The sequence below is a fragment of the Gossypium hirsutum genome, chromosome A06 (genome assembly GCF_007990345.1).
Source record: "Gossypium hirsutum isolate 1008001.06 chromosome A06, Gossypium_hirsutum_v2.1, whole genome shotgun sequence".
Lineage (NCBI taxonomy): Eukaryota > Viridiplantae > Streptophyta > Magnoliopsida > Malvales > Malvaceae > Gossypium > Gossypium hirsutum.
Window position 1 is genome coordinate 6,716,936 of NC_053429.1, and position 64,798 is coordinate 6,781,733.

Here is a 64,798-nt window from a genome sequence, read left to right on the forward strand (position 1 = left end):
CATATATTCAATTTCATAATTGCATTTCAACCATTTTCGAGCCTATTGGCTCTTTCATACTTATTAGTCCCTAAGGGCTCGTTTTCGATTCTTTCGCATATTGTCATATATCACATTTCAATCTTATTTCATTTCACATACCATTTAGTCAATTCATATGTTTTTAACCCTATTAACTAGACATAAACTCAAAAGGAATACGAGGATCCGTCACCCCAGGTTGTTCGACAACGGTGACGCTATACATGTATATACAACCACCACCCTAGGTTGCTTGGCAACAATGGTTTTCCCATTCTAATTATTCTGTCACCTTGGGTTGCTCGGCAACGATGACTTTACATGTATAACCTACAACTCGGGTTGCCCGGCAATGATGGTTTTCCAATTAATATTTGACTTTTTATTCTATTATCTGACTTGACTCGAACAGCTAATATGGTAATCAATTTTTGATTCATTATATATAGTTCAATTCACATTTTCCCATTCTTAATTTGTCATCAATTCATCATATCATATAGCATAATTCAACTCAATTTCATACAAATTATCACATATCAAATAGATCATACAACTTTCTATTCTATTCAATTTAGTCATTATTTCAATATTCAACCTCAACTATAGTAATTCAATTCAAATAGTCATTACCAATTTACCTCAATACCATATAATGCATAATGTTATGAATATGCAATAAATAAATTAGTCCTGAATCATTGAAATACAATCTGAATTTCTAAGCTACTTGCCGATAACTTTTGATTTTCCTTTTCCTTTTGACGATTCCATGTCAATGTTAGCTAAATAAAATCACAAAACATATAATATGATCAAATTACACTCAAATTGAAATCAATTACAATATCAAACATATTTTACAATTTATTCAATTTAGTCCCTAAACCTAAGACAAACTTAACTTTCAATTTAAAGCTTCAAATTGAAATCTGTTTTCACATATATTCATTAGGGACCTCCTACTTGCTATTCCTACCAACAGTTCATAATATTTTTTCATTTTATTCAATTTGGTCCCTAATGTACAAAACTAACAACTAAACTTTACAATCATTTTCTCAATCTAAGCTTAATTTCTAACAATTTCACACCAATTTCATCTAATTCTCAACAATGATAACTTCTTAAACCTGTAACAGTTTTACAAAATAGTATTTGGGCTAGCTAAATCAAGCTCTCATGATTCAATTTCCATAAAAAAAAAGGCTAGAGACTTACTTGATTTAAAGGCCTAATAGGTTAAAAACCTAAAATGATGTCCTCTCTTGTTGTTCTTTTTTTTGGTCGGTTGGAGAAGATGATACATTATCTTTCCATCCACCAATTCATGTATATATACTTAGATTAATAGTTGATTAACTTAATTAATCACGTTTTCATTTTAATTAATCACATTTTGCTTAATTAATCAACACGCATCATTACCATCCACTATCTCTTATTTGTGCATGGTCTAATTGCTATTTTGGACATTTGGTTGATTGCAATTTAAGTCCCCAAGCCATTTCCTAATTAAAAATCTATAGTGATTGAACTTTACAATTTAGTTTCTAGGCCTTAATTAATCACAATTTCGACTAAATTAACTATTCAAATTTCAATTCATCTATATATTAACTCCGTAAATATCTTTACTTAATATTTACGGACTCAATTTACAAAAATGAAAGGCCTAAAATTGTAATTTTCGATACCATTAGAAATCGGGTAGTTACATAAGTCAAAAAGGGATAGAAAACAAGATTGAGAAGGTCAAAAGGGAATAAAGAAAGAGAATATTAATTGACCGGTTTGACCAAAGCCTCGATATTCATAGATGATTAGCTTAATATTTTTGACTTCTTTTTGCACTAATAGAGCACTTCGACACCTGTAGCTTCTTTCTACACAAATCTCTATTCCGATCTGTATCAAGTTTGGTTGGACATTTTAACTATATTTTCTTCTTATTTGATTCTTTTCTTTTATTTCTTACTATATATAACACAACTTTAATTAATAACTCTTTTACGGTGTTTCTTCAATTAAAAAAAATTACTCTGAAAAACTTTAAAAAATTGCTAGAAGCTTAACTCTATTTATAAATAAAATCATCAACACACAAAAAACTTAAACTAATATGTGGGATTGTTGGGAGTTTTCAAATTTTACCAATCAAAAACAAAATAGAGTGAAGATGAAAATTAATCTCCCTTCATCTACTTCGTTTGGATTGGTTAAACTTCGAAAACTTTTAATAATCACTATTAAGCTTTTGTGAGTTCATCCTTTTTAAGTCAATATCTCTAGGTTTTTCCATTAAACAAACACCATAAGATAATTTACCTTTGGTTTAAAAAGAAGTAAAGTTTAGGAAAATATTTCTTGTATTCTTTATCCATAAAATTTCTGTCAAAGTCTTCTAATCATTTGTTACAACGAAAATCCCACAACCGTAACCCAATTCCATTAAGGCTCAAACTCAAATCATCAAATGTGAATTGAGAAACAAGTGGATGGGGAAAATAATAATGTATTCATTCGTTCTTCTATTATTTTCTAAACCCTTTCTTCTTCCTTCCTTTTTCTTACTTACATTGTTGTTGTCACTTGTCATGGGGCATTCCAACCTTCTTGGCCCAGCGGATGTGTTGGTGCCCCATCTCTTGTGAGAAAAAAAAAAATTGACAAAAGAATCAAAGATGGTTTAAGATAGGCAACTTTTGTTGTTGCTGCTGGCACTTATTCAAGGATCTGATCACAAGGGATTTGGCCAAAAATATCAGGACATGAATCCCACTTCCTTTGCTCTCTAGCCTCCCAATATCCACCAATATAATGGTATGTCCCACTGTTTTTATCCTTGGCAAACCACCTTGGCTTCCAACCACTCTCTTGCATCTTTCGAGCCTGTATCCCATCGAAAACAAATGAGATGACACCACATAAACAAATATATTTCCTACATCCTTTACAGCAATCTAGAAAACAACTTAATAGGATTTTGTTAATCACTAATCATAGCTATTATTTCCTGCATCTGCTATACCCCAAAGCTTTTTAACGTTTATGTCATTAATCTTTTATTCTGAACAAGTCTAAGACTTTGGTTCGAGTGTTTCTTCCATAATATCATCATGATCTTTGTTCTTCAATGACTGAAACGAGAAAAAACAAATTGCACCACTGACACATGGAGTTGACAACAATGAAGAAAAAGGAACATAAAACTTACCTGTCGTTGCCGCTGCTCCAACCGCAACTTCTCTGAATTTGCCATTTCATACTCCCCGTTTTCCAGATATCTCTGATCAGGTCTCAGCCTTGAATCTGTAGGAGGCAACTTTTCCTGTAATCATAAAAAAAAGATTAAGATCAATTTCCCAGTTACTGCAAACCAGTTCACCAAGTCCGAAGACAGTGAATGATCTATATGAATAGAAGATGAAAACCATTAGTTGGATTTATAAAATACGCATGTATTTAAATTGAAACAACTGATTATCATAATCACCTTTAGACCAGGAGTGAGTTCATTCAATGTGATGGCAAAGCGTGTTAAGTTATATCTGGTGGGATATTTAGGAGGCTTGCTCCGCCGCCAAAGGAGATGACTTTCTGATAAAGACTCTTGACCTTTTCCCCTTGCAGAATAATCTCCATTCACATAATGCATGCTCTCATCCCATTTCCCCAATAATGAAGCCATTGTCTTTCCATTCCTATCTTGAACTATACCATGTACCTGAAGGGTAAAAAAGGTTTTAAAAATGGATAAATATCAATGATGGTCAAAAAGAGGGTCATAGGACAACATCATTCTATCAAAATACAAGTTGCTTATGTAATTGCGTAAATATATAATTGAGGAAGATGAAAGATCACCTGGTGAGGATTTCTATCTATGATAGATTGCTCCTTGAATTTCAGCTTACATGAATATTCACGGTTCCCCTCTATTCGCATGGTGCCATAGTGATCACAGTACAACTTTCCTAATATGAGATTATATATTGATGTTGTCACCTGGAAAAAGGAAGCCCATTTTCAAATTGGATACAAGAAAAAGAACCCATATCTATGCATGTATAATTACGACATAAGTTTTGAAGTTATACCTTACTCCATTGGAACACTTCTCCATCTTCAAACTCCAAGGTCAAAACACCAACTGGATCAAGCTGAATAGAGCGACCCCAAAACTTGCTCTTTAAATTGCTATCACCCCACAATTTCCATCCTGTACCCTGACAGTGGCATGCTACAATCATAGGATGATGACTGACCTGACACCAAATATGGAATAGCTCTCATCAACTTCATATATAGAATTAAAGAAACAAATAAAATAAGAAAAAGAGATGACCTCCGAGAAATATTATTTATATATATGAAGTAGTGCAATGATCTTTTCCCGGTACCCTAAACACTAAAGGAAATTCCTACCTTCCAATAAAGGAAAGAGAATAGCATTCCCATTTATCAACACCCTATTTAATGTTTAAGATAATCTATTAAAACTACACTAGTTTGAAATTGTGAGGTATAAAGACTCTTTAGCATGCATTCCTGTTTCACTTCCCCCAATAATTTGACATTATAGTGGCTGATTCCACTAACAGATGAGTCCACCGGGAGACAAGAAGATATTAGCTTCTTTTATAGTCAGGTTTTTAAAATTTTTTCTATTGAGAACTTAAACCAAAAGAAAAAGCCAAGGAGATGTAAGGTAAAGAAGGAAATCCTCATTCTACCTTTGTATGCACCAAAGCATCAATAATGTACTATATTTGCACGGCACTTGGGGTACAGCAATTTTTACAACAGACCTGGTAAACTAGTTATGAAAGAGAGGAAGTATTAAAGTTTTGAGCAGACTGAATTTGATTGCTAAATTAACACTCTGGGTTGACCAGGTGAACCAGGAATATTCTTCAGTAAAATAGTTGACTTTAGAAGAGAGGTCAATATGCATTAAAGTTTCAATGACAATGTTGCGTAAATGCAGAAAAACAAATGTGACAACAAGGATAGATAATATCCCAAGCACAAACAAACCTTCTCTGAGAAGAAGCGTAAGCCTTTATCTGGGAAGTCAGCTTCATATGTTTCCCCTAATAATGGATTGAAGGGTTTGCAAATTCTCCCTTCTGTTGAAGAATATCCAGACACAGCAAATGCAGCTACATTAAGAATTCTCATGAGACTATTCCCCTGCAGTTTTTTTGGGAAAAATTATAAGTCTCAGGGGAATCTTGTAGAGATTCAGATTGTCAAAGTTTATGAACTGAGCAGCTATAAAAGTTGCAACAAGCCTTTTGCACAGTCAAATTTCAGTAGGTTTAAAATAGAGAAACGAGGAAGGGGGGGGATCAGATAAAGCCAAGACGTATAACAAGATTAAAGAAACAAGTGATATGGTAATGGAGAACTATTACATTAGGAAAACTTTATATAGCACCAATTCTAAAACAAGATAATTTTGAATTTGTACACTCACCCTTTTCCCCCATTCATATGCACGGTCAAGCAGATAGGAATATTCCAGATCCTCAAAACACTTTTGAAGAGAAGAGAGAGGCTCATTGAAGTAAACAGGAAGACAAACTTTTGTGAGGTCTTTCCCAATATTATCCTTAATCATTGACCAAAGACTTACACCTTTCTCCCTTTCAACTGGGTCAGGCAACTTTTTTCGGCGTTTAATGTAAGGGAAGTTACTTCCAACTGATTTAATGTAAGGATCAATGTCATCTTCAGAATCAAAACCATTAAGACCATCATCTGAAGAGAAAGATGATGTCCGGAAATCAGATCCATTGCTCTTGAAAGAGCTTGATGACAAAAAGTCACGAGTATCAAAGAAATTGTGCTCATCTTCATCAGTTTCTTCTTCTGCAGCATCAACTCTTTCATTATCCTCATCTGTGTCAGTTACACTGCCTTCTGAGTAAAATTTTGAACAAAGACAAAAGAAAAAACTCAATGTAAGTAGAAATTCTATGAAAACAATAAAGTAATAACAACTACTTGAATAAAGATGAAACCAAAGACAACTTAAGCAATCTAATAACCAAGCAATAACCACTAACTATTAATAATCTATAGCAAAGATACAACACAGATTTGGAAATGAAAAAGGAAGTTCTTTATTTTGAAACCAAGTTGGCAAGTGCAGTTTGCCAAGCACCCATCCAGATAATATATGAACCTCGACTTAATGAGCGTTATCAGTTGTCTACAAATAAGTACAACTAAAACTTAGGCATAGAACAAAAAAGAATTTCCTGAACTAATAAGAATGTGAACATTGATTATAAGCACCAACCACATCTCAGCACATAACCATCAGTCCAGAATAAATTAGCTTACCACTAGACTTGTCTTGCCTTATCATAGAGGAGGCCCCCTGATCATTCAACTTGTTCTGGCTCTCATCGACCACTGTATTCTCTAGATCAACTTTTTCTGTCTACAAAAAAGTACAAATAGCTGTTTCTTAGCAGAACATTGAAAAAAGAAGCAAACTTTAGTGGTAAGACCAATTATTGACTGAAAATAAGCAGCCAGGCACCTTTCAGTGCATGCATGTTGCTGCAAATACCCAAAAACACAACCATCTTCAGTAAAGGAGGAAAAAAAAGGAGTAAAATGAAAGTCAATCAGCTTATGCATGTAGCATAAGCTTTGCAACTTGTAGGACTACTGAGATTCTAATTTATACTTAATATCTTAGCAACCCAAGAAAAAAGCTACCTATATCCCTCATATGCTCCTGAACATATAAATTTCTAGCAGTTCAGTAACCCTCTGTACAAGCAATTGGAGTTTCATCAATTCCAAATATTAGCTGCCCCAACAACAGTCCATAAAGCTACAGAATTGTCGGTGTAGCAAGGACATTAAAGGTCTACTCCAATGCCAAGCTCATAACAAACAAGCACCTTCAGGTAAGAATTGATTAAAAGGACAAAGCTGAAGTACATAACCTCTAATTAAGAAAAGATGCATATCTCAAACTTCAACTAGAGCTATACTAAATCTTTTCATGAATAAGATAATACTGAAAACTTAATCAAAAAGGACTCTTTACTCAGTCGGTTACACTTAAATCTGAATGGCGCCAGCAAATTTAAAGAGGGAGAAGAAATCAGGATTCTTTTCTTCAGTAAAGAAAGGCAGAGCTCATCGCAGAGTTAAAGAAAGGCACCTTCAGGAAATAACTTTTAAAAGAAATGGATAGTTTGAGCTTAAAGTTATACACAAGTTATTTTGTATTAGGGATAGATATTGTACATGCTGACATTCTCAAAGTAAAAGCTCATGAAAAGGACACTCCATAAAAGAGAGAAACCCTAACCTTATGCCCACTCCCCGCATTGTCCACCAAGAAATAGGAGAGTTAGACACTATCTAAGTAACTTCCTCAAAAGACAGCCTGATTATATTAGACGTCCTCTCAACTTCTCTAACAGAGAGTCTTACCAAGAAGCATTACTAGCAACAACATGCAATAAAAAGGATATTAGCAGAGAGGTTTGAAAATTACATTTGGCTTAAAGGAAGATAAGTGGGGAAACTAGAACTTTTTTTCCATTAAAAAAATATCATCAAAATATCCCTTCATGAAATAGTTCTCTAATTGAAACTGCCATTCGAGAGACCTTTATAGTTAGAGAAAACAATTACCCTCAGTCATCCCTAAAACATCATATACTTGTGCAACTTCAACATCAAAAAGGCATTTAAGAAATACTAAAGATTTTCAAAATTACAGCCAGATATTTTCACAGCTAATAAAAGTTAATTTACTGTCATCCATCTATAAACATCAAAAACAGAAATCAATAGCAACCGTTAATGCACAACAGACATACACTCTTTCTAGGTATTTATAGAGAAGAACACTATGTTCCTGCTCTGAACAATAGCCATCTCCACGTAGAAGGATTTCAACAGCCTACCGAAAACCACTAGCTGCAGACCAACTGCTTTTCTATATTATCAGATGAAACTAAAAGAAACAGTAATCAAAAGGTGGATGACATAATTGTTCAAGATAACAAATTAAATTTTATTTGAAATATTAATGAATGTCACCTATGATTCAGTGAGTAACATACAAATCCTACATCAACTAACTTCGGATGAAATTAAAAGAAAACAATCACGAAAATACATAAATATATCCTTCAAAAAAACACACCCCTTCATAATTCATAAAAAAATGAATGAAGCAAAGGAATAGCGAACCGATGAAATTGCTTGGAAACAATAATCTTTTAAATTTTTTTTTCAAATTAAATGACTACTCGCAGAAGCATATTATTATCTAATTTCGATAACATGTACCTCCAACTGACGCAAGGTGTCGATCAGAAGCCACTGTTTCTGTTTAAGCAACACCAGCTGCTTCTGCAATTCCGCGAATTCGCTCTTCATAATCTGCTCGCTATCTTGAATAGCCGATTCGCTTATACCTTCCTGCATCAGCCGTTTCCTTAACTTCTCCGTGGAAACCACCACATTGTCCGTCGGAGCCATGAGCTCGCTATTGGACATCCTAGGGAACATATCCTTAACCGCCTGAAGCGCCTCCATCCACGCAACCCGATCATCCCGCGTCTCGGCTCTTAGATGAAGCCTCTTCGTTCCGGTGAAGATCGAGAATCTCTTATCATCTGATCTGCTTTCCCTTATCGAAGAAACCTGAGAAAAATTCAAGAATTCAAAAATCAAATCAATTTTCATTTTGTCCCTTGATTTTATTCATTTATTTTTGGTCAAGCGGTTTCCTTTGCTCTGACCTTCAAGTGGACTTCACCGAAGGGTTTTCGACGGGTTGCAGAATGATGAGAAATGGAATTACGATGGCGGGAGATAATACGGTGAGACTCTTCGCCGATAACTTTGGATCCTTTTCCGTCTCTTGGCTAACGACGATCTTATCAGGACCGTGGATTTTATAATACGATAAAACTCCATCTTGCAAAACGAACCACCTCGGTCTCCAACCTTTCCCGTAATTCACCCATTTGTAAAGCACGCCCGATATCCCGTTTCCAACTATGTCGTTTATCTTTACATCCACTTGCGGCGGAGGAGCCGTGGCCGTCGTAGCCTCTCTTCCCGACGGTATTCCATTCCTCTGAACCACCCGATTCAAATCAACGCTATTGCTACGATGATGGTTTTGATTGGACTGGCACTGGATTTGGGCCGTGGATCGGGCCGAGTTGGATCTGGTGGTGGGAGCCGAAGAGGAAGTAGTAGTAGTTACGGTCGTTACAGTAGGAGGCCTCATGGAGATAACTTGATCGGCTAATGGTTTGACCGGGGAATGTTCCGATACGGTGGAAACACAACAAAAAGGATGCATAAGGCAACTCGGTTCTTTCCTTTATTTCCTAATAAAAACAATTGCAAGATTCCAGCGCTGATAAAAGCTGATGCGACGACGGAGCACGGCGGTTGCAGTTGAACTTTTCATGTTCTTCTTTTTGTGAGAAGAATTTCCGGAGGCGGTTACAAAATGATTAACAGTTGAAAACGTTATCGTTTTGAAGGAAAATGGCGGCCGTTAACGAGAAGTTTGGCGGAGGAAACCGGAATCCGATGAACTTCGGTTTCCGGTTTTTTCGTTTGGTTCAAAACAAATTTAAAAAAAAAAACACGAAATTAAAAAGTCGATAAAGAGAGGGCTTAAGTGTAACTATGAAGCGGTCGTTGGGGGAAGGGGAAATATAAATGATTAATGAAGGGGAGGCGGGTTTGGATTAGGTGAGGGAAGGAGTAGGAGAAATGAGAAGAGCAGACGGCTGGTGAGAGGAAGACAAGTGGAGAAAGGAGATTGAAACACGTGTAGAGAAAGGAGAGGTGGGGAAAGATTGAGGAGAAGAGAGTTGAAAGTAGGCTTTTAAAGCCTGGGTTTCGGCTAAATAATGAAATTTGGATTCCGTTTTATTTATATATGCTGCTAACTGCTAAGAGTGGTCCTATCCTATGCTGCTGCAGTACACGATCCTTTTCACCCAAATGTTATGAGTTTTTGGCAAGTGCCACTTAGGCCAGACTAAGAAAATCCAAAAATATTAAAAACCCTTTTTAATTGAGTTTTATTAAATTTAATTTCATTTCCTACCCATTATATTCCATTTGGTTTGTTTCATGAAAATTAAAATTAAAATTTGTTTTATTTATAATTTAAAAATAAAATAAAAAATATTTTAAAATGTATCTCATCCTAATAATTTTGGAGCACAAATCATATATTTAATCAAAAAATAATAAAAAATAATTAAAGAATAAACAGTCACATAAGCGTTTTTTAAATCTATACTCTAATTTAGAGTTAGTTTAGTATTACTTTTGAGAAGAGTTTTTAAAAAGTGTTGTGAAAAAAAAGTGATTTTGAGTAGTATTTTTAAAAAATTGAATTTAAGATTTAACTATTTAGTATTGCCGTAAAAAAATATTTTTAGTAAATAAAATATTCATTTTAGATATTGTGTTATAAAGTAATAAATATGCATTTAAACAATGTTCTAATTAGTTAATAATATGATATCTTAGTAAGAATATAAAAAATAATTTATTATAATTTGTTGTTAATATTTTTATATATAAAATATAAATTTTAAATATTTTTTAAGCAATTAATATTAAATTATTCATAAAATTTAATTCAAATATATAAAATATATTTTAAATAATAAAATATGACCAATAAAAATTTAAATATATAATATTATATATTTAAAATAAACTTTAATAAGAAAATAATTACATACACCATATAAATACTATATAAAATATATTATAAGGGTTAAAACTGTCATTTAATCCTAAAAATACTTTTGTCAAAAGCAAAAGTTAAAAAAAAATTACTTTTAACTTTGGGTTGAAAAATATTTTTCAAAAACACTTATGATTCTAAAAGTTATCTATTTAGCATTACTTTTACATTAGCTTAACATGCTTCTCAAAAGTGATTTTGGGTAAAAAAAATATTTTTTGAGTAACAGTTAAAATTTTCTCCTTTTGCTTTTGACTAAAAATGTTTTAGCAAAGCATTTTTTTTGTCCTAAAACTTATTTGAAAAGTTAAAAAATATCTTATTTAGCAATATTTTTATTTCAAAAATACTTCTTAAAATTAATACTTAACGAAATAAAATAAGTGATAAAATTATGGTTAAAAAACATTAATTTTTTTTTTTAAAGAAGCATTCCTTTTGATCCAAAAATTGATAATTAAAATCTCATAATTCTGATATGAAAGTTTTATTTTATAGTTGCCAGTCAATGAAATTGGGTTCAATATTGAATTATTTACAACAAATATTAAACATAAAAAAATATAGAGTAACAAAAAAGATAAGGGTGTAAAGAGGCAAACAAGGCAAGCAAGCAGCAGCATGTTGGTTAGTATAAATTTGCTTTAGCTGCTTTGCCACAAAATTCCAAATGTTTAAAGGCTAGTATTCCTTTGATCCCTTTGTCCACAGTTACCAGCAGCAGCAGGCATTGTATTTATCGAAACCGGCACAAAGTCTTCGTTTTTTGTCATTAAAAGAAATAATTACTCAAAAAATAAATAAAATAAATAAATAAAGGGTTTGGAGTTTTATTTATTTATCTTTCCCCTTTTTTAACTCTGTTTTTTAATTAAGAAAAATGAGAACCAAGCAAGTAATTAACCCAATCAAGAATAAAAACAGATATATTAAAACAAAGAAAAGCATCTTTTGATTTTTGAAGGCATAAAGATGCTGCAAATAATATATATCGCTCTACTAAATTATAGCCATGGTAAAAAAAAATACTGATTTATCCTTTTAGCTAATAAAAAATGGTAATAGATTTATGTTTAATTCCTACGCAATCAAAACATAGAATAGTCGACAATCTTTTGACTTAGTGATAAGAGTATTATGTTGTAAGTATGAAAGTTAAAATTCAATTCCAAACAACTTCATTCTCCATCTCAATTATAAAAAATTGCAACAGATAATAAAATATATTATTTGAAACTAATACTAATAACGCACATGCAATATATACGAATTTTGTATGGAAAAGATAAATACATCATATTAAGAATATTAAATGCAGTTCAATTGTTTATATTGTTATTTTCATTTTCCTTAAGTTATGTCAAATCGACTTATGACACCAGCTCAACTAGTGACATTATACATTATGTGAGTGAGAAAAAAATTACTTCTTTATAAATCTATTAAACATGTGTTCGATTTTCGAATATGTTAATTTTAATTCTTTTATATAAAATTAATATAAAGATATGAAAAGATAAAAGTGCTATCGAAATAAGAATTATAATCGCTTAACAAAAATGATATATTAATTATTTTTCCAACTGAATTCATATCTATTTAATTCATTATATCAATTTAATCAAAATTTTAAATGATAGCAAATAAATAAATAGAATGAAGCAAATAATTAAAATATATGGTAAGAGTAGCCGATTGAGTCTTAGTCGATTGGTATGGATATTGTTGTCAATGTAAGATGACGTGAGTTTGAATGCATTGAAACGCATTATCTTCCTATTTATGAGTTGGGAAAGGACTATAAATAGTTTTAGATATTATATCAAAAAGAGTCCGATATGATCAAAATTTATAGTAAGATTGTTAAAAAAAACATGGTAAGAGTAAAATTCAGAGGGGATAAAACTTAAATCATGTGCTTAAGCTAAATCCTAGTGGGTGTTTAATAAAATATGAAGGCTAGAGTAAAAAGAGTAAATACTAGATTTGAAATTGAAAAGGAGCATAATTACAGCTGGATTACATTAGACCGTTCAAAACAAATAGTGAGAGTATGCGTTATTCCTATAGATCTTGGCTGGACTGCAGCAAAATAGAATTTGTGTACTTGTAGGCCGAACATTTGCCCAACAATCAGACGTCTCTTTCCCCACGCAAACAGCATTTCATCACCCACCTTTTCTCTTCATTTTTTTAGTTATTATTCTATAATAAGAAATTTCGAAATTAATCATGAAAAATATAATGTTAATTAGTTATCAGCGTCATCGAACTATTTGGTTAGGTTAACATGTATAAATAAATAAAGGTTCAAATTTACTGTCGGTATTTTGTGGATTTTTGAAATTTAAAATCATTATGGATTGGAGTGAGATTAGCTTCATGACTTTTTTATTTTTCTGAATGTTATAATCAATATCGATAATAACAGTAGGAATAATCGTAAAGTTATAAAAAAGAAAAGTTAGAACACACATAGGTTATACGTGAAAAACCCTTATCGGAAAAAATACGAGTAGAGAAGGAGAAATTCACTATGTTGAAAAACACAAAATATAATAGAATTTTGACTACATCTATTTAAGGGTTAAACAACCCTATTATAGTCAATGTATAATAGAATAAGCATAGTCCTTTACAAAAGGAGTTTGGCCCTCGGTCCTTCGCCCCCATAGATCCCCCTATTTTGCCTTTCTATTTTATTTCTTTAACAAGTAACGAGATTCAGGTCAGATAACTCTAACATTGAAAGAAAAACCTAAAGCCCATAAGGACAAAATGAAGATTAAGTAATAATCACATTATCCAACACCATTCAGGTAGCCCAAACCAAAATCAAAAGAGCAATCATTACCTATGGACTGATGGATGAGACTGTGAGTAACCTCATTAGTCGATCAAGGAACAAAACGAAAAGCGATAAAATCAAAATCAATACAAAGTCTGCTAGCCTCCACAAGCTCCTTCCCTGTCGGTTGATCTCCAATGAATTAAAAAGACACTTAATGCCTTAAACATTTTTTTTGCCATAAAAAAGGAATTTCATTACCATAAGGGAAAAAAGATACAAACAAAACAAAAGGAAAGAAGTTGACAAAACTAGAGAAAAAGTTAAGAAATATAGAGAGTAGAACAAAGCTACAACTTAAGCCTTAAGCCATACAGGGAAAATTAAAGATGAAGACATGGAAGACCTTCTTTGTTCAGAATGTGAGTGTAATGCCCCAAACTCAACTCGATTCACGAGGCCTAGATTACGAGTGTTACTTCGTAAAGCTAAACCATTAACAAAAACATTTTGCAATTTCTCATTTCTTTCAGCTTGTTATTTGACATTTTAATTAGAAACTTATTGTATGAAAATAAGAGAAGTAACTTAAAATAATCTTATTACAATAGACTTCACACAAATCTTTACAAAATGGAAGTTTATTTAATATAGACTCAAAAGGCGTATTCCTAGACTATGCCACATTTGCACTGTATGCATAATAGCCTATTCCGTCACCACTTTGGTGTACTATTAGCTTTGTCCCTTCAGGCGAAGTCTCATCTCAAGTACCTAAAAAGCAGTAACAAATCTTGTAAGTACATGAGTACTTAGTAAGCTTAACACAACAATACCTTGATGGAATAATTGGAATCTTATATGAACTATTGTGTCAACCATTATTCTGCATCATTGATTTCGAAAAATACAACTATAGTTTTATCACATTTTTATACGCCAGTTATCATGCTCTTGTCATATTCCATCTTTCTATCTAGTTAACTAAGGAATCCTTCCAAAACTTTCATAAATCTCTTGTCACATAATAAATTCTTTGCAGACATAGTCCACTTTCAACTACCATATCTTAACACATACTCTTATTTCAAATAGTTATTCAATAACATTTATTACGGGTGAATACATAAATGTTTGACGAATGCCTAGGTAGAACTAAATACCATCAATTTCATCTTCAGACATATCCTAGTTCAATACTATACATACTCATGTAGAATAGTACTACTAGACCATTCATACGAATTCCAGATTGTATTATGTCTAAATCCCCTAAATCAAGATAACACTAATTCAGTTTCAGAATAATTCTATAAGAAGATTCAATACCCCTTACTTTCCACATTTACAGATTTTCATAACGGATATTCTTTTTAACATACAGATACATATCTCTTTTTCATGAAAACCCTTAAAACTTATTCACTTTTAACTTAAAACATATCAATACCTCCTCTTAATCATACTTATTATAAAACTAAAAGGATTTACTCTTATATTACTATAGAGATAGACTTTCAAACACAAATTGTACCAGACATTCCTAACAGTTCATGCCACGTAAACATAACAGAACACGTCATACAGGCAATCATATAGAATCTCTTGTTTACTATCTCAGTAGGCTTCACAGAACACATCAAAGACAAACAAATGATATACCAAACGTGCTATTAATCTTTATTTCATAACACGTTCTAAAGCAATCTAATCAGAGTACCTTACAAAGGCAATCCATACAGAGTATGCCACAAAAGCGACCTATACAGAGTACGCCACAAAGGCGAGTCATTCAGAGTATGCCACAAAGGCTATCTATACAAAGTATACCACAAAGGTGATTTATTCAGAGTACGCCACAAAGGTTGATAAGATGCCATATAGGTATCCCAAAACTGTCGTATTTGCGATATGGATTTTCTTAAACTCACATTGAGTGAGGTTTGCCCATCACCGCCTTGAGACACGTAAAAAACCCCTATTAGATAAAATGTCATTCAATAGTTCTTTTTTAGAGTATGCCATAGCCATGAACTTTTTCCTTTAGAGTTTCATATCAAAGTTTGTGTTTACTGCCTCGACGAACTTTCTTATTTACCACAGTGGTGATTCAACTCACTTTACAAAATCTATAAACCAGACACATCCCAGACCCGAGATTTTAAAATTTCATGACACTATTCATACATGCCATAGAACTTCTTTTCAAGCAAATTAACTTATATCTTCTTTAATCATAACTTTATTCCTATAATTGTGTAAGTATCATAAATTTCAATTTCCAGTTTGATCACTTTCATATAGATATATTTCAGTATAAACAGTATACATGCAAGAGTTAGAGTAGAGACTCACCTGATTCTCACTTGTTGCAGTTCAAAACTTCAAATCTATATATCCATCTTGAACTAGTAGCAACCATTGCTTAGAAGGATAATTTCACTATTACTACTCTTGTACATACGAATTACTTTTCATATAACTCACTGACAATCTCATGTAGAAACTTTATACTTACAGTCTTACTATTCAATCACCACATACAAATTTACTCATCCAGAACTTAACATGCAGACCCAAAATACTTACCCTGATACAAAATAACTTCTGATCATAAAGGAATGATAGCTTCTAAATCATCGATGTAAGATACATTTAAACTTATGGAAGGTATTAATAAATACCACTTAAGGAAAATAAAGAAGAAAAAAGACCCTTTTAGAACTTATCTTTCACATATAAATATAACTAACTTGCTTAATGGAATTTAACAAGTGTCATACATTTCAATGGCCTACAGTTTCCGAGGGAAATATAAATAAGCACCTTCCTATCATAATTATCCAACTTGGTTATTTAGTTGATTTCAAACCACGTTACGTAAATCTAACTAGCACAGGATTCAAGACAAATTAGGCGTACTATACCTTTGGCAAATACTCATTCCATAATTACCCTTTATCAATTAACACGAACTTCTATTTAATGTAGCAAAATATCATGAAGTCAAATTCTTACTAACTCATGTGACGGTTACTATACGCTCGCACGTATACGCCAAAATAGTCATTTGGACGGATAACACTACGCTAGATAGGCTATTTATTGCTATACACCCAAAAATTTAAACCCGCCAAATCTGGAGTGTTACAGTGAGTGAATGAAGATGGTGGTTTTAAGAACCCATTCTTTTGGTAGCATCCCCTTTCTATATCCTTTGGCCACCCAATTGGCAACTTGATTTGTTGATTGTTTGACAGAAGAGAATACCACCTCTAGTAGATTTTGCTTTAACGTATCAATATCATCAGGGATTTTAGCAATTCTTCATTTTTTGTCCCCTTGAGATTTATATAGTAACCAATAACCTTCTTTGAATCTGACTCAACAATCAGCCTTTGAAAGTTCAACTCAATTGCCAACTTTAAACCCTCTTTAACAACATAGGCTTCAATTTGTAAGGCACTTTAAACATGCCCCTTTTTACCCATACTATTTAACACTTCACCATTAATTCCCCTAACAATAATCCAATAGCCCTTTTGTTGTTTTTTTAATGCTCCATCACGTTTCTCTTGAAAAAACTTTCTCGTGAGGCCCTCCAATTAACATCGGAACAAGAAACATTTTTATGGACTTTATTCTTAGATTGAAAAGAATCTAACACTTCATTTGAAGCAGAGTTAAGTTTACCAATAGTGCCTTTAATATCCACTTCCATTTTCTAGTGACACGTCACATCTACCTTTCCATATGTACCAAATTGTAAATGCCACTCGTACTTTATCTTCTACCAACAGTTGATTACAAGACAACACCTCAAAAAGCCAATCATCAAATCTACAATTTTATCTTTATCAATCTGAAGCCATTGTAACCAGCAAACTAAACCCTATAAGCTCGTTCACAGCCAAAACATATATGCTCAATAGACTCTTCGTCTTGTTGACAGATTAGGCATAAAGGTTGAGAAACAACTCTCCTTTTAAATAGATTTACAAATGTAACAATTGAATTAGTACACAACTTCTACAAAAAAATGCTTGATTTTGCTTAGGACCTTCAAACTCCAAAGAAGCTTCCAATGGTTTTTGTTAATTTACTTAGAAGAGGAAGGCTTCCAGGCTTCACCTTAAGGGAAAATTTCGTCAACTTAATATAACCAAATTTAATAGAGTAAGTACTTGTGTCACGGGTCACACAAAAAAGCCCGAGATCAAGGAACATTCTGATGCTCCTTCTTGTTCATTGGGGGTCATTTAGCCCGACAAGGCTAACCCATTGCTTGAAAGGGACTTAATGTCCATTTGCTTGGATCCTAGTTAAATTGTAAACACTTTAGTAACTTGTATTTTTATCAGGATAATTATTGTAAATCCTAAAGAACAAATATATATGGAGTTTAAATCTCTTAGCACTCTTTTATTGTAGATGGGAACTAAGCTCAGTCATTGATGGAATTTGATCTGTATCGTTGGATCTAAGGGAACTCAATTATAAATAAGGCCTTCCCCTTTCATTTGTATTCATTCCATTCTTGAGTTAAAGAATATGTTGAGAGCATTTACTTAAACACTTAGTGTGTGATATTTTTATTGTGACTTTTTTATTCTTTCGTTACTCTTTTCTCTTTCAAGTTTGCTTTGGTGCCTTAAAGAATTTTTGCGAGAATTCTCATTTTCGAAAGTAAGGAGTTATTCAATTCAAAAATAGGAATGAATTATTACATAAAAAGTTTACTTTAAAAGAACTTATTTATATGTATGTATCTTCGTTTGCTCTCTCTTTTTAAGTCATGCAGTTTAGTTAATGCAATTGTCAAAAAAATAATATAATAATATAATAAATATAAAGTTAGCTATGTTTTATCCTTCTTAACTAAAATCCATAACATTTTCTTCAAATAGAAAATAAAAAAAATTACAAAATCCATGTATTATATTTACTATCATTTTATAGATTTAAACATTAACAATAAATCAAATATATATGTTTTTTTTCAGTTAGATAAACGTTTTATTTCCTTTAGGCTTTAGTTATAGAGCAAGTTATAAGAGTATTTAAAATTTTCGAAAAAAAACTACAAGTAATTATATTGTAATTATATTGTTTTACGTTCGAAGCATTACTTTTGGGAAAATTTTTTATTTTAGACTCTATTAGTAAGATTAAGGACTTGACAAATGTCTTATAAAATATAATAAAATATTAAAAAATAAATACTAAAAACAAAAATACATGCTAATTTTTCAAAATTGCTAATTCTACCCATTACTTTTATTGAATTAAAAAAATATTTCATTTAAAATGATAATATTTTCCTTAATTCAAAATTTTCTAGAAAAAAACTTTAAATTGAAGCTTTTTTTTTCAAGTAAAACAGTAAGATCCACTTAGAGTCCCTTTGGATGGATGGTGCATTTGCCTTTGGTTAAGGTAAAAATAATGGTGACAGTAAGATTAGTTATTACAGTGATGAGATTAGATATTATGCGTGAGACAGAAAAAAACTAAACGCACTGCACTGAGACGCATTTTCCATCTAAAACTATCCTTAATATGCAAGAAAAAAAAAAGAACATCTTCCCGTTTTAAGCACCTGACCTGGCAATTAGCCATCAAATTTTAAGACTAAATAAAAATAAAAGTAGTTGATAGAATCCATAAATTAATTTAATATCAATTCGGTAAAAACATTATTTAAAATTAATTTTTAAAAGTTAATGGATATTAATATAATGTTATATTTATCTTTTACTATTTTCATTCGTTTAAAAATAAAACAACATAAACGTTTAAAGACTGAACTCAAAATAAATGAAAGTTTATTTATAACTACTTTACCTATAATTTAATTATTAATTTTTTTATAAATACAATTTTAATATTAAATTATTTTTATTCAAATCAAATATTATTATTTACGGAATATCCGAATTCATGAAAAATTCAAATTCAAAATATTAAATTATCTACCGAATATCCAAATTACAAAAAATTCGAACCCATTAAAATTCCTTTTCCAGATACTTTAAAATCAAATTAAAATAATTTTAAATAAAATTTACTCAAAAATATTACGTCAATACATTATATATCTTAAAATTTAAATACATGTAACATAATTAATTTAATTTTAAAATTAACTATGTATATTAATATTTAAATTTCGACTGAGTTGATGTTATATTTAACTAGGTCTTAAGTCAATTGTGAATTTATTAAAAATTCTTACTTTACAGAAGGATAAATATTATTTTGAGATTATTTTTATCTTTTTTAAAAAATACATGCATACAAAATTTGAACATAAGACAACTCAACTCTCGTAATATTTATACATATTTTTTATAAATTTATTAAATAATTATTTTTACTCAACTATAATCTAGTGATAGTTAAGTATTATTATGAACAAGGGACAATTTTTTAAGGATAAATTACAATTAAGGTTATTAAAATATTAGTAAGTTTACGTGTTGGTTATTCAATTTTAAAAAGTTATAAAATAGTCATTAAACTATTCAAAAATTTTCATTTAAGTCACTGGGCTATTAAAAATGGTGGTATATGACATTCTCTATTCGCACCACCTGCACCAATCGAAAGCTCCCCTCCCCTTCTCTTATCTAGTTTTTATTTTTTTTCATGAAATAACTTTGAACGTTATAAATCATTGAACCAAAATCCAAATAACTTTCTCCTTTGATATTCTAACTGTCTATCAGATCAACTTAAATCTAAGGTATGTTTTTCTACTTGTCAATGGGTATTGAACTATTATATCGATAATAAAATCGTCACTTAAAGTTCACTAGTTGGACTTTAAAAAAATACTTAACAGCTTAATGACTTAAATAAAAACTTTCAAATAATCTAATGATCATTTTATAACTTTTTAAAGTTAAATGACTAAAATATAAATTTATTAATAATTTAATAACTTTAATAGTAATTTATCTATTTTTTAACGATGTCATTGCCAAATATAGTGGTTTAACGGAAACGGGGAAACGGAGAGAAGGTTCTACTTCTACAAATGTGTGGAATCACCTGTAGGACAGTACGGGGATGCGTCATTGTACTGACAATAGTGGGTATAGGATAGGATGCCCTCGTTTGAGGCTAAGCTCTCTATGCCCACTTGCTCAATGCTCTTACCGTTTTGTCCTTTTACGACGCCCTTTTTTTTTCTTTTTTTTTATCAATATTGTTTTATTTATTTAAGTTGGTATCTTTTTCTTTTGGCAAATAAGTTTATATTTTTCACGATTCTTTTATTTTTATTTTTCTAAATTAAATAAAAATTAAAATAATCCGTATAAATGGTAAATTTTTTATTGATTTATATAAATAATTTTAAGAAATAAAAACACATTTATAATAATATATAACACATTTTATAAAATAAATAGGCTTTTTTATCGTTTCACAACTAATTTAATATCTAATTAAGTTATAGCGAACTTAATTAAATGTTTAAATAATATATATTAATTATAATACTCTCAATAGAATTTAATATTAAAACGCAACTAATTTATAAAACAAATAATATATTTATTATATTATCTATATTGTATTTAAAATCTTTAATTAAAATAACGTCACAAATTAATTAAACATAAAATTAATTAAAAAATAATTAAAAACTCTTTTCTATACCAAGTAAATTATATTATTACAATGTATTTTATCCTTATATAAACTCAATAAAATCTATCATATACTAAGATTTCAACTTAAAAAATTATAAATTTTAATTCTTGAACTTTACGTTATTGTTATATAAATTTTTAATAAATATATATTTTTATTATTATATAGTACAAGATTTAATTAAATAAAAAATTAGATACTCCATTACTTAACCATTCTTATTTAATTATATTTCTAGAATAAAACGTGAAAATATTGAGTAAATTAATTAGATAATAAATATTATATATAACAACATATCATATGTTAAAAATAGTTAATTTAAGAACGTGATTATGTGAGTTGATTCACTAATTTTAAAAACAACACTTAAGAAAATCATATGTTATATAGTTGTTTTATTTATTTATTCTTCATAACCCATGCATGTTTAAAGACATTTGATTATTCACTAATTAATAATTTTTCAAATTTTGTATGAATATGATATTTTTTTTGTTTTATTAAAGAAAAGGAGTCTAAATTTGTATACACTATAAAATTAAATTACATGTTTAAATGGATAAATGTGATGATAAAAGAAATTTTTTTGAGCTGATTGAGTATTAACTCGATTGGTATGAATATTATTGCCAATACAGGAGTACGTGAGTTCGGGTGCATTGAAACATATTATCCTCTTATTTATGGGTTAGAGAGGGACTTTAGATAATTTCAAGTATTCTGTGAAAAAATAACAGAAATGATCAGAATCTTTAATAAAACTATTAAAAATTGTGATTATTTTATTTATTGAATTTGTATAACATTTGACCAAAAATTAAGTCAAAAAACATTGAATTTAAAACAAATTTATAATTAGTACGTAATTGGTAGGGAAGATTGTAATTAGAACATCCAATAATGGTTGACATCTTAGAATTTTTAGCCTCCTTCGTTAACAAGCGCCGTGTGGAATATTATTTTGTAAAATACGCATATTTTTTTACCTTTTTTTATTTATTTAAAGTGTCATTTTCTCCACTAGTTGAGCGGTCGCTTTTATTGGCTGTGAAGTTAGAGGGCAACTACACTGATTGTTAACGTGTACCGCCACGCATAAGATCACTGGATAAACCGTGTTTCGTTTGTTTTATTTATTTTGTATTTTGACAAAGACAGTCAAAAAAAAAAGTGGACAGAACTGACGTGGTAACACGTGGCGGCATTTCAACCAGATCACGAGGTTATCTGCTATCCATAACTCACCCACCAGCCTCGTGAACTGTAGAACAAAATTTTGTTCCTAGCGTCTGATGTCTGATCATGACGTCTGATGCTCTAATTTTTCGACACGTGTAATATTTCTCCTCAAATGATAATCAACGGTTGGTTACATGCGACCTTTTCTGTCCCCTCACTTTCGAACAATCATTCAAAGACACCCATGTTAAATGTTCGGCTATACCACGAAGTTGCCTTTATGTTTGGCTAAATTAGGCAAAAATGCCGGATTTTAAAAAAATTAACAGAATAGGTATTTTTGTGATATTTATTGGAATAGTTTGATTTTGGAGAGATAAGATACATTTCACTTTTTTTTCTCGGACAGGTTTAGGATTTTTTTAGGATATTTATGGTTTAGGGTTGGAAATATGGGGAGATCGATTTAATTATATTTGTGTTTGATATAGATATTGTAAAAGCTTAAAGGTATATTTTAGTTGACGGTTATGCAATAGCATTGGGAGACATATACATTTCTACTTTCGTGTCAGGATGGAACCATTGCCTTAGAAATCCATCGCATTGTAACTCAGGCTTCGAGTACACAGTGCTTATACAGTCATGAGTTGTAGTATAATAAAGGTTCCTAGTTGACGGATGTTAATGTGGGGTCACACATTGGAGCATAACCTGGGATTCCATTTGACAATTATTATGCAATCATGGGTTCAAGTTCCACATCACCAGAAGAGGATGGTTTGTAAACCCGATACAGAAGTTTGAAATGATAATCGTAGGGAAAAACTCAAGGGCTTTCCAGTATAACCAAGTTATAAATTTTCTCCTTCACTACCAAAAACAAGATTCATAACATCCCTATCGTCTGAAACAGTGACAGAGTTGGATACAAGAGCCCTGTCAAGGGGTGAGTGACTGTAGTGATGGAAAGAAGCTAAAGGTCAAGTCAAGGCAGCGACGATTGTAGTTATTTTAATGAGTGATTTAATCACAACAATCACTGTAGACCTGAAACTACCTTCAGCTTTTGTCTAATGCAATAGTCACTCACCCCCTAACAATGTACTTGCTCCCAACTTCGTCATCGATTTCAAACAAGAGGAAAGTTGATGATTCTGCCTTTAGTGGTGATGGAGAAAAGGAACAAGTGAATTATACTGGAAAGTCCCTGAGTTTATCCCCACAATTATGATCTCCAACTTATGGATTGGTTTTACAAGCCATCCACTTCCGATGAGGCAGAACTTGAACTTATGACCACATAACCACTGTCAAGTGGGCTCCTGAGTTATACTCCAACTCGAGACCATACATTAATGTCCATCAACTAGGACTCGTAGTTAGACTACAACCCATGACCGTATTGGCACCTCGAACTCAGAGCTTGAGTTGCAATGCGATGGACTTTTAATGCAATGGTTTCGTCCTGACACAACATATGGAATACGTGGGTCTCAGAGTGCCATCACATCACCATGAACACATACACACCGTAAAACTAGCATACTATCTCCCTCAAAATGAAATAAATATATCTAGAAAAAAAGTTAAACACTTGCAAGTAAAATATAAACAATAACGTAGAGAAGTTTTTAAGAGTGAGGAAAGGTAGTCGAGAGCGATGATGGAGTAGGGGGAACAAAACCCCCTTTATATAGGCAATAGGGTGGGCAACGAGTAAAAAAGAAAATAAAAATATGCATTGGTTAATTTAAAAATATCTCGAGAATTTCGGGATATCTAAAAATGAGGATCAGGATTCCCGGATTCTAAAAACTTTTCAGGGGGTTAAAAATCAGAGAAGGAAAACGCTCTGCCTAGGGCGCATTTTCAGTAATATGGTAGAAAGATGCACTGAAAGCGCACCCCGCATTGTTGAATTGGGATTAACCAAGAATTTGAATCGGATGCATTGTTGAATTCTTGGATCGGATTATAACATCCATTCAAACTATAGCACGAAATAATAAAGTTTATTATCTACCTAATATTATTTTTGAAATCCTTACATAAATACTATCTGATTAAAAATTTTAAACATTAACTTCGACTTTCGATTGTTGATCTAACAATAGCTGGATATCTTGGAGCTCCTTGGTTAGTCCCACATAACTCAAGTTATGGTTCCATCTATTCAAATAATATGTTCTTTCAAAAATATAATAATGAAATACTATTATGATAATTATATTATTGAATTAATTTTACATTATTACGAGTGGGAAAGTATAAGAGTAGTCAACTCGGGGACGTAAAAATTGTAGCCAGAACCATGCCCCATGATTGCAGAAGGAGTACGCAACCACCAATTTTATTTTTTTTGTGATTATGTTGCCCATAACATCTTTTTAGTACAACGTCGCCAACACAACTGATCCCCAACTGAGTCGACTCGTTTATTTCAAGTTGATGAGTTGTAGTAGCCACCTTAAATGTACAGGAGTTCGAGATTTATCGGGTATTAGAATACCTTTGATTAATCTTAAGATGTACGCTCGGGCGTGTTTTTCTCTTTCAAGGGGGACTTGAACTTTTATAGAGATATTCGAAAATTTCTTGTAGCCATTTCATCTCTATCTGACCACCAAAAAACTTGTCTGGCACCTTGCTTAGCAGTTGCTCGCAAATGGCGCTCTAATCGCCAATAACCACTAATCCCGTAAGGAATGGCCTATCCACCGATAAACCGAGCTGTAATTGAATTCCCTTGAGTGTGATTGTACACTCATTGCATGGAAGATAGAATGTATGTGTCTCGGGTCTCCATCTTTTGGCCAATCACAAATAAGTGTGGAGTCTAATTTACACCCTAGTGTATGGGGACACGTGCAATAATCTCGCATCTTCCGAATAGGGTTCAATCATAGGGATGGCCTCAAAAACAGATTGTGTATATATTTCTCCAAAATCCAATCCTCAACCTGATTATAAAAAAACAAAAAAAAAATAGTCTTTTTAACAACTTAATGATGAACTTAAACAAAATTAGAAATATTTTCTTACCATTTGCAATTGTATCGCGAAAATGTGGTTGCCATCCAAACGAATAAGAGTATTTGCCATTACAGAATTCAATTAAAACGAATAAAAATCGAAATACAAAATTAAATTAATGCGAACTTGAGAGAATTTTAATTAAAATGTTAGAACTAAAATCTTGAGAGAATTGATAGAAATGGATTTGAATGAAAAAAATGAAGAAACGGTTTGGGTTTATATAGAAATAAAACTAACTATTTTTATGGCTACTGGGGAATTCGACTGCTGGAAGATGTTATCATTGGGGGAAAACGCGTCCAGTAGGGGGAGCTTTTCGACCTCGTCAAAGTGAAAACGTGTTCAGCTAAATGTGTTTTGCTAATTATACAGAAAAGCGCGCCCCGATGGACACGTTTTTTTACAAAGTCAGCTAAAAATAGGTCTAGCTGGATGCGTTTTCACCTTATCTCTCCAAAATTGGCCTATTTCAGTAAATATTGCAGAAACCAACCTATTCCATTGAATTTTTTAAAAATTGGCATTTTTGGCTAATTTACCCTTTATGTTCACTTAAATTTGTTAAATAATTGCCAATGGGGCATCTAGGTTTTGATATTCAAGTAGGGTTAGTCTAGTCCTAATTTGTTTGTGTTGTACTAGTTTGATCTTTTATTTCAATTCTTAATTTATTAGTATTTTGATATTTTACATTTGATAGCTACTTAAACATATATTTTGATTTTGATTTTATTGTATTGTACTTGAAAATTATAAAGAATTTGTTAAATAATTTACTACTATTTTAAAAAGATTTTACCATGATTTGTGAAATTAAAATATTTCATTATCAATTTTATATACTAGAAATCCTATCATATGCGTATTTGAAATACAATGGTGTGTTTAAAAATAGTATACCCCATTCAAGCTTCTAAAAGCGACCCTTTTTTTCTCTTATATACTTTTCGCAAATGATGGCATTCTTTTACTAAAATAGATGAGAAAACTGTGAATTCCATTAGGTGTATCCTTCATACTTCTATGTCTGAGTTAGGATAAACTATAAACTTCAACAAATCATGTGTGATTTCTCTCCCATGTGCCCAATCTCCACCAAGAATGCAATATCAAATGCCTTACAAGTGCAGACGGTCTCAAATTTCAGAAAATATCTTGAATTCTCGATGCATTTGAAAAGAGTCTTGAAAGGTGATAACAAATTTATCATTGATAAAGTGAGAGCCAAATTGAATTCCTAGAATGCTAATTTTCTTTCTCCCGCTGGGAGGTTAGTTCTTATCCACTTTACAATTGCTACTATTCCTAATTACTTCATGCAATATGGTACGCTCCTATTTAGCATCCACTCTCAACTGGATCACATTAATAGAAATTCCTTGTGGGGTGGTTTTGAACAAGCGAGACATGTCATCTTGTTAAATGAGATATGGTTACATGTTCTAAAATCGTTGGAGGGCCAAGAATCCCTAAAGCTAAGCCCAAAAATTAAGCTCTTTTGGTTAAGCTTGATTGGAGCCTGATTCAAGAGAATGATATGTTCTAGGCTAAAACTCTTATTACTAATTATCTACATACCCCTTAACATCCCTTCAAGTTGAAAAATGTCTTTCCGATTTGGTATTCCTAAAGAAAGATCAGCCTGATTCTTGAATCGATACTCTAGTAGGTTATCCGAATGGGCGATTTTTCAACTTCTAGAATAATAATTGGATGAGGAGGGCCTCCCTAAAGAAATTACTAAAATTTCCTCTGATACCATTGAAGGATTGTTGGAATTTTGCACAAGTCAGAGAGAAATGGCTAACTATTGGCCCAAATGCGATTTCCTACCAATTACCACAAGACATCTTGGATTCATTTTTTAGTACACCAGTCTGTTACAATGCCTTGAGTAATGATTTCATATGTTGGGGTTCGTCTAAATCAGGATCCTTTTCTCTTGTAAGCACTTGTTCCTTCATTTTTAGTTGGAATGATACTCCTACTAGCTCTGAGGATAAGTTGTGGAACGTGATATAGAAAGTTAAACTACCACCAAAGCTAAAGTTCTTTCCTTTAGAAATGTGAGTTAAAAGCTCTTCCCACTAGACAATTCATAGTACGCCGTGGTATTGATATATTCGATATATGTCCTCTCTGCTCTAAAAAGAAACCCTACAACATTTATTTCGCGATTGTTCTGTCACTACACAACTGTGGGATTCTATCTACACCTAATTATAATACTAGCCTCAAATTCATAGGGATTGGAGAACATGGCTTGCAGATAATATATCCTCGAAAGGATCAAAGATATCCTATAAGGGTAATACATATGACAAGGTTAGACAAAAACTAAATTATAAGTAGTTTTTGTAATGGTATATAATAGAGAGATCAATCACCATGCTTTTAATAGACTAACTTTGTGACTGAATAACTTTGTAATTAATAGATGAAGAGCCAGAATTTAATTACAAATGATTTAAGCTCCAATTATATATGTTCGGTTGGTCCCTTTGCTAGCTCTTTATAACTCAATACAGATTGCATAATAAGAATGGATTGAATGTAGACATGAAAATGAAGCATGAGAAATAGATTCTATGAATTACTCTCGATAGTAAATACATTTTCTCAAAAAGGCAAGAGATGACTTGGAATTTAATCCCTTTGGCTTATTATTTAATTAGATGAATAAATTTAAATAATTTAGTCCAAAGTGAGAACTAAATAAAATAAAATAAGATAATCATCATAGTTATATTTTATTCGGATAATTAAATTAATTTGCATATAAATTCTAATATAGTAAAGTTATGATTTTAATAGAAAAATCTGGTTATGTAAACTATTGAATTAAATTAATTAATTTTATAATAATTATTTTTTGAAGAATATTTAAAAGTTGGATTGAATAATTATATATGTGTTGGAGAATATTTACACATATAATTAAATCAAACTTGGGTTGGCCCACCTAGCCCAAATGGGATAGGGTGTTGCGACACATAAGCAATATTTTCCCTTAGTGTCGTTGGCTTCTATGGTTCAGGAGTCCTACCAAGACTAAGATTCTTATTAAATAATTATTTTATGCATATCAAATTGAAGTATAACTTTTGCAATATTTCTTCTATAAATATACATGTTGGCTGAAAAATATATGTGCTCATTCGAAGGAAAAACTCTGTTGAAATTTAACGAAAATTTACTTGAGTTATATTTCTTTGAACTCAAGTAAATTCTATATTTCTTGAGTTTTGGTTCTAAGTTTGTGAAATAATAATTGCAATCATCTATCAATTATAATTTAAATTTAGAAGTAGATTTTCGTTTTTGGCTTCCCACACATAGAGGAAGTCGACTTACCCTCATTGAAGTCTCGAGTTTTCATCTTGTGTTTTATTCTTTGTGTAACAGCCTAAATTTTAGTGGTGTCGGGAAACAGTGATTCGAGATCGCTAAATCCAAAAATTAAGTTTAAAAATTTATTAATCAATAATTATGAGTTAAGTATAAATTTAGAAATATATTTAAATTAGAGAATTTTGTGAATTAAAAGAATTTATTAGGTCAAGTGAGTCAAAAACATCGAGACCTTGAATTCATAAAACCAAGTCATAAATATTTTTAGAAATATTTATGGAGTGTCATTGAGTTAATATTACAGTTTCGTTAGAAAATTTTAACGTTTTGATAGTTAATCAATTAAAAAGGACTAAATTGTAAATGGTGCAAAACTTGATAGAGTGATCATATAACTTAAAGTGTTAAAAGAGGGAGGACTTAAAGGGAAATCAAGCCTAAAAGTGGAAGGCCAGACGACAAGGGCAAGAAAATCGGCAAGAAAATAAGGTGGGCAAAATTGGAAATTTTGCAAATTTACTAAATAAAATAAAGACTAAATTGAAAAATCTAGAGAAATCATCATTTTTCTTCAGCAAAAATTCCATAGAAGGTCTGGAATAAGCTTTTTTTCATATTTTTAAACCATGTGAGTTCAATTCTTGCTTTTTCTTTGAATTTTTATGTTTTTGTGACTTTTACAATTAGGTCCAATTATAGAATTCATTAGTTTTTGATTCTATAAGTGAAATTGAATGTTTCCATGGATAAGTGTTATATTTTTAAGATGAATTATCATGGATTTGAAGATTTTAATTCGTTATATGATGAATTTATTAAGAGATTTTAGTAGAAATTGATTTTTAAGACTTAATTGTGAAAAAGTTGAGAATTAGGGTTTGATGTTAAGATTTTGAATCTCAAATGCTGTGTAGTAGCTTAAAATAGTTATATAAAGTGTTAATTAAGAAGAATTAGCTCAATTGATGGGTTAATTAAGCAGGGACTAATTTATAAAAATTATAAAATTTAGGGTAAAAGTGTAATTTCAAAAAGTTAGGCCATAAATTGTGAAGTGAATTAGAATTTAATTAGATGCTAATGAATGGAAAATTCTACATTACAGATCGAGAGTCTTAAGATAAACGTGGAAAAGAGGAAATTTTTGATTAGTCCCTAAATTTCCATAATTCTACAAATTGGTTTAGGTAAGTTCATATGGCTGAATTTTTATGTTCAAATGTAAAATTTTGTGAATAATACAATATCTATAATTTGTATTTTTGCTATTGAATTATGATAATTGTAATGATGTGGAAATCGAATTGAAAGTTCGAATTAAGGGAAACGCAGAACTGAGTATGTTCATTCAGTGATCAGTGATGAATTGACGTATAAGACCATGGTTAAACCATGGCACTGTGTGATATGTGAGATCATAGCGGAGCTATGGCATTGTGAAAGTGAACGTAAGACCATGATTGAATCATGACTGTGCAATTGTAAGACCATAGCTAGGCTATAGCAAAGTGATAAAGTGTGTGATTATGGCAAAGCCATGGTAAAATGTATGCAAAACCAAAGTGGAATGTGGTATCAAGCTAATGACATACTTAATTCTGTAAGACGTTTTCTAATTTGACAAGTAATGGTAAGTGTTACTTGAAATTAAGTGTTGAGATTTAGTTAGTTATTGATATTGAGCTCAATCTAGTGAATTCATCATTTGAAATTGTGTATGACAGGAAACTTTAGTGAAAAATTTGTTATTGAATTATTACTGTAATTCGGTAATATTTATGTTTTAAGCCTATGAGCTTACTAAGCTTTCATAAGCTTACTTTTGTGTGTTAATTTTCTGTGTAGATTGACAGAAGTTCGGAGAATTGGATTATCACATCGGGCCACATAATCCAGATTTCACTGATAGATTTTGTATTGCATCTTAAGGTTTATATGGCATGTATAGAACAGGATGAAAAGAAAGTAAACTTGAAATATGGTTATGAATAACTTTCATACATATATATTAGTTATGTGTATGTATTTATTAGTATATAATGGTGGTTAATGATAGAAACAACATAGTAAATTTATGTAAATAAGTAGTGTAGTTGTAAATTTGGCTTACCATGTGAGTTATTGATTTGGATTGGTTGTGGATTAAAAGTATATTGGTATATGAAAGTATTGAGTGCAGGTGGAATATGTAAAGGGTAAGAAAAGTGGTCTTAAAATGGCCTATTTTAGTCCAAACAGGTAGACACATGGGCGTGTGTCTTGACCGTGTGTGACACACGGCCTAGCATATGGGCATATCTTTTGGCCATGTGTCCCCTGTGCCTTAAAAATAAGAAACAAAATGTTCAGAATTGAGCACACGGGTAGAGACACGGGCGTATGTCTTAGCCGTGTGGGTGACACGGCCTTGGACACGGGCATGTTACATGGCCATGTGAAAACTACACCTAATTTATGAAAATTAAATTAACCACACGGCCTAGCATACAGGCTTGTGACTTGGCCGTGTGACCTAAATTTCTTCATGTCTTATAAGCCAGAGAGTTACACGGGTTAGGGACAAGGGCGTGTGTAGCCACACGGCCTGATCACACGGGCGTGTCCCTGGACCACTCGAGCATGTGGGCACTGTTCATAAGAAAAACTATGAAATTTCATGAAAAATTTTTTGAGACCCTAATTTAGTCCCGATTTATTTTTACTGTTCATATTGAGCTTCGAGGGTCCATTTAAGGGACTATATGGTTATTATAGAATATGTATATTATTTTTGGCTCGATTTATCTGTAAACCCCGGTAATACTCTATAACCCTATTCTGGCTATAGATACGGGTTAAGGAGGTTACACTTTGAGTGAGATTCCACTTTTTAAGCGTCGAAGATCTTCCAGTAAAAAGCTTGAAGATTTTGGACTATAGTTTGATTGATAGGACAAGTTCGAGCACATCTTAAAGCCCATGGGCGATTTGAATATCTCCCCAATCTTGGAACACATATAATTAATTTGATCAAAGTTTTTTACTATAAATATCACGATAAAGGTCTATTTTAGAAGAAAAAATTTCGTTGTGCCAACTCAATCGAATTTTCTAACATCATGTTTATAAAACAGGATATTTTAAAAGGTAAATTTTAATAGAGGATAGAATATTTTTGAAGGTAGGTTCACGTTGAAGGTCGACAAATCTTGGAAAATAAAATAATCTTGAAGGTATATCTGACCACCTTAAAGGTTGGTGAGCTTGAAAAATAAGATAGCTTTGAAGACACATCTAGCTAGCTTGAAGGTAGGCAGACATAGAAAATTAGATAGCGTTGAATGCATATCTAGCCACTTTGAAAGTAGGTGGACTTTTTTGAGTTAAGGTTTTCTCACCCATATGGTGACCACAAATTCTTTTATGGATTTCTCGTATGATATAATTGGTTTCCTCTAGTATAAGATATTTAAAAAGGGGTAAGGAGTAACATTTCTTATAGAGTACACCATCTATTAAAAATATATCTTGTTCCATTGTTCTTGGGTTTGGCTATCTTAAGTGGTAGCATAGTTGTCCGTAAGTGCCCTAATTGTTATAGGGCACAAGCTCAAACCCTACCAAGTGCAAATGGTCACACTTTTTTCATAGGTGTTGCACGTGGTCCATCTTGATAAGGCACTCCTACTTCGTCGAACCTATCGCCTTTTCAAGTAGTTTTAAGCACTCAGATCTTGTTAGAATAGAGAAATAAAAACCCTGAATGAGGACAATACCAACTCGTTGAAGGGTTCATCAGGAGTCAGTAAATGACACTTCAAAGACTTCATCCAAAGGAGTTGACCTCCCCTCAATAAGTAATATTTTTATTTACAGAGGCGAAGTCAAAATTTTTTTTAGAAGGGTCAAGATTAAGTTATATTTTTACGAGAGCTAAAATGTAATTTCATCATTATATTGACTTATATATTGATAGTTTTCAAAAAGACTAAATTAGAATTCTAGCATTTTATGGGGGCCAAACTATAATTGTATAGTATATTAACTTATGGTTTTATAAATGTTAGAATTAAGTGACCGAATCCTTATTTAAATAAAATACAGTGGTAAAATAAAATAAAAGAAGAATCTATATATAATTACACTTCTTTTATTTTATTTTAGAATAAGGTTTTTTTAACCTTATTAAATTCTATCTATTTGATATTGATTAGAATAAGGTATTTCAGCCTTACTAGAATATGGCTTTACAAGCCTATAAATAGACATAGTTTATTCCTCTTGTATTAAATTCGAATTCGACATAGTGAATTTTCTTCTCCTCTGCCCCTGGTTTTTTCCTGAAAGGGTTTCCACGTAAAAATCTGTGTGTTCTTTATTTTTATTTTATTTTTTACAAATTGGTATAAGAGTTTCCGGGTTATTCATCTCGATCACGGTAATAGCGTCTTTGAAGTATGAAATTCCGCTGTTGGATCGCAACACCAGATTTGCGTTGTGGCAGATTAAAATGCAAGCAGTTCTCGCAAATGGATCTGGAGGATGCCCTGCTAGGGATAGAGAAGATGCCTTCGACATTAACTGATGAAGAGAAGAAGCGTAAGGATCGAAAGGCGTTAACACAATTACATCTGCATTTGTCCAATGAAATTCTGCAAGATGTGATGAAAGAGAAGACTGCTACTGCATTATGGAAAAGGCTAGAACAAATATGTATGTCAAAAACTCTAACAAGCAAGTTGCATATGAAGCAACGTCTTTATGCTCATCGTTTGGAGGAAGGTGCGTTTGTACACGAACACTTAACAGTGTTTAAAGAAATTCTCTCAAACTTGGAGGCCATGGAGGTTCAGTATGACAAGGAAGATCTAGGGTTGATTCTACTTTGTTCGTTGCCCCCATCTTATTCAACCTTTAGAGACACGATTTTATATAGCCGTGAGTCTCTCACAGTTGATGAGGTTTATGATTCTTTAACCTTGTATGATAAGATGATGTATCTTGTGGTTAAACCCGACTCTCAAGGAGAGGGTCTCATTGTTCGTGGGAGACAAGATTGGAATGTTGATGATGATCGTGGTAGGACACAGGAACGGAATCCTCGTGGTAAATCTAAGGGTAGATCAAAGTTTTCAAAAAGAGGTAAAACTTGTAACTTCTACAAGAAGAAACGGCATATTAAATCTGAGTGCTATAAGCTACAGAACAAGATTAAAAGGGAGGCTGCAAATCAAAAGGGAAAACAACCAGAAAATTCCGGTGAAGCTGATGTTGTAGAAGACTTCAATGATGGTGAACTTCTAGTCGCTTCTGTCAATGTTTCTAAAGTAAGCGAGGAGTGGATACTTGATTCAGGTTGCAACTTCCACATGAGTCCTAATCGAGATTGGTTTATAACTTACGAAACGGTGTTTGAATGTGTTGTTTTGATAGGAAATAATGCTTTATGTAAAATCGCAGGTGTTGGACCAATTAAAGTTAAGATGTTTGATGGAGTTGTCAGAACACTTAGTGATATACGACATGTTCCAGAATTGAAAAGAAATTTAATTTCGTTGAGTACTTTTGATTCAAAAGGGCACAGATACACAACTGAAAGTGGGGTTTTAAAGATTTTCAAAGGTTCTCTTGTTGTGATGAAAGGGCAGATAAATATTGCCAAGTTATATATTTTGTAGGGTTCTACTGTTACTAGTAATGCAGTTGTCGCTTCCTCTTCCTTATTAGATGATGATATTACTAAACTTTGGCATATGCGCCTAGGGCATATGAGTGAGAATGGCATGACAGAATTGAGTAAAAGAGGACTTCTTGATGGGTACGGAATTTGTAAACTGAATTTTTGTGAGTACTGTGTTTTTGGGAAGCAAAAGAGAGCTCGATTCACCAGAGGAATCTATAACACGAAGGGAACGTTGGAGTATATTCATTCTGATCTGTGGAGGCTATCCAGAGTGCCTCCGAGAGGTGGAGCTAATTATATGTTAACATTTATTGATGATTTTCCAGAAAAGTTTGGGCGTTCTTTCTAAAGCAGAAAAGCGATGTGTTTTTCGCATTTTAGTCTTGGAAAATTATGATTGAAAAACAGACGGGAAAACAAATAAAATACCTCCGCACAGACAATGGCTTAGAGTTCTCTTCTGATGAATTTAATAGATTGTGTAAGTCAGAAAGGATCGTGAGACACTTGACAGTTCGTCATACTTCACAGCAAAATGGCGTTGCAGAACGAATGAACAGAACGATCATAGAGAAGGTTCACTGTATGTTGTCAAATGCCAACTTACCAAAGTTGTTTTGGGCAGAAGCAGCCTTTACTGCATGTTTTTTGATCAACCGATCTCCATCCGTTGCCATTGAGAAAAAGACTCCACAAGAGGTATGGTCTGGTAATCCTGCTAATTATTCTGATTTAAAATTTTTAAGTGTCCTGCGTATACTCATGTTGATAATGGAAAATTGGAACCGAGACCCATTAAATGCATTTTTCTTGGTTATAAAGCTGGTATAAAAGGGTATAAGTTATGATGTCCTGAAAATAGAAAAGTTGTGATTAGCAGAGATGTTATTTTTGATGAAACTGCTATGCTACCTAACTTATCTCTTAAAAACTCTTCCAATAAAGAAAATCAAAAGCAGGTGGAGCATCAGATTAATACAGAGTCGACTCCTCAAGCCAGTACAAAAATTGAGAATAGAGTTGCTTCTTCACCGCAATACTCTATCTCCAAAAATAGAACTAGAAAAGAAATTAAACCTCCAAAGAAGTATGTCGAAGCTGATCTAGTTACTTATGCTTTAAATGTGGCTGAAGATATAAATGCGAATCAAGAGCCATCTAATTATTCTGAGGTGGTTAGCTATAAAAACTCAGAAAAATGGATGTTTGCTATGCAAGAGGAGATGAAATCACTCCAAAAAAACAAAACATGAGATCTTGTGAAACTTCCTAAAAGTAAGAAGATTGTTCGTTGTAAATGGTGTTTAAAAAGAAAGAAAGGACTCTAGGAATTGAAGAACCCATATATAAAGTAAGGCTTGTTGCAAAGGGTTACAGTCAAATTCCAGGAGTGGACTTCAAAGATGTGTTCTCCCCAGTTATGAAGCATAGTTCGATTCGAGCTTTGTTTGGTATTGTGGCCATGCATGATTTGGAGCTTGAGCAGTTAGATGTAAAAACTGCATTTTGCATGGAGAACTTGAGGAGGATATTTACATGCAACAATCAGAGAGTTTTACAGTATCAGAAAAGGAGGACTATGTTTGCTTGCTGAAAAAGTCCCTTTACAGTTTGAAACAGTCACCAAGACAGTGGTACAAGAGGTTTGATTCCTTTATGACTTCTCATGATTTTAAAAGAAATAGTTTTGACAGTTGTGTTTACTTTAAGAAAAACAGTGATGGTTCTTTTGTGTATCTACTTCTTTATGTTGATGACATGTTGATAGCAAGAAAAGATAAAGGAGAGATAAGAAAGGTCAAAGCCCAGCTAAGTAAAGAATTTGAGATGAAATATTTAGGACTAGCAAAGAAGATACTTGGAATGGAGATTCTCAGAGATAGAAAAACAAGTAAATTGTACTTAAGTCAGAAGGGGTACATTGAGAAAGTTCTTTGCAGGTTCAAGATGCAGAGTGCTAAGCCTGTTAGTAGTCATTTAGCAGCCCATTTCAGACTTTCATCGATTTTGTCTCCACAATTAGATGATGAGATTTATTACATGTCACATGTTCCATACTTTAGTACAGTGGGATCTCTCATGTATGCTATGGTTTGTTCACGTCCAGATTTATCATATGCAGTCAGTGCAGTTAGCAGATACATGGCGAATCCCGGTAAAGAACACTGGAAAGCAGTTCAGTGGATTTTAAGATACTTACGAAGTACTACTGATGTTTGCTTATAGTTTGGAAGAACTAGAGATGGAGTCATTGGGTATGTTGATGCTGATTTTGCTGGAGACCTTAATAGAAGAAGATCTCTCACAGGTTATGTCTTTACAATTGGAGGTTGTGCAATCAGTTGGAAAGCCACTTTACAATCTACAGTTGCTTTGTCTACTACTGAAGCTGAGTACATGGCGATTACTGAGGCTTGTAAAGAAGCTATTTGGTTGAAGGGACTCTTTAGTGAACTCAATAAAGACCTTTAAACCAGCTTAGTATTTTGTGATAGTCAGAGTGCCATCTTTCTTACAAAAGATCAAATGTTTCATGAGAGAACAAAACATATTGATGTTCGGTATCATTTTGTCCGTAATATTATTACTCGTGGTGATATAGTTGTGAGCAAAATTATTACTCATGAAAATCCTGCAGATATGATGACTAAGTCACTTCTTATAACCAAGTTTGAGCATTGCTTAGACTTGGTTGGTGTTCATTATTGAAGTTAAACTCTTAAGGGGTTTTATGGAAGAGGTGGAGAACTTGTTCGTTGAGAGTTTGCGATGAAGAACTTGTTCATTGAGAATTCGTGTCAAGGTGGAAATTGTTAGAATTAAGTGACCTGAATCCTTATTTAAATAAAATACAGTGGTAAAATAAAATAAAAGAAGAATTCATATAGAATTACACTTTTTTATTTTATTTTAGAATAAGGTTTTTTAAACCTTATTAAATTCCATCTATTTGATATTGATTAGAATAAGGTGTTTCAGTCTTACTAGAATATGGTTTTACAAGCCTATAAATAGACATAGTCTATTCCTCTTGTATTAAATTCGAATTCGACACAGTGAATTTTCTTCTCCTCTGCCCGTGGTTTTTTCCCGAAAGGGTTTCCACGTAAAAATCTGTGTGTTCATTGTTTTTATTTTATTTTATTTTTCACAATAAATTTTGAAAGGATTAAAGCAACAATTTTCCATTTTAGAGTCAAGCCTTGCCTCTCTATTCTTTCGCCAATGCATGTTTAGATTAACTGTATCAACTTATATAGGAGGATTACTGAGTTCAAATCTATTGTTTTATACCTTATAATTTCTCATATTAAATTAATATTCAATTGATGAATTTTATTTAATAAAACGAACCAACAATACAATAATTTAGACGTTTCGAATAATAAATGGTCAAAATTGATCAGTATTCAAAATATAAAGTGATAAAAAATTTAATGGTTAAAAACGTGCTTAGTGTAGATTGAGTCTTAGCTCGTGTCACATATCAAAAACTGGGTTAGTAGAAATTGAGTAAGTGAACCAAGAGGGGTCAAGCCCTGTTTCAGAATAACTATTGTAGGAGTTGTGTCAAGTAAATTGACCTGGTTTATTTGTTAAGTGTTTGGTTGTGTGCTTAAGGTCTTGTGTTCAATTCTTTTCCATTGAATTTTTATTATTTTTGTCTCAACCTCTGACTTAGAATATCTTGCTTATCTTTAATTCTGAGTCTTAATTTTTAAGAATAAATTGTTGGTTTAGTGTTAAGGTTTTAGCTTACCCATAGATCTCATGTTTGAATCTTGTTAAGTGTAAAGAAGAATTTATTTTTGACTCTCTTTGTTGTGCCACCCATGCTCAGATTTTGGACCAAATTCAAATTCTGGAAAATCTGGTTGGGATAGAAAATAAGATTTAGTGGATTTTTAAAATAATTTTGAGGATTTTTCTCTCAATTTCTCTCTATCTTATTGTTTCTCTTAGTTTCTTTTCTTTTTTCTCCTTCTGTTATTCTATTATCTCTTCTCTTCTTATCGATTTTACCTTGTTTTCTTTTCTTCTTTATCAATTTCCCTTTTGCACGGTTACGATTTTTCGTTTCTGCCATTTTCCCTGTTTGATCGTCACCTTCTGTTTTTGGTTGATGTTGTTTAACCGTGAATTCCTTTGAGCCATTGCCAACCTTTGGTTTTTGGGTGTTAGTCTTGAGCACTCGAAAATGTTTAGCATTATGGTTGCATATTTGCGTAGGTGCTTTCTATTTTTCCTTTAGGGGTGAGTATTTCATTCGGGTTTTATGTAAATGAGAGGTTGTGTTTGGGTCGATTGTTAGTATATAACCGTGCAGAGTTTAATCATCTTGTGTTTTTGACTAGGTGTGGACCAGGAAGCACATAACTCCCCTTCGGCGATTTAAGGTTGTTTGCCTTAGTAGGGACTGATTCGATATTTCTAGACCAAATGCCTTAACTCTTGTGGTCAAATACTCTAATTAAGTAGGGGTAAGATTTTGATTCGGATCTGATGTTTTGTGCTAATCAACTTGAGTTAGTTTCATTATAGGGTTTGGAATTATTGTTGTTGTGTCGGCATCACGAAATAGTTAGGTGTGTAACTTTAATATCGAAAAATCAATGAACGGTACGAAGCCAAAAACCATATTATTGACACCACATAACTATGTGCTTGGTCGTGTGCAAGACTGTGTGGGCCTCACAGGCATGTGGGCTCATTTCATTGGTTAAGTGATCCGAATGTGTGTTAGTAAAACTTTGTAATGGTTAAGTGGCCATTATGAAATCAGTTAAAATAGTTAGATTCTACAAGATGATTAAATGCAAACATTCTGTGTGTATAAGCGTAAAGTTAAATCTGTATTATTGTTGTATAAGTAAGCATGTCTTTGTACGGTATTTCTGATTTTAATGTTGTATATTATTTTGATCTGTGAAATCGTATACATTATTAACACATTCTAATCTGTCGAGTATATAAGAGCATGTCTAGTTTGTGTGCATCTGAGTATGTATGATGTTTTTGCATATACATTGTGGTGGGATATGATATATGATGGAGGAAGTTCTAGCAGACTAAGTCCTGTAATTTTTGGCAGTAACACTACAAATTTTTGTATTTGGCAGTTAACACTGCATATATCTGATTTTGGTGATTTTCCCATGATATCTAGCAACTTCATTGTGTGTTTCTGTAGAGTGACATACGATCACTTTAGTGTGTAGGATTGGATAGATATTAATTACCTTATTCGGTGTGTTGGGTAAGACAGAGATGGTGTGTAATGGATGGGGGTAGGACTTGTTTTTGTTATATATCAATGTTTCATCGTATGGTATGCCATGCCATATGTATCTGATTTGTTTAATATGTTGCATTGTATAAAAATACTATGCCATCTATGTTTGTTCAATTATTGAATATGTATGATTGTCTGATATTTTTTGTGTGCATGAAGGTTTGAGTTACACAATGAGCTTTGCAAGATCACCCAATAATTTGACTTTTTAGGTAATCAGAGGACTTAGGATCAGCCGGTGTGCGGGAGTTCAGATTGGTTTCTCGTTTAATAAAAACATGGTTTATGATTTAAAACTAATTCTGGACTTTTTGGACAATGTAAATGTTTTGGGACTTTATTTTTCGATTTTGGTTTGATACATTGAAATTTTTTGTATTTTATTGTCGTTAAAATTGCAAAATTTTTGTTTACACAAACTAAAACCACAATTTCCAACACTAACAACTCTAATAATTATGCAGCAAAACTAGGTAAATAATTAAGTGAATTTTTGTAAATTAAATAACTTCAAAGCGAATTTTCTAAAATTTAGAAAGAGATTTGCTAAAATTGACATTTTCAGGTTGCATGCTTATTAAGACTAACTTTTGAGTTTTAAACAAGTAGTGTAATTCTTCAAGATTCGATTGTAACGTCTAGGTCGAGTGTGGGGTGTTACAACTCGATTGGCATGGGTATTGTTGCCAATACAGAAGAACGTAGGTTCAAGTGTGTTGAAGCGCATTATCCCCCTATTTATGGGTTGGGAAGGGGCTACGGGTAGTTCTAGACATTGTGTCAAAAAGAGATCAGATATGACTAAAACTTATAATAAGATTGTTCAGAAAAAAAACTTAGCTTGGTAAAAATCAAGAAATGAATTACGCACTAATGGAAAAAGTGCCTTCAATTAAATATTTAATATTAAAAAAATTCAATTAGACTTTTTCGCTAATGAAAATTGTTACTGACTAATTTTACAATTAATAGACATTGATGTGATTAATAGAAATAATGAGAAGTTGATACATGGTATGTCATGTGGAAATATATTAACGTGACATGTGACGTTGGATTTTTCTATGTGGCATGCCATATGTTAATTTTTGATTACTTTCGCTGGTCACGTCAATATTCGTTATAATTAAATCGACTAATAATAATTTCTGTTAACAAAAGAATCTAAAATTGAGGTAATTTTTCTATAATTGATTTTTCGATTTTTCGATTTTTTACTAAAAAAAATCATACCCATTAGCCAAACTATCTTGAATTTGTTGGAAACAAGCCAACTTTGATTCATTCAAGTGGTACTTTTATATTGCTCAGTACTTAGATTTAACTAGTACATAACAGAAAAAAGAAAGCTGTACAAAGATAATGATTTTTTTTAAACGAGGTTTTTGGCATCCAATAATTAAGAGTGTTTATAATTTAGTTATATCAATCGTTTTACTATTTAAAAATAATAAAAATAAAAATAAAAATATTTTATTAATATTAATATATATTTTTGTAAATTAATTTAAATAAAAACAATTATTATTTTTGAATAATAAAATATGTCATTGAATCATATTAAATTTGAATTTTTTTTGGATTCAAGTTTCAACCTAACTCAATCCATGAACATCTCTACCAATAATTATATTAGATTTCAGCTAAATTTAGAGTCGAACCGGATTAAAATTTCACATGAAAGACAAATCTCTTTTAACAATATATTTTTATTAATAAGATTTAAATCCAAGACTTAGGGTAAATTTAAATGAATGATACATTTATTTACGGTTAGTGTAAAAAAATAATGACAATAAAATTAAATATTATAATGATAAAATAACATAAAATAAAAAATAAATTAAATGTAGTACATCAAACTCAACCATCCATCCAACACAGCCTTTTATGTAATTTTTACTAATAGACATTTGTTAAATACAATGGTGGAGTGATAATGATGTAAAGAAGTGAGATGAGCATAATCATCATCATTGTGGGTTGTAATAATTAAGTGTTTTATTATAAGTTGGTGGGTTGGGGCGTGGCGTGGCGTTTGTTATATATGCGGATGCCATCATCTATTTGACCGTCCTAAACTTTGAAAAAAATGCCCTCCCTAACCTAATCAAATGCCAATTATTAATCTAATTATTATAACCCCTTTGTTTATTATTTTAACCCTAATTATTACAACCCCTTGTCTTGGAACTTAAAATAAAAAAAATCTTTGCATGCGCATACAAGTTGATAGAGATATGGAGAGAGAAATTGTTTTTAATAAACCGTAATAATAATATTAATAGTTATTTAAGATTATTGATTGGGTCTTATTTTGATTGTTACGAGTGTTGTTGTCAATATATGAGAATATAAGTTCGAATGTGTTGAAACGCATTATCTTTTTATTTATGAGTAAGGTGAGAAGAGGTGATGAATAATTCTAGATACTATATTACAAAGAACAGATATTATCAGAACATATAACAATATTATTAAAAAATAATTGTTTAAGATTAAAAGTGTAGGAAAACTTTGTTATATACCTCTGTCTCTATTTTGGCAACATTTGAAACTAAACTAGTTAAAATTTAATTAAAATCAATAAAATTTTTAGATTTCACAATTATATATTAAAAAAATAAAATATACTTTATGTGCCTTTTTGAAACAAAGTTAGGTAAAACGGATAATTAAGTAATTACATTATTGAATTGTTTAAAGAGGTCAAAATATAAAAAAAGATTTTTCTTTTTAAGTAAAAGTGTTTATAAATTGGATCGTGTTAAATTTAGATCGAGTCCATACATGATATCAATATAATACATAGTATGAATATATATATCTTTGTTTAAGCTCAATCCAAAATGTGAGCTTTTAGTTTTATATAATATCGTTGTTTAAGTTCAGTTCAAAATATAACTTGTTTAAGCCCATTAATATTATTGTTTTTTATTTTAAAAATATAATTAATTTTATTTAAGGGAAAATATTTAGTATACTGCTAGTGGATTTTTTAGACTCGACAAGTAAGATCAAGAGGTTGACAGATGTCTTGTAGGAGTATAGTAAAATAATAAAAGAAAGAGACATATGACAATTTTTTGAATCTTTTGATACCATTTTGTATTTTTTTTCATTTATTAAATTTCTAAATATAATCAACATATTTTTTTAATGTTTGTATTATAGTATAATTTAATTAATTTCATACAATATAAATTGCATAATACAGAAAATAAAAAAAAATATATATTATAAACTTGAATAAGGGTCGAGTCAGGTTGAGCTCGGGATTTGAATAATTAACCCAAAGCCCAGCTACTATTCTAAACGAATTTAATTTTTTTGTTAACCCGAACTTTAAACAAATTATATTGTTAGGTAATGAGGCTTTATATTGAATAAATTGCATAATAATAATAAACACATTAAACTAGAATAAGATTTTGATGATTCCATACTTACACTTTAGGTGGAAATAATTGATAACCGTTGGATTAAAGATAAATGGGCAAAGTGAAAGGCATATTGATGTTATTCTAAATGGGGTTGATTTTGAATTACAATCCTCCATATTCATTGCATTCCATTGTTCCAATAAATGGTATCTTTGTTCTTAGCTATTAATTCCCATTTCCATCCATTTAAAGCATCCCAAACCAATCTTTTCAACCTTATTCGAGATTCTCTTTTAAGCTATGTTTGGGTCCACAATGCATTATCATGTGATTGCCTAAAAAGAATTTTCTTTACTCTTCTTGTTCCTTTCTTCAACATCACATAAGCCCCAAAAAATATGGTTGATTTTGAAAAAGAAAAACATTTTTATGGCATAATTAGGCTCCTTTATTGAATATAGTAAAAATAATCATTCTCAAATACGTGTCGTTTTGGAAGGGATCTCGACAGCTGCAAATTGCTATTTGCGGTGAATATTCGGGTAATGGACACTTACTTATCATGTATCATGTATTTAAGACATAATACCATTTACTTATGAAGGGGATGCTAAAAAAAATTGTGTCGAAAAGTTCTTTCCTAAAAAAAATCCTTATGTGAACTATGATGTTGTCATGGAATTATGAAATACAGTACGTTCAATAGTATACGAACTCGAGAGATTTTGATTCCATAAACTTGGTGTTTATTGTTTTTACGTCTGGTAGAAGATGTTGTGAGTGGCTTTGTTGATAAGATTTTAGTGTAATAGTGGGCACAATCATATAACAACAAGGCTTACTAAGTGTGTCAAGATTGTGATGAGGACCATTTGTCATTTTCCCATTACTTCATTAGTTGAATCAAAATATTATAGGTGCAACCATTTTTTTGTCACAGATAAGAAAGACAAGAAGTTAACATGATGAAAGGCAAACACATTTTCTGCGAAAACATTACATGGAAAATCGTTGTCAATCAAAGGCGAATTAACCCCATTGTGTAATGGAAATCTCATTTTTACATCGCACATTTAGGTTAAGGATTATGTTGCTCTAGTATGAAGGTGTCAAATAGTTCATTTAAAATCAATCTTGATAAGAGATGATGTGATTGTGGGCATTTTTAGATAGAAAGGTATCATGTTACCATGCAATTGTTGCATGCAATAACATGCATCTCAATTGCATGGAGTATGCCCATAAAGAGTTTTATTTGCCTAACTTGGTGACTTGTGAATTGTTTTCAAATTTGGAATGTTTTAGGCATTCAAAAGATCATCCACAATTAATCCGAATACACAAAAAAATGGTCCTAAATTAGTGAAGCAGGCAAACCAAAATGTTGTTCAAGATATAGAATTGATGGACATAACAAACTTCAATATGTCTATATAAGGTTCCAGAGGGGTCAAACATAGGGTAAGAGAGTAATAATTAAATTGTACTCCTACCATGTTGTAACATATTTTGCAATAAAAAAAATACTTAAAATATTTAATTTATATAAATTTTATCATATTATAAATTCATAGTTTGGGGTTAAAAATATGTACATGCTTTTCTATGTAAAAAGAACTTCATAAAAGCTTTTGCAAATAATTAAAATACTTTTATTTTTTAATTTCATTTCATTTACTTTACTCCAACTTGTAAAATATTTTTTTATTCATTTCAAATGTTTAGAATATAATATTTTATCTATTTAAAAATGTTGTGACTTTGATTGCTACATGTAAAACAACACATGAAACGACAACTTTGGTGTAATCAAAGTCGTTGATTGGCATGTTTGACTTTTGATTTAATCTCATTATTGTAACAAATGAAGAAGTTCGGAAGTTCAAGATGGGATTAATGAGATTATCTTTCGTTCTGTTGACTTGAAAAAAAAGGGTGAAGTTTAAAGTGTTGAAGATGTTCATCTTTATCCTTATCTCTAGAGAAAGGTTTGGAGATGTTGGAAGACTTGTTTATGAAGATTGTTACGTGATAAATAATCAAGATAATTAATGAGATAATTTTAAATTTTAAATAGGAATTTAAAAATTATCAAAATTCTATCGGATGGTGTCACTTTGTGTGTTGTTGTTACTGTCTTTAGCATTTACATTTTGCTATTTTATTAGGTTATGTGTTGAGAAATGTGCTCATATTATAGTTAATATGTAAAAATTTATAATATATTTTAACAAAAATAAAATAATTAACTACTTTGTTTATCATCTAGAAATGCATTGGTAGCTTTAAAAGTGCACTTGACAAAGTCCATTAATCAACATTAATTAGTGCCTAAGGGCAGTGAAGATATAAAATAAAATAAAAATTCTAATTACAATATATTATTTTCTTAAATCTCACGTTAACCCTTTACTAAAACATTTCCATATTATATATTAATTTAAAGAATGCATTCAAACTCAAACTTTTATGTAGACATCACAACATTAATCACAGATTCTTCCATTTCTTTATTATTATATATAAATACAAAATGTACAAATGTCAATGGATTTGGTTGGTTTGGTCCAGTTTCACTTCCTAATTAAATTCATTTAAAATTATAAGATTAAATAATAAAAAATTTGATGTGTTTTAAGGGTTTATGTTTGAATTTTATAAATAAAGGAAACTGTATTGGAAAATCTCTCTCATTTTAAAAATTAATCCAGCTTAACTATGACTTTAATCTAAATTTAATGCGATTATCAAGATATTATTTTAAAAAAAAATAAATGTCTAAAAGTTTAATCTCCTACCCCTTACGAGAAATGATTATATGAAACATGAATATTATCCCTTTCTAATATTTTAATACCACATCAATAATTTAATTTTAAATTTCAGGATTTTTATTTGGATTTGATTTTTTAAAATAAAAATATTGAAATTCAATATGAAAATACTAATGTGACACTAAATTATTAAAAAAGAAAAATAAATAATGTGGTGTCTTTATTTTATACAACATTTTTCTTACCCTCCATTAATAATTAAATACAAATTGCAGGCTAAGGGATGCTAATACAAAGGACAGCAGAAGAAAAAAACGAATATAGAGAGAGAGATGGGAGGCTTTCAAGCCCTTAGTTTAGCAATGATCAGTCTATAAATGGTATCAATAATTCAAGACAACTTTTAATCTAAATAAACAACCATATATATTATTTTTATGGCTTTAAAGGTAATGGTTTATTAAAAAATTTTGGACAGAATTAAATTATGATGTGGCATAAAATATTAGAAATGGATACAAATGACATGACGTCACTGTTTCATATAATCATTTTCCTTCTCTTATATATATATAATTTTTTACTGTTTTTAAATAATATTTTTTATAATTTTTTAAAATTTTAAAAATTACTTTCAAAATGAATTTAAAAAAAAATCAATGTCTAAATTCAAATACATTTAGAGGTTAATTAATCCAAATTTATATAAAAATTACATTTTTTATAATTTTTAATTTTACTAACATGAAATTTAATTGTTATGGTGAGAATTCACGTCAGGATCATGATAAATGATTCAATATTCATTAACCGTTACATTAACTATCAGTAAAAAAAAATGAATTGGTGTATTTTTAATATTTGAGAATTTAATCAAGTATGCTTTCATTAATAATTTTTTAAAAAATTAAGAATTTTTTAACCCTAAGCAATTTTTATTAATGACAGCGAATTTTGTTGAAATTCCATACATACCCCATAGTCATTTGAAAAAAAAACACCCAGTCTCTAATTTTTAAATTTGGACCATGTGCTTTCTTCAATTTTACAGCTATTATTTTTACTTCAACTACTCAGAAAAAAGAAGAAGAAGAAGAAAATAAAATTGAAATTAAAAAATAACCCCTTATTGAAGAAAAAACAAGTTTAGAAAAAACCCCATGAAGATGAAAGTTACAACTCATTTGACTGTCACCAACCCTTATGGAATCGAAAAGAAAATTAAATATAGGATCTTGAGCAGGAAAAAAAAAAAAAAAAAAAAGAACACCAATTTGTCACCAATCATGAATTACCCACATGATTTTTGGCTTTATGGCATTTGTTTTTGGGTTTTTCACTGTCAAAGTTTTGGATTCACTTTACAACTTTTTTATAAGGTAACCCAGTTGTTGATGAATCGAATTCAGACCACATCATTGAAAAACTTTAGACTGAAAATTAATTATAATATAAATACTAAAATAAATATTTAAAAACTTAAATTATATGAATTATTAATATGTAAAAAAAATCCCATATTAATATATGATAATTATAATAGATTCAAAACATAAACAGTTAAAACCAGTTCTGAACAGCAAGACAGACAGATTTTGTTTAATATTACATGATAAGTTCTTTTGATGACAGGTAATCCTAAGACTAACATACATATTCAAAGTTGGGTTACATCTCATTTTCATTGCATGAAAGACAAGCTGGAGGACAGACAAAAGCTGCAAACCTTAACAGTTTATGTTATTGTCGGTTTTTTATTTTTTTCAAAATTTTGAGGGACCCTAGGGGGGGGGGGATGAAATAGGAACCTCAAGAAAATAAAAGGGGGTTCTCGTGAATGGAAATGGCAGTAGAACATAGGACACAAGCTCTTTTGCAGCCCTCTGAGGATGACTAAACCTGAATATAATTGCATTACTCATACTGTAATGAAGAGAGTTTCTGTTGATGGACCCCTTCTTTTAAGTGGTCTGCTGTTTGTACCCTTTGGCTTCATTCCAATAATGTCAACCTGAATATGGCTAACACCCTTTTTTATTTGTTTTGATATAAGATTTGTAAAATATCCAGGCTGGTTTTTGGAGGCAAAAGGAGGTGGGATGGGGGTTGAGCAAACATCTTGGGCAAATATGGGGACAAGTTACTCTTTAAAACATCTTGGTTAAGTGTTTTAGTTATCCGGTGTCCTTATGTCACATTTTAGGGTTAGGGTTAGGGTTAGGGTTATCCTATTAGGTTGGTTATTTGGACCCAGGGTGTTTACTTGTTTTGCTATTGGCTGTTCCTATGCCACATTTTCAAGGTTTTTGGATATTCCGACTTGGGTATTTTTCTATTATTTATTAATAAAATCTTGAAAATAATTCATTCTCATCTACTAAGAAGACACCAACTTTTCAACAAATGAATTTGAATTTATCTATTTTTCATAATTCAAATCTAACCCATATTTTTTTAATAAGTTTATATCGATAATGACAAGGACAAATTTAATTATAAATAATATATGTCTGAATAATTATTTGAAATATATTTATACTTAAATTAAAATAATGAATAAAACCTAAAAATTGTGAGACTCAAAATAAATCTAAATTTATACATGGTATTTACTCATGGGACATCAGACCTAACCCTAAAAAACAAAGAAAGTATTATTAGAACATAATAAGTTAAAAAAATAAAAGTAGGCAGAGTTGTGCACATGTAAGAACATGACAGTTTGGCAACCAGCAGAAGGTTGCATGGAATGTTCTTCATTCAAATTTTCTTCAGACTCCGTCCTTTGAACAAGTCAAAACTGTCTCAAACTAAAACCCTAATTTATTATTAATAAACGAAATGGTAAACAACTTGAAGAAGAATCATGGAATTGAGATGTAAAGATAGATGGAAACTACTACAGCCTGCCAATGAAATATGGTGCCTTGGGCAACTGTTGTTTTCAAAAGAAAGAATCAAAGGGAAACCTAATATTCTGAACAACAAAAGCATATTCTTTCCCAAACCATTTTTTCTTTTTGTATCTTATTCCGACTTTGCGTTTTGGCTTAAAATATTCTCATGTCATGCTGTTGCTCTTGCACATTTAACATATTATAACTTCCCTTATGGATAATTCAGAACCAGTCATGAGCCCATTTTACATTCATTAGTGGCCCTTTTTTGGACCATACATATGATTTTGGATTTTGAATTTCACTATTAATTCAAGAAGCATGAAGACTGTCAATGAAGGGTAATGTTTCATCTATCAAGAAAATTGATACCACAATTTTTTTGTCACAAACTGAAAAGGAAAAAAAAAATTACAAAAGACTGAGATTCACAATGTGAATTTTACATAACATTACAACAGAACAAAAAAATGAGCTCAAGAAACCTCATGCAGAGTATTACCAACTCTCACCCTAACTTGCTTAAATGTTCATGGAGCTGGCAGCATAGCTTTGAGATTTGAGAGAGCAACTTACATTGTTGTTCTTGGGATGTTATCTGTGACATTGGGTATCTAAGTAGTTGACTCAGCTGAGTTGATATCATCAAAGCATCTTGGTTGTTGGAACATTCTTTAGCTATAAGATCAAGCAGTTGACAGTTTTGGTTTTGAGACAAAGATAGTCGGGGAGGGACTGGGGGAACTAGAAAAGGGTGTTCAAGTAGCTGAGGAATCCTCCACCTCTTCTTTCGATCCCATGCTAGACATTTCTTCATTAAATCAAGTAGCCACGGGTTAGAAACTGGTCCATATGTTATTTCATGGATTGGATCTGTTATAACTTTGAACTTGGACCAGAAAGTCTTGTACTCAGCAAAAGGGGTCCTTCCATAAACCATTTGGTAAAGTATGCACCCAAGGGACCATATATCTGAAGGCCGGCCACACTTTATACTATTTCCATTTTCATCGCTCTCAACACACATGAATGCCTCAGGAGACATGTAACTCAGAGTACCCACCTGTAATCGGGTGTTCAATTGTCATAAAACATAATTATGTACAAGAGATTTTGCTATAAAGCATTAGCCATATAGAGTACAGACCCGAAACATCAGAACACTTTTGTTGACCTAGTGATCAATCAACCACTTCAGATAAATTGACACATGATGTAACATGTTGCTACAGAGCATAGATAAAAAGCAGTATCCATGTGATAATTAAAAGCACATTTTACCATCATTCTGTAGCATAAAATCAGAGATCTAACTGATAAGAATAGTATGTTTGAACAACAGATGTAAAAGCTAACAATTTATTTCATAAAAGGACATAGTACTTTAAATTAAAAGTTGAAGAGACCAATGAGTAATGGGTACCTGTGCATCTCTTTGGATGTTGGTAGTATCACTCATTATGGCTTTGGCAATACCAAAATCAATAAGTTTTAGAGAACCTTTTACAAGAAGGAAGTTAGCTGGCTTCAAGTCTGAATGTACAATACGTTCCTCGTGTATAGTGTTGACAGCTTGAAGTATTTGCTGCAAATTGCTTCAACAAACTAATGAATATTCTGCATTTTCTCAATATAAAAAATGACCCTGTATAAATAGCACACAACTATAAACGAGGAAACATAACCTATCCCTGCTTCCTGCTAATAAAAGAGTAAAAAAGAAAAAAGAAAAATCAACTCACTAAAGATGATAACAAAAACATACAACTTTCCCTAGTTACACAAATGGAAAATGCAAAAGTATCTCAAGGGACATGCTAACAAGAACATACTTTATGATTTATGCCCAAAATATAAGAACAATGAAGAAATAGTTTAACAGATTCAAGCAAAATTTAGATACAAATAAGTAACACACAGAATGGCGAAAACTATAATTTCCTCCAGAAAATATAATACTGTCAGCCTCAACGAAGGAACATTTATTCAGATGAACTGCCACTATAGAATCCCATCATGAACTAGTAGAACTATCATGTTTCAAATGAACTTTTAAAACAGTTCAACCAGAATTCCCTCCAGAAAATATAAAATTGTTGGACTCAATAAAGGGATGTTTATTTAGGTGGACTCCCACTCGAGAATCACACCACGAACAAGTAGAATTACGAAGTTTCAAATGAACTTTCAGAAATGCTGAGGAAATGCTCTTAGAAGATTAAAGCATATAAAGTGAAAAAGTTCAATATCTTAGCAACAAATATTCACAGTAAGGGTTAGCTTTAAAACCTGCCAATAAAATCGAAGCCAGTTCTCATCTATAGTCTGATTGAAGCTATCCATTTCCTTCCATTTCTGGGATAACATATGAGCCAAATCAATCTCTCCATATTCAAGTACCATATATAGATAGCCATCATCCTTGACTCTGCCATCTTTATTTGACATGCTGCCATTCATGACTTCTCGGAGCAGATTCTTATCTGTAACCTGGTATCAAGAAACACTGTTAAATATTCCGCACAAATTGCTTCAGGCTAAACTCTATCAAAAACGAAAGCTGACAATATATAACACCAAAGTTAAAGCCACTTATTGTAATAAAATGATAACTGTTCTTGCCAAATAAGATCTAATATTGCATGCATGGTGCCATGAGGAATTTCAGCAGTAGCAGATAAGCTATAAAACTATCTCAGCAGTAGCAGACCCCTGCCCTGGCCTGCCCCACATTGGTGAGACTATGACAAATTAAAAACTCCAATAACCATACACTTTTCCAATAGTCATAACAGCAGAAAATAAGACATAACTAAGTTCCACACCATATCATCATTCAATTCCTCCAAAACTGTCACAACATTTTCATCATGTACAAAATTAAAGGCTGTAGTAAAAGCATTTTAGAGTAGCATAAAAAAGAAATTGAGCAATATAATAGCCAATCCATTAAATAAATAATTGCTAGTCAATCTTGTGTTGCTGATGAACAAACTCGAACAATCAAAAGGCTAACCTTTTTAGCATATCTGAAGTGAACATATGACTATGAGTGGAAGGAGGTACCTCATAGTCTATTAACTGGATGATGTTGTTATTTCCTTTCAACCTATTTAAATATTCAATTTCCTGGCAGAACCCATATGCAGTAGCATAGTCACGACCTTTGAGCTTGATTTTCTTAAGTGCATATATTGCACAATCTGATGAAATGACTTTGTGAACCTCACTACTTCCTCCACTGCCTATCTTTCCAAGCCTTTGATACAGCCTCCCATTTACTTTGAAGAACAAATCAGGATCATAATTCCTTTTACGAGGAGCTGATGCTCCTTTATTACTTGCAGCCTTCCTTTGCTTCTCTTCTTTTAAAGGCTCTAATTTTACATCCGAAGTTAAGTCCTTTGACGGTGGAGCCTGAGATTGTATATTAGTCACATCACCTGCAGAATCTTGACCTTCGATTGACTTAGTATATTGAGGACAAGGATCCTTTGAAAGTTCATCCTTATTTGCCAAACATCCTTCTTGCTTTCTAGGCAAGTCAAATCCCTTTACCTCCATTTGTATATCATTGCCAGAGGTAGAAGCCCTTGCTGCAAGAGCTGTCTGATCAAGTAACATTCCACTCGTTTCCTTAGTTGAAGGGAATGACTGCTGCATCATATCTCCTTGATTTCCAAGTAGACAATTCACATCAAAATATCCCAGTGGTTCTTTTGCCACATGAGAACCTTCTTCTTGAAGAGAATGAGAGCAATAAGTTGTCAGGTTAAGCATTGGAGCTGAACTTGTATGGATAGATGTTATGGTAGAAGATGGCGGCCCTACAACTGAAGATTGAGTGAGGGGTTGCCCTAAAAAGTTTCCTAACTGATGTATCTGATCTTGAATAACTGTAGTTCTTTTGGCCAAAGAAGAGATCCCACCATCAGACTTCAAAGTGGTGCCAGATTCTGTGTTCTGAAATGCCGGTGCTTTGACTCATTATTGACAACAGTTGATGCCTCTACTTGATTGACTGCACCCATTCCATTTCTGTCAAGGAAAGGGAATCCATATGAGATGATAAGTTCTCCAATCCAATGGCCATTCCATCATCGGCCCCTGCAGATTAAAAGGGAAGAGAAAATACATTGCAGAGCATAGTGACAAATACAGGAACTACACATAAACATAATGAGCTACATTTCAACTATATTTGTCACAATGCCACAAACTACAAACTACAGTGGCAACAAATCAACAGGAAGAAAAATAAACTAGCAATTTAAAGAGCATTGTAAACATCTTACCCTGGGAAGTGGCATTATCTCCAGTTAAAAACTGAACCTTTCTCTGACACTCAGCATGTTTAGATTCTACATCATGCGAAGGAATCAGATAATTCTCTTTTTTATCAACAAACTCCTTGGGAGGATCTCGACCAACATCAAATGGGTTGAAATCTTCATCAAAGGTTTTGGTGATAGTTCCTGTGATGGAATGTGTAGTATTGGATGCATCTTCTTGATACTCCCCAACCATAAATTTGTCCTTGACCAACTGACCATGGCTTGACGAGATACAATCTCGAGACTTGTTAGCACCAGCATTCGCACCCACATTTCTAGAAGCTGCGCGCTGAGGAACCACTGTCCGTCTAGGCACTATACCATTCGTCTGAATTGTACCTGGAAGCCCTACCAAAATTCCAACATATTATTTACATTTGAACCGCTCACATAATCACATTAGCTAACAACAATTCCATCCAATAAGCAAAATTGAGTAGACCCTAAAACCGGACACCCTAAATTTCCAATTCCATGAACCGAGCTAGACTTCCTTAACTGGGATGAATATAACAGAAAAAAAAAAGAACCCTTAAACAAAAAATAAAGTAAAATAGAAACCACGTAAAAGTTTGGGGTTTAAATCTGAAGAACATTAAATTCGAAGAGGAGAGAAATGAAGTGTACCGAGTGAGCGATGGCGCTTGAAGGCGGCTTGGACATCACGGATGAGACCGGGCGGAGAGGAAGATGATGATGTGTCTTGATTGGGAATCGAGCGGACCAGATTGCCGGATGGTGGAACCGGAAGGTTAGCCTCCCCGTCCATGGCCGGATCTCGACGGCATTTCGAGTCTATGGCGATAAGGGCCAGTTTCAATCGGAAAAAAATTTTAAAAATATATATTAGGGTAAAAATTATTGGAACAGATAGTCAAGAGAAGTTAGGGTTATCGAAGTGTCGTCGTCGTCCGTCCACGGCAGTAGACCAAGTTCGAACGGTTTATTGGCGCTCTCTTTTTTCTTTTTCTTTTTTTTCTCCAATAAACAAATAAATATATAAATAAATGGTGGCTTTTGGGCCAATTTCAATTAAGAAACCTTCTCTCTGCAGGAAGAGCCCAAATACCCTTTTGAAACAAGAAGAGATGGTAGGATCACAAAATCTGAATTGTCCAATCAATTTCGAATTGATTCACTTCAAATAAAGCAATTTTTCCTCTTTTGAGTGGATGTGGGGCGAGGTTGATGTTCTTTTCTTCCCATGAAAATATGGAGTACTTCCACTATTTGCTTGACTCATTTCATTCATCCAGCTTGATATTTTGAAATTACTATTCTACCTTTATATATTTAATTTTAAAATGTAATGATACATTATGAAATAAAATTCTAAAATATTTAAGTGGTATATTTTAAAATTATTCTTCCATATTTATATGTAGAGGTGATCATGGGCTGAGCTTGAGCTGGCCTCAACAGAATTGTAGGCTTGGACTCAGTCTGACACAAAAAATTGGTCTAAAATTTTGCCTAAGATAGATCTGAAAAAAAAATGCTAAAACCATGCCCAGCCCAACCCATCTGTATTAATTTTTTTATAATATTATTTTTATATAAAAACAAATTTTAAAAAATATAATACATCAAATACATTAAAATATGTGTAACTTAACAAGCAAATGCCTTAAAATAATAGCAAAATTAACAATAAAACAATAATTATATAATATCCAAATAACAATAACAAAATAGTAACAATATAATAGCGGAATGACATCAAAGCAACAACAAACAGTAGAAACAACAGCAAAATAGTGGAAGCAACAACAAAACACAATAGTTTTTTTTTTTTTTGCAAATTAGGGTCGGGTCGGACCAAAAAAGCTTACTCGAGGCCCATCCCATTTAGAAAATGGGTTTCATTTTTTACCCAAGCCCATTTTCGAGTCTATATTTTTATCTGAACTCTCCCACTTTTTGAACAGGCCTTCGAATCGGGTCAAGTGACTCGACCCATGATCATTTTTACTTAGATGTCAATTGCACATTAAAAAATATTATAAATAACTAATAAATAACAAATAAGAAAAAGGAGTAGTGATTATAAGTTTATCCAAGATTCATGAAAGTGACAATAATATTTAAATTTTAACATTCATGGCGTAGCAAAACAAGCATGGTAGATTTGACAATATCCACTTATACTCCTTTGTCATCCCTATATATAGGTCAATTGACAGTAGAAACAAAATAGCGGAATGACATCAAAGCAACAACAAACAGTAGAAACAACAGCAAAATAGTGGAAGCAACAACAAAACGCAATAGTTTTTTTTTTGCAAATTAGGGCCGAGTCGGACCAAAAAAGCTTACTCGAGGCCCATCCCATTTAGAAAATAGGCTTCATTTTTTACCCAAGCCCATTTTCGAGTCTATATTTTTATCTAAACTCTCCCACTTTTTGAATAGGCCTTCGAATCGGGTCAAGTGACTCGACCCATGATCATTTTTACTTAGATGTCAATTGCACATTAAAAAATATTATAAATAACTAATAAATAACAAATAAGAAAAAGGAGTAGTGATTATAAGTTTATCCAAGATTCATGAAAGTGACAATAATATTTAAATTTTAACATTCATGGCGTAGCAAAACAAGCATGGTAGATTTGACAATATCCACTTATACTCCTTTGTCATCCCTATATATAGGTCAATTGACAGTAGAAACAAAATAGCGGAATGACATCAAAGCAACAACAAACAGTAGAAACAACAGCAAAATAGTGGAAGCAACAACAAAACGCAATAGTTTTTTTTTTTGCAAATTAGGGCCGGGTCGGACCAAAAAAGCTTACTCGAGGCCCATCCCATTTAGAAAATGGGCTTCATTTTTTACCCAAGCCCATTTTCGAGTCTATATTTTTATCTAAACTCTCCCACTTTTTGAATAGGCCTTCGAATCGGGTCAAGTGACTCGACCCATGATCATTTTTACTTAGATGTCAATTGCACATTAAAAAATATTATAAATAACTAATAAATAACAAATAAGAAAAAGGAGTAGTGATTATAAGTTTATCCAAGATTCATGAAAGTGACAATAATATTTAAATTTTAACATTCATGGCGTAGCAAAACAAGCATGGTAGATTTGACAATATCCACTTATACTCCTTTGTCATCCCTATATATAGGTCAATTGACAGTAGAAACAAAATAGCGGAATGACATCAAAGCAACAACAAACAGTAGAAACAACAGCAAAATAGTGGAAGCAACAACAAAACGCAATAGTTTTTTTTTTTGCAAATTAGGGCCGGGTCGGACCAAAAAAGCTTACTCGAGGCCCATCCCATTTAGAAAATGGGCTTCATTTTTTACCCAAGCTCATTTTCGAGTCTATATTTTTATCTAAACTCTCCCACTTTTTGAACAGGCCTTCGAATCGGGTCAAGTGACTCGACCCATGATCATTTTTACTTAGATGTCAATTGCACATTAAAAAATATTATAAATAACTAATAAATAACAAATAGGAAAAAGGAGTAGTGATTATAAGTTTATCCAAGATTCATGAAAGTGACAATAATATTTAAATTTTAACATTCATGGCGTAGCAAAACAAGCATGGTAGATTTGACAATATCCACTTATACTCCTTTGTCATCCCTATATATAGGTCAATTGAAATACTCATAATCTATTTATCTATTTTTCAAAAAAATATGTATTAATAAAAAAATCTATTATGAACAATAACAGTACATGTTTTAAGTTAAAACATATTTTAGCACTATTCTTTTTATAATTTTTCTTAGCATACTTTAAGTTAAAACTAATGTTTTCAATATCTTTCATCATAGCATACCATATGGTGAATTTTTACATTTTTTATGTATTGTTAGTGTTTAAGTTTTATCCCTTATTTGTACATGCTCATCTTATAGATGTAAAGCCTCAATTCATGGGAGGTGGATGGATACTCCTGTACAAGCCCAATTTAGCCCGGGGTCTAATAAGACCCCAAACCTAAACAAATGACCCACTACCCAACTACTACCCAGCAGGGCCGATATACAAATGGCCCAAACACAACCCAAAATCCTTAACCCATTTTCTATCAGCCCAATAAGCCCAAAACATTAAGCCAACTCAGAAACCCTAGGGTTTTTGAGCCTCCCTCGCGCCGCAGCCACCACCCACGTGCCTCAGCGAGCAGTCCGCCCGAGGGTCGACGCCCCTTGCACGGAAGTGGAAACTCCATCATCCTTTGACCCTTCATGGACTTGCAAACATGGCAAAGAAAGGAAAACATCAAAAGCAGAGCCAAACAGTAGCAAACAATAGATTAAAATTTTTGTATTCGGCTATAAGAAGCCCCAAACGCAAAATATTTTTACACACACTATTAATCAAAAGCAGAACAGAAGTTTCAAAGGTTTCAATCTTTTCATTAGCTATTTTCGTTTCTTGCTTCTTTTATTCTTTTTAACACAAATCTTTTAAATAAAAAGGAAAAGAAAAAACTTACCTGAGTAGTCCTACGCTCTTCCGTCGCCAAGGGTGTTTCACCGGCGCCGAGGGCTTCAAAACCTTTCAAGGTTTGGCCTTGGCTTTGACGGTTGCGCCGGCTAGGTAAAAAGACCAAAGAGTCCTCTTTTATTTGGTTTTTGTCACGAATAAGAGGCTGGGCCTCTGGATCCGGTCAAACGAGGGCTAGAGGGACCATTTTACACCTCTCCGACCACCGTCCATGGTGGATGAGAAGTGGTTTGGTGGTGGCGCGATGATGGGTGTATAACCCTAAGCGAGAAGAAATGAAAATAAAAAGGGGGTGTTCTATTTTGTTAAAAAGGAGAAGAGGAAACAAATGAAAAAATGAAAATTTTGACTTAAGTAATAATGCAAAAACGGTGTTGTTTTGCACCTGGGTTTCTAATGCCGAAACGGCGTCTTTGGAGTATGCCCGTGGGCGACCCGACCAGCTCTAGAGGGTTCGCACGTTTCTTTTAAGTGGGAAAATATCCATTTTGGTCCCTCTGCCTTTTCTATCCCTTTATTTAGTCCTACTTTGCTCTTTTTCTTTTTTAAAATCTCGCCCTATTATTTTATTTTATTTTCAATTCAATCCCTGGCCTGGACAATTGAAACGCAGCGCGTTTGGACTTGGGATATTGTCCCATTTCGTCCTCACGAATTTAGGCGTGTTTTATTGAGGTCCCTGGCAGCTTTCTGTTATCTATGATCTCTACCTCGAATTTTGATTCGGTTTCAATCATGTCCTTAATTTATTTAATTCATTTGTTAACCTTTTTAAGTTTCATAATATATTCGATTAAATGTCTTATATGTTATTTACTTTAAGTCCATCGTAACTTATTTTAATGTACTGTTTGTTCAAATTATCATTATTTATTTTAACTTGCTTTATGTATGTATTATTTATTTTATAATCCTTACCTATTATATATATGTATATATACAATTTATTTAAAGTTTTTATATATTTGCCATTCTTTTAAAACTGTTTTGCTATATATTTATTTCAAATTATTTTATATTGTTTTTTTAGGTTATTGCATATTATGTATTTCAAATAATCCTTTTTTTATATTACATTTGAATCGTTATTATAAAATATATTTATATTGTCTATTTTAATGCTTTATATATTACATATTTTAAACTTGTTATATATATATCATTTTAAATCGACTTATATATTGCTTGTTTTAAATTTATTTTATACTTTATTTTAAACCCTTTTTACTTATTTTAAATGATTTTATTTATTTCAGTTTTTTTTACGTATTATTTATTTTACATTTTTATACATACGCATTATCTATTCTATATTATTCATATATATATCATTTTTTTAATTTGCTTTGTGTATTATAGATTTTAAAATCCTTTTTTACATTATTTATTTTAAACTCATTTATTATCATTCTAAAATTTGTTTACATTTTATTTATCTTAATTTGCTTTATACATTTTTTATCGCTTAATTCATTGGTTTTTTTTATTTATTTATCACTGTTATTATTTGGATGTTGTATGATTATTGCCTTTGTATGTATTTTAATTCGTTTTTTCGTATTTTTGTATTATTGCTATTCATTCGTATAATGCCATGTTCATGTATCATTGCTCTAGGCTCATTACTATATTTTTATTTCATATCATCGCCTCATGAATCAAGCCTCGTTACATTTACCCAATAAATCGTTTTATTTTAACCTAAACAAATAACCCGTGTCGTTTTAAACTTACGTTTGATAAAATTAAAAAAAACAAAGAAAGAAATTTTCAAAGTAAGGCAATGTTCTGTATTTGAAAATTCGAGAGATCGTGCTCTAACGTACTGGGTTTTGATTTTTCTCGTTTGATCCAAATGACTGAATAACCTTTTAAAATTAAAACGTATGAGTTTTGAAAATCAAAAGACCAACTTATTCTCGAGGGTCTGAAATGTTGTGTCCTAACTTATTCTCGAGGGTCTGAAATGTTGTGTCCTAACGTACTGGATGTGGCATTTTATTACTTTGGGACAAGAAAGTCTTCGGAGTCCATTGCAATTTACTCAAGCAAATTCTTCGTATAGATCAACATAAAAAGGGATCGTATTTTAAATTCTTTTCGAGTTTTTTTCAATTCTCGACATTAAGACTGTCGTAACCATTTTTTTGAAAAAACGGGAATCAACTTGAATTTTGAAAACGAAAACGAATAGAGGAGTCGCCACCAATCTTTTTGATGAGGTGTGATCGGGTCACATCGTAAAACTGGTTGTTTTTAATAAATGGTCTGACTTATTTAAACAATGATTTTGGTCTGCGCAAATCAAGAAAACAGGTTCGGGAGTCGGTTACGCACGAAGAAGGATTAGCACCCTCGATACGCCCAAAATTGGTACCTAGTTGATTAATTAGTGTCTTAGTGTTGAAGATTTGAAAACTTGAAAGAATTTAAACTACGATTCCTCTTTGTATTAATGCTAATTTAAAAATGATCGAATAAATTAAAACAGATGTTAAGGACTCTCTCATCTCGAAGTAATAAAATGTCATGCCCAGTAAGTTAGGACACGACATCTCGAACTTTGAGAATGAGCTTGTCTTTATTTAAAATTAATGTATTCTAATTTTTTAAAAGGATGTTCGGTTATTTAGGGTAAACGAGAAAAGTCGAAACTCAGTAAGTTAGGTCACATTTTCTCGAATTTCTTAATACCGAATATTGCCTTTATTTGCAAAAGCTCTTATCTCGAGGTAACAAGATGTCATATTTAGTAAGTTAGGACACAACAGCTCGCATCTTCGAGAGTAAGCATTTATTTCAAAACTCGTATTGTGATTTAAAAGAATATTCCGTTATTTAGGTTAAATGAGAAAAATCGAAACCCAGTAAGTTAGGGCACAATTGTCTCGAATTACCAAATACGGAATATTACTTTTATGAAATAATTATTTTAATGTATTGAGTAAAAAATATAATGTGATTTATAGTAAAACATAAAAGCAAATTGTGGTATTAATACGTATAATAACATAATAATAGGTGCGACAATGTCAAAAACAATAATATGAGCAATTACAAAAGATGAGATAATAGCAAGGCTAATAATATGTAAATATCAACAAATGCATGAGAAAAATGAAATGATCGAATACATAAGTAAATAAAAAAAATAAAACATGGCAAAATAAAAATGACAATGATAACGAAAACGAAAACGATAATAATAATAATATAAATAATAATAGTAGTAAAATATAATAATACTAATGATAATAATAATAGTCATAATAAGAATATTAATATTAGTAATAATAATAATGATAATGGGAATAGAAAATAACAATAATATAATATAATGATAGTAATAAAAGTAAAAGTGACGGTAATAACAATGGTAATAATAAATAATAATAATAACGATAATACAAATAATGAAAGATCTAAGGTTTGAAATTATTTACAAAGATATAAATAAATAAATGATGAAATGATAATAATAAGAGTAGTGATATATAAACAAAATAAGTGTGCTAAAATATATATACGTATATTAAATTAGTTAGCATAAAAATAATAGCGTATAAGTAAATACAAAAGAAAGAAAATATAATAGTGATAATAGTAATAATAATAATAGTGACATTACACTACAAGAAAATAGACTTTTAGCGGCGCTTTTTAAAACGCCGCCAAAAACGCCGCTATAGGTAACGCCACCAAAAATTGTGGCGTTTATTGAAAAAAAACGCCGCTAAAAGTCACGGCTTTTTAGCGGCGTTTGTGGTAAAAGCACCGCTAAAAGTCATGTCTTTTAGCGGCGCTTTTTCCACAAACGCCGCTAATTTTGGCAGATTTGCAATATTTTTTTTGACCAATATCCAGCCCTTCCTGCATTAAAATCCAACCAAATATAACAAATATAGTATAAAATGCAACCAAAAACAACAAATTTAGCATAAAAATACAACCAAAAACATTAATTCTAAATGATACTTCAAATTTAACTGAAGATATATGATATAATTAATAAATAAAGTATAATTTAAAATATTCTTACAATAATGTTAAACATGACAAAACTTAAAAACATTCTTACAATAAGAAAACTAATGTCTAAGATGGCGGCTTTTGCGATTGCTGAAACATATGCATCATCTGCTGAAGCTGTAGCTGGAGGTCATCGTACTTTTTGCTCTGCTCTGCTACCATCGCTCGTGCCTCTGCCTCTCTCGCTACAGCCGTTGCCTCCCTCTCTGCTGCTTCCGCTCTAAGTTGTTGCTGGAGTTCTTCATATTTTTGTTGAACCTTGACAATTTGCTCAACCGTGTTCGCTTGCATCTGAGCTATCTGGTCTCTTAACATCTGAACTTCAGCTTGAGCTTGACTTCCGGAAGGCATGTATTGCTAGGAGCCGATTCAAAATATTGGCTCGGGGTAACACCAGATCCTTGAAATCGAACCCGACCGTACCTTTCAGGACCCAAAACTTCAGTGATAATTCTGTTATCAATGTTCTCAAGATTAACAGAACTATCACTCGAAGCAATCGCTTCATATTCCGCCTTCTTCTCCTTTAGTTTCTCCTAAAAAATCAATTAAAGAGTTAGAAACGAAATATATAATAAAAAGGAATGCAACATAACTTAACATTATTTAAAACTACTAATGATGAATTGAATTAAACAATTATAATTAAAGATTATAAATATTTAGAATAAATAAAATATTATTAAGTAAATATACCATAATTTCTCCAGCTTCGGATGTCATAGGAGATCCATCTTTCTTCCTATGCGTAATCTTAAAAAGCTGAAGGCGTCCAACTTTTTGTCCGGATTTGACTTCCTACAATATAGTACTAAAAATATTATTTAATAATAGAAAGTTATTAATATTTGAAAGAATTAATAAATTCATAATACCTCGGCCTCAGCTACAGAAGCAAAACTTCTCGACCCTACCGTGTGCGTGAATTTTTATTTTTGCTTGCTGCTTGTTCCAACTCGCTCACGGTCCTACATAATAAAATTATTATTATGTATATAGTAAACACTATATATAAGAGTTTAGAAATACGCAATACCTCTCATTTCTTTGAATTTTAAAATCTAACCGCATCTTCCCATTGATACCTCAGCATTCTCGGCGGGACATTTCTCAATTTTTTCCTCGAGGCTTATGTATTTCTTAAAATATTGTTTCTTTAAAGTGCTTTTATTGTCTCTCTATCTTTTACCTAATGCCTTCTTGATATAATCATCGGAGACTTCTAAAACAAATCTCTCCTAAAAAAACATAAGTTTAGAATGTAAATATAAATGAAACTTAAACCAAAGTATTATAAATTACATTCACATTTTGTTACCTTAATATTAGCGAGAGCCTGATTTTTGTTGCTATCAGGCATGTGATGCCATGATTCGTAGTTGATGGGCAACATATTTGCATTTCGTGCTAAAATGCCCAAATAGCCTACCAAAAGTCGAGCTTCAGATCCAACAGGCTGACCATGAGTATTTCTACTTACTTTAACACGCTCGACAGGATCCAAGTCGTATAAATCTCTAAACAACGTACGTCCTCAAACTCTGCGCGTCCCACCACTTTCAGCTGAAAAATGATATACTATTATTATATTAAAATTGACAAATAATTCAATAATAAAAGTCAACACATGTAAAATGAACATAACATTACTTTGAAATTCTTCAGGCTCATCAAGTGTCTCCGGCACATTCGAAGATCCAACAACTATCTGCTGTTCACTATTTCCTTATTCCGAATTTGGAGTATTCTGGATAATACTTAAATCTCGTAATCTTCTTCTACGCATTTTTCCTGCAATACACATAAAATTGTTAAAGTTTTAGTAACAAATTACAACAATAGTAGTACATATAAAATAGTTAAATTATATAACATGACAAAGATTAAAATTATAATATTACATATAATTAAAAAATTGTAAAATCTTACTACATCATTATTCATAAATATCTTCATCCACATCATGTCGAACCCATTGATGTTGTGTATTAGTACTAGGGATATTTTCATCTAAGTTTTGTTCTGGAAAAGGTAATGTTTCTGATCTTTCGACGATGTCATCTCTACTTCCATTACCCATGTCAAACAAGTCTCTAGGGGTGTTCCGGAGTACAACATACCAACCCTCATCAGTTGGATCTTTCGAATAAAAAACTTGTTTCACTTGAGAGGAAAATACATATGGCTCGTCCATCAATTGTTGTCCAGTGTGAATCAAGCGAGAGAAATTCAACATTGTAAAACCAAATTGATCTTCTTTAATTCCTCGAGAAGTATTAACATCAGCCCAATCACACCAAAATAAGACAACTTTCCATCTGCCATAGTAATCCAACTCAATAATGTCGGTAAGAAGTCCGTAATACTCCACATTACCCTCAACCGGATTACTGTCCCTAGCACTAGCATAACTTGTAATTGAAGAATTAACAACAACTCCACAATTTTGAGTTCTCCTCATTCTCTCACGATACTTTGTATGAAATCTGTATCCATTGATGAGGAAGGCACTATATCTTTTTATTATTCTGTTCGGACCTTGTAAAAGCCATTTAACTTCATCATTGACGTCCTTTCCACTCCAAACTTATTGAATCGAAAGTAAATTGAATAATTAACTAAATTTTGGGATTATATGTAACTTGTTAACTTTAGTTACATACCGTTTGACTTAACCATTCATGAAATGATTCTATGAATAACTTATTAATCTCTCGATGTTGTAATCTTCAAGAGCATGCACGAGATCTCAAAATTTGTTTGTACTCACTATGTTAAAAACAAGTGTAATTGATTAGAAGATAAACAAATCAAAACGACGAATATGTGAGGAAATTTTAGAACTTACTTGCGTAACGGTTCAACTAAATCGTGGTGAAAAAGTACATATCGATGTGCTTGTATCCACGATATATCATCTAATTCTGCAATTTCAACTTTGTCGATTGGATCTCCATAACTTTGGAATAAATAAGTTTCGGCCAAGTTATGATCATTGAGCCCAGCATTTCTATTTGATCTATTCAATCGTGTTTCAACATCTTCTAAATATCTAGAACATAATGTCATGCACTCCTCCGCGAAGTAGCCTTCAGCAATTGATCCTTCTGGATAACGCTTA

At 31.8% G+C, this 64,798-nt stretch overlaps 1 protein-coding gene and 1 pseudogene across 1 annotated transcript; both read right to left on the reverse strand.

Moving 5' to 3' along the window:
- Positions 1–2,372: 2,372 nt before the first annotated feature.
- Positions 2,373–9,805, reverse strand: LOC107962487 (oxysterol-binding protein-related protein 1C). The gene is given in 11 exon segments (XM_016898895.2): positions 2,373–2,913; positions 3,239–3,352; positions 3,518–3,748; positions 3,889–4,029; positions 4,122–4,289; positions 5,062–5,217; positions 5,504–5,949; positions 6,376–6,475; positions 8,356–8,712; positions 8,811–8,917; positions 8,920–9,805. Coding segments are annotated over 11 exon segments (2,451 nt in total). The 5' UTR covers positions 9,383–9,805; the 3' UTR covers positions 2,373–2,745.
- A 39,356-nt stretch (positions 9,806–49,161) lies between these two features.
- LOC121230373 (serine/threonine-protein kinase MPS1-like) lies at positions 49,162–54,206 on the reverse strand (annotated as a pseudogene).
- Between the last annotated feature and the right edge of the window lie 10,592 nt (positions 54,207–64,798).